The sequence below is a fragment of the Ammospiza caudacuta genome, chromosome 24 (assembly GCF_027887145.1).
Source record: "Ammospiza caudacuta isolate bAmmCau1 chromosome 24, bAmmCau1.pri, whole genome shotgun sequence".
NCBI lineage: Eukaryota > Metazoa > Chordata > Aves > Passeriformes > Passerellidae > Ammospiza > Ammospiza caudacuta.
In genome coordinates, this window is record NC_080616.1 from 8,727,899 (window position 1) to 8,798,349 (window position 70,451).

The following is a 70,451-nucleotide window of genomic DNA, read 5'->3' on the forward strand; positions in this document are numbered from 1 at the left end:
TGTGGGGCCTGGAGTGGCGCGGTGGGGGGGGGGGGGCACCGCCTGCTGTCACTGGGGGCTGGGAAGTAGCCGCTTCGCGGTTTCTGGATTTAAAGAAATGTTCAGAATACGAGGAATAAAGCTTGCTTTTTGTATTTTTATTACTTTATTTTGTTTTTACTTGTAATGGTTTTTTTTCTTAATTGTGTTATTTTAGTACTGTCCATTTTAATACATCTTTTTGGTTTGATTTGTTTTCTTTACTAGATATCTCATGTTAATTCGGTAAGGGTTGTGGGACTGGGGCTGAAACACCAGTTGTGAGAGCAGTGGGGACATAAAACCCCAGGGTGTGGAATAATGATTTTGGCATGAGTCAGGCCCAAAACAATGTGGAGTGGTGGAAATGCTGAGGCCAGATAAATGCCATGGGAGGAAGGCATGGAGCTGCAGCACAGGGCCTGCAGGTTATGCCTGGGGGTTCCCAGCCCCTGCCCTGTGGTACCAACAAGGGGCTGAGGGTGTGGGGGCTCAGAGGGTTCTAGGGCCCAAGAACCAGCCCAAGAGTGCCTTTTGGGATGGGGGAGCAGGAGTCCAGTGGCTATTCCCAGCCCCTGGAGCTGCCTGAGGGGAGGTGAGGGGGCCTTTGTGCAGGTGCTAGGCTGAGAGCCAGGGTGAGGGGGAGGGTGGATGTTGAGCTTCAGGCCTCCAGTGTCCCCAGAGTTGGGATGCCACTTAGGGTTGCCACTTAGGGCTGGGTGGGTGGCTGGGACAGCTTCTAGAGATACTGAAATTGTAATGATGGCAGTAACTGATTTGTGGCCTTATCAACAGCCCCAAGGTGCAGTGAGAAGCATGAGCAGCTTTTAGCTGCAGCCAGTAGGAAGCTGAGGAGCTGGAGCTGAGGCAGCAGACCTGGAGGAGACAGAAATATGGTAGGGTTTGGTGTAAAACCCCTGTGGGGCTGGGATAGGGATTGTGGAGCGGGGAGGTGAACTGCATTGTTGGAATTGAAATTGCTGTAAGGGCTGTGATCAGAGCTCAAGAACTAGAGCTAAAACAAAGATCCTGTCCTGAGAAGCACAAGTAGTATTGTGTGGCACTACTGTGAAGATTTTGAGCAGAAAGTGCAAAAGAAGAGCTGGCAGTTAAATAAAGCTTGTGGGACTGGAGCTGAAATCACTGGGGCCGGGATTGGGGACTGCAGTGCTGCAGAAAGAGTCACTGCTACAAGGGATACTCACTGTGGATCTAAAGACTAATCGCAGAATGGGACACAGAGCTGGAAGAAGAGAGCTGGCAGTGAAATAAACCTTGTGGGTCAAGAGCTAAAAGAGCTGAGATCACTGGGCCTGGTCTTGTCTTCATTCTGGGACTGGAATTGCGGCTTAACACATCACAGCAACCTTAGGGCTGGTACCCGAGACTGTAGTGTTCTTGCGCCGAGATCACTGTAGGCCCGTGACATGGAGGCAGGGGCTGGGTATTGCCACTAATAGTAGAACAGGATGTGCGGGGTGGCGAAAGGGGGCTGCAAGCCTGCACCTGAAAACCCCATCGATGGCAGAATATTGCCTGTGCCTGTGATGGCACCTCTTGGGGTGCACTGTGGGGCTGGGAAGTGGACTGCGGGGCTGGCAACGTGAATGAAAATGGCAAAGGCACTAGACCTGTGAACAGGGCTGTGGGCATCCAGGAGAACTTAGGCAGGGGGTGGCAAAGTGACTGGGTACTGCTTGGTGGGGGCTAAGATCACTGCAGGGCTAGCATATGGATGGTGGGGTGGGCTTTCGGAGGCTCGTGCGGGTGCTGAATTGTTTCCTAGCTGGAGCCAAGAGCCAGATGCTGGCATTTGAAGCTGGAAAAACTCTGAGCTGGAGCTGGAAGAAGAGAGCTGGCAGTGAAATAAACCTTGTGGGTCAAGAGCTAAAAGAGCTGAGATCACTGGGCCTGGTCTTGTCTTCATTCTGGGACTGGAATTGCGGCTTAACACATCACAGCAACCTTAGGGCTGGTACCCGAGACTGTAGTGTTCTTGCGCCGAGATCACTGTAGGCCCGTGACATGGAGGCAGGGGCTGGGTATTGCCACTAATAGTAGAACAGGATGTGCGGGGTGGCGAAAGGGGGCTGCAAGCCTGCACCTGAAAACCCCATCGATGGCAGAATATTGCCTGTGCCTGTGATGGCACCTCTTGGGGCGCACTGTGGGGCTGGGAAGTGGACTGCGGGGCTGGCAACGTGAATGAAAATGGCAAAGGCACTAGACCTGTGAACAGGGCTGTGGGCATCCAGGAGAACTTAGGCAGGGGGTGGCAAAGTGACTGGGTACTGCTTGGTGGGGGCTAAGATCACTGCAGGGCTAGCATATGGATGGTGGGGTGGGCTTTCGGAGGCTCGTGCGGGAGCTGAATTGTTTCCTAGCTGGAGCCAAGAGCCAGATGCTGGCATTTGAAGCTGGAAAAACTCTGAGCTGGAGCTGGAAGAAGAGAGCTGGCAGTGAAATAAACCTTGTGGGTCAAGAGCTAAAAGAGCTGAGATCACTGGGCCTGGTCTTGTCTTCATTCTGGGACTGGAATTGCGGCTTAACACATCACAGCAACCTTAGGGCTGATACCGAGACTGTAGTGTTCTTGCGCCGAGATCACTGTAGGCCCGTGACATGGAGGCAGGGGCTGGGTATTGCCACTAATAGTAGAACAGGATGTGCGGGGTGGCGAAAGGGGGCTGCAAGCCTGCACCTGAAAACCCCATCGATGGCAGAATATTGCCTGTGCCTGTGATGGCACCTCTTGGGGCGCACTGTGGGGCTGGGAAGTGGACTGTGGGGCTGGCAACGTGAATGAAAATGGCAAAGGCACTAGACCTGTGAACAGGGCTGTGGGCATCCAGGAGAACTTAGGCAGGGGGTGGCAAAGTGACTGGGTACTGCTTGGTGGGGGCTAAGATCACTGCAGGGCTAGCATATGGATGGTGGGGTGGGCTTTCGGAGGCTCGTGCGGGTGCTGAATTGTTTCCTAGCTGGAGCCAAGAGCCAGATGCTGGCATTTGAAGCTGGAAAAACTCTGAGCTGGAGCTGGAAGAAGAGAGCTGGCAGTGAAATAAACCTTGTGGGTCAAGAGCTAAAAGAGCTGAGATCACTGGGCCTGGTCTTGTCTTCATTCTGGGACTGGAATTGCGGCTTAACACATCACAGCAACCTTAGGGCTGATACCGAGACTGTAGTGTTCTTGCGCCGAGATCACTGTAGGCCCGTGACATGGAGGCAGGGGCTGGGTATTGCCACTAATAGTAGAACAGGATGTGCGGGGTGGCGAAAGGGGGCTGCAAGCCTGCACCTGAAAACCCCATCGATGGCAGAATATTGCCTGTGCCTGTGATGGCACCTCTTGGGGCGCACTGTGGTTCCAGTACGTTCCAGGTATGTTCTAGATACAGTTCTAGGTTTCTGAGATGCTGAGTGGGTGCTGAGATGGTCCTGAATCGGTGCGGATTGGTTGCTGAGATAGTGCTGAGTGGCTGCGGATTGGTTGCTGGGATGGTGTTGAGTGGGTGCTGATTGGTTTCTGAGATGGTCCTGACTTGGTGCGCATTGGTTGCTGAGATGGTGCTGAGCGGGTGCTGGTTGGTTGCTGAGACGGTGCTGAATGGGTGCTGAGTTGGTGCTGATTGGTTGCTGAGATGGTGCTGAGTGGGTGCTGATTGGTTGCTGAGATGGTGCTGATTGGGTGCTGATTGGTTGCTGAGTTGGTGCTGATTGGTTGCTGAGATAGTGCTGAGATGGTGTTGATTGGTGCTGAGCGGGTGCTGATTGGTTGCTGAGATGGTGCTGAGTGGGTGGTGCAAAGGTCCTGAGATGGTGCAGATTGGTTGCTGAGATGGTGCTGATTGGTTGCTGAGATGGTCCTGATTGGTTGCTGAGATGGTGCTGATATGGTGGTGAGTGGATGCTGATTCGTTGCTGAGATGGGGATGAGTGGATGCTGCGATGGTCCTGAGGGTGTGCTGATTGGTTGCTGAGATTGTTATGAGTGGGTGATGATTGGTTGCTGAGATGATGCTGAGTGGGTGGTGCGAAGGTCCTGAGATGGTGCTGATTGGTTGCTAAGATGGCCTTGAGTGGGTGCTGAGATGGTGCTGAATGGGTGCTGATTGGTTGCTGAGATGGTGCTGATTGGTTGCTGAGGGTGTGCTGATTGGTTGCTGAGATTGTTATGAGTGGGTGATGATTGGTTGCTTAGATGGTGCTGATTGGTGGTGAGATGGTGCTGAGTGGGTGCTGATTGGGTGCTGAGATGGTGCTGAGTGGGAGGTGCGAAGGTCCTGAGATGGTGCAGATTGGTTGCTAAGATGGCCCTGAGTGGGTGCTGGGATGGTGCTGAATGGGTGCTGATTGGTTGCTGAGATGGTCCTGATTGGGTGCTGATTGGTTGCTGAGATGGTCCTGATTGGGTGCTGATTGGTTGCTGAGATGGTGCTGAGTGGATGCTGATTCGTTGCTGAGATGGGGCTGAGTGGATGCTGCGATGGTCCTGAGGGTGTGCTGATAGGTTGCTGAGATTGTTATGAGTGTGTCCTGATTGGTTGCTGAGATTGTTATGAGTGGGTCATGATTGGTGCTGAGTGAGTGCTGATTGGTTGCTGAGATGGTGCCGAGTGGGTGCTGATTCGTTGTTGAGATGGTGCTGAGTGGATGCTCCGATGGTCCTGAGTCGGTGCGGATTCGTTGCTGAGTTGGTGCGGATTGGTTGCTGAGATGGTGTTGAGATGGTGATGAGATGGTGCTGATTGGTTGCTAAGATGGTCCTGAGTGGGTGCTGATTCGTTGCTGAGATGGTGCTGAGTGGATGCTGCGATGGTCCTGAGGGGGTGGTGATTGGTTGCTGAGATTGTTATCATTGGGTCCTGATTGGTTGCTGAGATTGTTATGAGTGGGTGCTGATTGGTTGCTGAGATGGTGCTGAGCGGGTGCTAATTGGTTGCTGAGATGGTGCTGAGTGGGTGGTAATTCGTTGCTGAGATAGTGCTGAGTGGGTGCTGTTTCGTTGCTGAGATGGTGCTTAGATGGTGCTGATTGGTGGTGAGATGGTGCTGAGTGGGTGCTGATTGGTTGCTGAGATGGTGCTAAGTGGGTGGTGCGAAGGTCCTGAGATGGTGCAGATTGGTTGCTAAGATGGCCCTGAGTGGGTGCTGAGATGGTGCTGAATCGGTGCTGATTGGTTGCTGGGATGATGCTGAGTGGGTGGTCATTGGTTGCTGGGATTGTGCTGAGTGGGTGCTGATTGGTTGCTGAGATGGTGCTGAGATGGTGCTGATTGGTTGCTGAGATTGTTATGAGTGGGTGCTGATTGGTTGCTGAGATGGTGCTGATTGGGTGCTGAGATGGTGCTGAATGGGTGCTGAGATGGTGCTGATAGGTTGCTGAGATGGTCCTGAGTCGGTGTGGATTGGTTGCTGAGATGGTGCTGAGTGGGTGCTGAGATGGTGCTGAGCGAGTGCTAATTGGTTGCTGAGATGGTGGTGAGTGGGTGCTGTTTCGTTGCTGAGATGGTGCTTAGATGGTGCTGATTGGTGGTGAGATGGTGCTGAGCGGGTGCTGATTGGTTGCTGAGATGGTGCTGAGTGGATGCTGAGATGGTGCTGAGCGAGTGCTAATTGGTTGCTGAGATGGTGCTGAGTGGGTGCTGTTTCATTGCTGAGATGGTTCTTAGATGGTGCTGATTGGTGGTGAGATGGTGCTGAGCGGGTGCTGATTGGTTGCTGAGATGGTGCTGAGTGGGTGCTGATTGGTTGCCGAGATTGTTATGAGTGGGTGCTGATTGATTGCTGAGATGGTGCTGAGTGGGTGCTGATTGGTTGCTGAAATGATGCTGAGTGGGTGGTGCAAAGGTCCTGAGATGGTGCTGATTGGTTGCTATGATGGCCTTGAGTGGGCATGGAGATGGTGCTGAATGGGTGCTGATTGGTTGCTGAGATGGTGGTGAGTGGGTGCTGATTTGTTGCTGAGATGGGGCTGAGTGGATGCTGCGATGGTCCTGAGGGTGTGCTGATTGGTTGCTGAGATTGTTATGAGTGGGTGCTGATTGGTTGCTGAGATTGTTATGAGTGGGTGATGATTGGTTGCTGAGATGGTGCTGATTGGTGGTGAGATGGTGCTGAGCGGGTGCTGATTGGTTGCTGAGATGGTGCTGAGTGGGTGGTGCAAAGGTCCTGAGATGGTGCTGATTGGTTGCTAAAATGGCCTTGAGTGGGTGCTGAGATGGTGCTGAATGGGTGCTGATTGGTTGCTGAGATGGTGGTGAGTGGGTGCTGATTGGTTGCTGAGATGGTGCTGATTGGTTTCTGGGATGATGCTGAGTGATTGCTGATTGGTTGCTGAGATTGTTATGAGTGGGTGCTGATTGATTGCTGAGTGGGTGCTGATTGGTTGCTGAGATTGTTATGAGTGGGTGCTGATTGGTTGCTGAGAAGGTGCTGAGTGGGTGCTGATTGGTTGCTGAGATGGTGCTGATGTGGTGTTGAGTGGGTGCTGATTCGTTGCTGAGATGGTGCTGATTGGTGGTGAGATGGTACTGAACGGGTGCTGATTGGTTGCTGAGATGATGCTGAGTGGGTGGTGCGAAGGTCCTGAGATGGTGCTGATTGGTTGTTAAGATGGCCTTGAGTGGGCATGGAGATGGTGCTGAATGGGTGTTGATTGGTTGCTGAGATGGTGCTGATTGGTTGCTGAGATGGTGCTGAGATGGTAAAGACGGCTGTAAAGCGCGACTGTCGTAAAAGGTGCTGTAAAGCACGACTGTCGTAGAGACGTCCGTAAAGCACGACTGTCGTAAAAGGTGCCGTAAAGCACAACTGTCGTAAAGACGCCCGTAAAGCGCGACTGTCGTAAAAGGTGCCGTAAAGCGCGACTGCCTGAATTGTTCCGAAGAGCTGAGTGTGGCCGAAAACAGCCGAGTTTCACTGAAGAGCCGAGTGTGGCCGGAAATAGCCGAGTTTACACCAAGAGCCGATGATAGCTGACTGGAACCGATAGCCGAGTGTAGCCGATTTGAGCCGCATTTAGACAATGTGCCGAATATGACCGAGTTTAGCCGAACCGTGCCGAGTTTGGCCGAAGAGGCGAACTTAAACGAGTTTAGACCAAGAGCCGAACCAAGCCGAGTTTCATTAAACAGAACCGAACGACGCCGCAGCACTCTGCCTGCAGTGCGCCTGTGCAGATGGCAGGGGGCGCTGTGCCTGCAGTGCGCCGGTGCAGACGGCAGGGAGCACTGTATAAAGTGAGTATAAAATATCAACTATCTATAAGAAGGAATAAAAGCTCTATGTCACTTGCAGCAGTAGAAAATTTCAGGCTCCCGGGGAATAAATAATTTTCTTTAAATCATTTTCGTTTTGGAGTTTTTTTTACTCCCAGGTAGCCTGAAAGTTACTACTGCTGCTTTTTTATTCTAAAGCTAGAAAGGAAAACCAAGATTAGAAGTACAGGGAAAGAAAGGAAGAAAAAGGAAAAAAGAAAATAAGGAAAGGAACTGAAAGGAAGAAAGAAGGAAGGAAAGAAGACAGACAAAAAAAAAAACAAAAACCAGGAGGGCAAGGAGAAACCTAGGGGGAAAAAAAAGATAAAGAAAAGAAAAAACAACAAAAAACAAACCCACAGAAAAAAACCTCGAGATGGGCGAGAAAACCGCCCCCCCCAAAAAAAACCCAAGATGGGCAAGAAAAATCCCAGAAATACCACAGGAAAAAAAAAAAAAAAACAGGAAAAAAAAACCAAAACCAAACAAACAAAAAAACCCAAACAACAACAACAACAAGATGGGCAAGAAAAAAACGCAGAAGAAAACCCCAAGATGGGCAAGAAAAAGTGCAGAATAGAACCCCAAGATGGGCGAGAAAAATCCCAGAAAAAAAAAAAAAAAACGGAAAAAAACCCTAAGAAAAACCCAGAAAAAAAAAAAAAAAACAGAAAAGAACCCAAGATGGGCAAGAAAAATCCCTGAAAACAGACCAGGGAAAAACCCCAAGATGGGCAACAAATAAAATCAGAACAAAAAACCAAGATGGGGAAGAAAAATCCAGAAAAAAAAAAAAAAAAACACCAAAATGCCAAAGAAAAACCCAGGGAAAAAAAAAAAAAAAACAAAAAAACAAAAAAAAAAACAGGAAAAAAAACCCAAGGGGGGCAAGGAAAAACCAGAAAAAACACCAAAATGGGCAAGAAGAAACGAAGAAAAAACCCCAAGAAATGCCAGAAAAAAATCAAGGAAAAAGGTAGTAAAAGCCCCACGAAACAAGGCAAGAAAGAGAGGCAATACAGGCCACAAAAACTCAAGACAAAAAAAAACAAGAAATGCCAGAAAAGGTACGAAAATGGTTCTGCCAGGTGCGATCAAGGTGAGCGGGTTCAGATTCAGGTCCAGGAGATGAACAAGTGTCAGATTAGCTTGGGGCACTGCTGTGCAATGCAGCTGTGACAGGATTTATGTTTAAATATAGTTTAAATACATTGGGGATTGTTTGGCTTTTATTGGGGTATAGGCTGGAGATTTAATAAAAAATATAAAACTAGAAATCCAAATATATCATATATATGTTGATATCAATAAATATTTAATATATATAAATATAAGTAAAAGAAATATATTGTGTCAAAAGAATATATCTATTATTATATAAAAAGGTATTCTCTCCAATATATATAATATCTATAAATATAACAAATGAAAATTACAAATCTAGATGTGAATAGGATTATGACAAAATTATTTTTAAAATTTTTAATGTGTTTTAAAGAAAGGGGTGTCTTTGCTTTTTATTTCATTAGAGGCAGGGGTTTTATTTTAAATAATGTAAGTACTATAGAAATGTAAATCGAAATACAGAAATATATAATAAATATATAGAGATATAAAGATATAATACCAAACTATGAATAGAAATAGAAATAGAAATCTATGTAAGTAACATGAAGAGATGCAATATATAATATAATTTTTATTATACAGTAATATAAATTCTAAATATACATGCGAATATAAATATGAAAAATATATGATGGGGGTTTGGAGCAGCCCAGGTGTGAGTGCGAGGATGATGGGGGCTCGGAGCAGCCCAGGTGTGAGTGTGAGGAAGATGGGGGTCGGATCAGCACCAGGTGTGAGTGTGAGGATGATGGGGGGGCTCGGAGCAGCCCAGGTATGAGCTGTTAGGATGGTGGGGGCTCGGAGCAGCCCAGGTGTGAGCTGTGAGGATGATGAGGGGCCGGCTCCTGCCGGGGCGAGCCTGTTTTAGGGGGAGGCTTTGCCTCAGCTCCCTTTTGCATGGAGCTGCTGAGTGGAGGGGTTTATGGGGCGCTGCCGGCGCTGTCTCGTGGAAGGGCTGCGAGAGCTTCCCACAGGGTCGGGGGGACACCTGGATCCGCGCTTGGGTACGCGGAGCATCGCTTAAAGGAGGCGCCGAGGGACAAATCTTTGTGCCGGGGAGCAGCAGCCGAACAGGTGAGCCCGTGTGGGTTTGGAGCGGGGAATTTGCTCCTTCCCCTTTGCAATTTCATCCTGCCAGTCCCTCCCCGGTTCCCCAGGAACAAAAGCGGAGCTTATGAGGACAAAAGGAATTACGGAGAAGGAAGCAGCTACTCTTCTCTTATTGTCTGCGTTTGAACTGAGGGGATCCCTCTTGACTTGTGGTTTTAAGGGTGTTGATTGCAGGAAAAGCTGCCTTTTCCAGGCTGTTAGGGGTATCCCTGGGGTGACAGGGAATCCCTGCGTTCTATTCTAAGGGGAATGGGAAAAGTATTCTTGTGGTATTATGGGTTTGATTTGAAGGCAGCCCACCCCATTTTCATCACCCTAGGGTTTAAATGGAGGGGGCAGCCCTGGTGTCCCTCCTTTTCAAGGGTTTGAATGGAGGTCGAAATCGCCCTTTCCCATCAGTCGAAGGCTTTCATTTGAGGAGCACCCCTTCTTTTCTCCTGTCGTAGGGGGTGAAATTTTAGGGGAGAACGCATTTCTTTGCCCTTGTTGAAGTGAGATGAGCCCCGCCTGCGGCGTCAGTTTCGGGGTTGCGTTGCGGGGAGCCGCAGCTCCGGCAGCGTTTGCAGGGCTGCAATGGGGCTGTGCCGCTGCATAGGAGGGCGCTCCTCGTGCCCGCGGCCCGGCCCGGAACGTTCCCGGCCCGGAACGTTCCCGCTCGGGAGCGCTGCTGGCACGGCCCGGGCAGCTGCCGGGGCGCACGGGGGATTCGGCGCGGCCGGGCCGGCCGAGGGCGGCGGTGGCGGAGCCGCGCCGGTGCGAGCCGAGGGGAGCCGGGCCGGGCCGGCCGAGGGCGGCGGAGGCGGCGCGGGCGCTGCTGCGCCGGCCCGGGCGGTGCCGGCCGCTCCGTCCGCTCCGGGCGCGGGGCCGGGGCGCCGCCGGGAGCCCCGGGCCCGGTGCCGGCCCCGCCGGGCAGGGGCAGCGGGCGGGGCTCCCCGGGACGGCGCCGGCCCCGCGTGCCGGAGCAGCCGCCGCAGGAGCCGCTTCCCTGCCGGGAGCCGCGCTCCGTCCGGGGCCGGCAGCGAGCGCGGGGTTCGGCCGCTCAAAGCTCGGCGGTGCCGCGGCTCGGAGGCGCTTTGGAGGCGTTGATTGCGTGGCTGTGTTCGGTTTGCAGCGGGCGTACGCTAAGGGATGCGGTGTTCTTCCCGAGCGGCACGGTTCTCGGTGCCGGTAGGGATGGTAAAGGTTTGTTTTGGATTGGGTTTTGTAGTCGGATTTTTTTTTTTTCCTGGGTATTATGTTTAGAAGGGCGCGCAATGGTTTTTACGGGTCGAAGCGCGAAGCAGCGGTTCGCATTTTAATTCTGTTGCGGCGGCTTTTATTAGCGTGAGTGTGTAGTGTTTGTTTTGGGGGGCTTGGGGTAGCGTCGTGTCGTTCATAGCCGCGGGTTTTTAATCTCGATAAATGCATGTGTGTTTACCGTCTTCCAGGGCTTTTATTTGTTTGGTTTGTTTGATTGTAGTGTATGTTTTATGGTTACGGGTAATTTGGGGGACATGGTTTATGGTTACGTTTGTCTTTAGTCTTTGTGTTTGTTTCTAGGTGGTATTTTTATTTTGATAGCTTGAGGCACTATGGGTTTATTCAGTTTGGAATAATTTTTTTGTTGCAGATTTAAGTTTATCTGGTTTTTGGTATTCTTGTTGTTGGTTTCTTTTTTTTTTTTTTTTTTTTTTTTTGTTGTTGTTGTCTTTTAATGTATTTGAGTATTGTTTATCAGGGTTTATTTTGGGAACATGGGTATTTATATAGTGGTTTTTTAAAGTATTTATTTATTTGGGTAGTTAATTTCTTAGTTTTTAGTGGTTGAGATGTTTTTCCATTTTGTTAATTAGTTCAGGTTTTAAAGTTATTTTTACAGAGGATTGTTTATTCTTTGAGTTAGTGTAGAGGTAGAATTTTGTTGTTTTTTATTTTTTTTTAGTAACGTCGTTCAGGGTGAGTGGCACTGGCTTGAGTTTAGTAGATTGGTTTGACTTTTTTTTAGTGCTTTTTGTAATTTGCTGTGTGTGTTTCTATAGGATTTTCTTTTATTTTGGTTCCATTTTTCTGTCGTGATGAGAATTGTTATTGTAAAGAGTGTTCTTTGTTTTTTCGCTGACACTTGTTTGGCTATCTTGATGTTTTTGGAAGATATTGGTGGGAATTTGATGCTGTTTGTTTTGTCATTTCATTTAGGAATTGGATTTTAAATATGCAATTATGACTCTAACTATATTGAAACAAAAGAAATAGATGTGTAGCAATGGGAATGAGCCAATTTTATTTTTATATATTCGGTTAATTTTTAAAATTTAACATGTAACATAAGTCATTAGACATTACAATAAGTTACTCTAATTTTAATAGAGTATTGTGTATGTTTATAGATATATGAATAGAGAATCTAAATGTAAATACAACCCAAACAAAAATACAAATATATAAATGTATTGCAACTATATGCAGATCTATAAAAAATTAATAATAAATTGTAAATGTAAAATAACATAAATTGATACAATATATAATACACGTAATACTGCATATATTTTATGAAAAATATTATAGGAAATGGATATAAAATAGATATAAATATGGATGTGATATATCTATCTATTTATATCTATCATTTGTTGTATATTATGATAAATATAAATATTAAAAAAAATTAGGTAATTTAAAATAATGGATGGTTTTGTTTTTTCTTTGCCAAAGCAGGGGTTTTAGTGTAAAAATTACAAATACAAATAATATAAAGGTAGAAATATAAGTATAGAAATATATCATAAACACATTAAAGATTTATATAAAAATCAGAAATATAAGGAAAAATAAGTTGTAGAAGTAGATATGGTAAATAATTTAAAAAATAATCCCCGTATATTTTTTGAATAAGGTGCATATTATATATAGCTATTAATATAATGCATCAACATAAACTATAAATATATATAAAATATTAACTATCTATAAGAAGGAATAAAAGCTCTGTGTCACGTGCAGCAGTAGAAAATTTCAGGCTCCCAGGGAATAAATAGTTTTCTTTAAAGCATTTTCGTTTTGGAGTTTTTTTTTTACTCCCGGGTAGCCTGAAAGTTTCTACTGCTGCTTTTTTATTCTAAAGGTGGAAAGGTAAACCAAGATCAGAAATACAAGAAAGGCAAAGGGAAGGGAAGGAAAGGAAAGGAAATGAAAGGAAGCAGGAGAGCAAGGGGGAAGGGAAGTGGTGAAAAAAAAAACAGAGTGAAAAAAGTAAAAAGAGTTGGAGAGAAAAAGAGAGGGCATCCGGGAGGAGCGGTGCTGCCTCAGGTCCTTCCCCGCCCTGGGGCGAAGGACCCGTTTGATGCCCGGGAGGGACTGCAGCTCCCGGTGGCGGGGGAGGGCGCCGTGGCTGTCAGCCCGAGACTACAACTCCCGGCAGGCCTTGCTGCCGGCGCGGCGTGTGACGCAGCGGCTATCGCGGCACATGAGTGGCTGGCGTGCCAGGCGGCCGCGCGGGGCTGTGCGCGGGCAGCTGGCGGCGCCTCTCCCGCGCGGGACGGCGACGCCGGACGGGCGAAGCCTCCGTGTGGGCGCCCGCGTGGAGCTGAGCAGCGCGGAAGGAGCGTCCGCCCGGTTCCTCGGCCTCACTCAGCGGTGCCGGGGGCGGGGGGCGAGGCGGTGCTTTGCTGCCGCGGGCCGGGGGCTGCAGGAGCCGCCCCGGGCGAGCACGGCGAGCACCCGTGACTTTTTTTTTTTCTCTAAATCGGGAGTAATTATAGCTGCGTAAAATTAGCTTGGTTTTCTTCCTTCTTTTGTAACTGAATTATTTTTATTAAAAATCCTATTTGAGTATGTAGAAAAAGTGGGGATGTCCTGTAATAAATATATCGTAGCTTTTCTTGTTTACAGGGTACTGAGAAAATACGTCTCCCTTAGAGTCCCACGGAAAGGTTCTCAGTGCGATCTCTATCAAGGTATGTATTTACAAATAAGTGATCCCTTTAGATATTTGCCTGTGTACCTTTTCCTGTAATTGAGAGCTTGCGTTCTGTGGGTTGTATGATAAACCTGTAAAACATGTAAGAATGGTTTTGCAAGTCTGAATCGTTGAAGGCAGCAATAAGTGGATTTAGAGCCTGTTGTTGACCAGACAAAGGGAAAAAAGTGTGACTCTGATGCTGAACTTGTCATTTTTCATTTGACTTGTTTTGAATGATTTAGGAATAGAGAGAACTAGAAAAAGAGAGAAATAGAATTGATTATTGAGCAGTCCTCAAATGCTCACCATGATTCAGTGTAGAGCCAAAGGGAAGGGTGATGGAACAGAGCTCTGTGCTTTGGAAGGAAATAAATTTAAAGCTGACCTCCGCACAGAGTCTCACTAACTTCTGTTGCCTGAAAGGTAGCAAGAGCAAATACATAGAATATTTCTCCCTGTTTGTAGATATACTTTTCATTCAAAATTATGCTGAGGGGGATATGCTTTTATGTATTTAGTGACCTTTACAGATTTCTTCCCCGAGTTTTTTGAGTTCATAGAATCATGGAATAATTCAGGTTGGAAGGGGCTCTAAAGATCACCTCGTTCCAAGCCTGCTGCCGTGGGCAGGGACATGGTTCCATGGTCCAGGTTGCTCTGAGCCTGATCCCAGAGCGCCAATGGGCCTTCGAACACTTCCAGGGATGGGGCAGCCCCAGCATCTGTGAGCAACCTGTGCCAGCCAAGTGCCAGAGGAGGAAGAAAGCCCTTCCCACCTGGAGCAGAGGCTGCTGCAGCTTCGCGCAGTCTCGTGTCACCGAGTGTGTGAGACAGAAGGGCCCTTCCCGTGGAGGGAGAACAGCACTGAAAGATCTTTTTTGGGAGAAGCGGAGCAATGGCACGCCAAAGCAGCCTTCAGTTCTTGCAGCAGAGTTGGGAACAACTTGAAGCAGCAGCAGAGCTGGCCTGGTGCCTGGCAGCTCTGCAGGCAGTGGGGATGGAGAAGCTGCAGTTATCTGTCTTCTTGGCTGAGTCTTTAAAAATGAGGCACTTTTCTGTAGTTCCTTTTCAAGCATTATGTGGCAGTTCCCCCTAGAAGTCCAAAGGCAGCTGTTTTCTTAGCAGGAGGAAGTCAGGAAGAGGCAAAGCAGGCAAAGACATCAGATAAGTCTGGATAAAAATCTTGGCTAACCTGTTTTTTCCCCCTCCTCCAAACAGCCAATTCTGAAGCGCTGAGCAGAGCCGATCTCTGAGAGCTGACACGGGAGCTCTGGTGAGGACAGCTGCTCCCCTGCCTCGGTGTGGGACCTGCTGAGCTGCCGTTGCTGTGGTGGGAGTGTTTCTCCTCTCATCCAGGCAAGCCAGAGACCTCCTAGGGAAGGGGCAGGTAAGGTTTAAGTGCCGAGATCTCTCCGGTAAGAGGTGATGTGACAAAAGGAAATGGCCTCAAGTTGCAGCAGGGAAGGCTTAGATTGGCTTTGAGGACCAATTTGTTCACTGAAAGGGTGGTCAGGCGTAGGAGCAGGCTGCCCAGGGCAGTCCCCATTGCTGGAGACATTTAAAGCATGGCAAGATGTGGTGTTTAGGGACCTGATTTGGGTGGGGGCTTGGCAGTGCTGGGGCAACAGCTGGGCTCGATGGCCTTAGAAGGCTTTTGCAACCTAAAGGATGCTATGGCTCTGGAAAGCCTCGACCCCTCTGGCTGTGACACAGCACCTGGACGCTGACGGAAGGAGGCTGCTCATAGACCCTGGAGGTCCCTGTCCCACGGGGAGGGAGAGGACGAGGCAGCGTCGCCTGCAGGGAGGGTCTCGTCCCCAGAGAGCAGCCGGCGACTCCGTCCCTGCCCGGGGCTCCGGGTGCACCCTCGGGGAGGACGCCTGCCCTCAGGTTTCCCCCTGGGCACCCGGGGAGGGAACCAGGTCCATCCGTGTGGCAGCTGCAGGGCCTGCAGGCTCTGGGGCTCTGCAGCCGTGTGCCTTGTCACAGGGTGGCAGGGACGTGGCACTGCCCGGCCGCGCCGCTGGCCTCGGATCCTTGCTGCTTTCCTCCTGATCCCACGTGGATGTACCAGCAGTCTTCTGTCTTTTCTTTAAAAGTGTCCTTGGGAGACTTCAAAGAGAGGGTAATCAGTGATGTCAAAGCCGACATATTTGACCCGTTGGCACTCAAGAGAAAAGACAAAAAGCTGCTTTGCATCCTTGTGCCTGCAAGTCATGAAGGGGCTGGGCGAGGTCACTGAGGCTCTGAGATGGGGGTGAGTTTGCATTCCAGTTTATTGGAACGGAGGCTCATCAGAAGTTTCCTCGGCTATCCAAGGCACAGAGCCCCGGAGCCGAGCGAGCCTGAGCTGCTGCGTGCTTGCTGTGAGCTTTGGGGTGAGCGGGCATCGCTGCAGGCCTGGGATGGATTGAAATGCGCTGAGGAAAGCAGAGGCAGGGAGGGAGGGAAATGCTCTGTTAACTTGTGCCAATTCTTCTGTCAGACTCATCACGGCGGGACAGCGTGAGGACTGAAAGTGTAAGAAGATGTGGAGGGAAACAGAGAACCTGACAGGAGCAGCGAACGCACGAGTGCACGAATTTTGCTTTTTGCTTGGATGTAAACTCAGGAGTTGAAAGGAATTTGGGAGTGAGAAGGGACATTTTAAAAGGAGAAGAAGAAAAAGAAGTTGTTGTTGTTGTTACAGTCCTAGCAAAAGCTTTTGTTCTAGCTAATAAAAGAAGTTAGCTTAAAAAACAAAAAGAAAAAAATGTAGTGGTTTTTTTTTTTTCTCCTTCACTATTATATTCATTGGTGATATATGATGTGTTGTTTTATTTCTTGGTATTATTAACTCTGTGTAAATTGTTTTCCGAGTGAAGCTGACTTTCTGGATGGGTTGGTTTGTATTTGAGGCAGGATTAATTTCAATAGGATTCTTTCATAGATTTCTGATGGGTATTACCGGGATTTTGGTTTTGTTTGTTGTATGTATAAACATAGAGCTTTGGTAGGGCCAGCTGGGCTGCTGGAGTTTTGGGTGTGAATTTATTAGATGGCTTTTGTTAGATGCAGTTTTTCATTTTTGAAATGTTTTTCAATGTAGTGGTCTTAAGGTGTTTTTTAAGAATTCCTTGTATTGTTTTCTGTTGTTTGTAGTTGGGGTATGATAAGGGATGTGGTGTGACTTCTTGAACACTATGGTTTTAGTGTTCCTAAGTTCTGATTTCTTTCTGGTTCGATAGTTTTTTTTTACTTTTTGGGACAGGGGCGTTTATATGGTGGGTTTTTATAGGCAATACGTTTTTTAATTTGGGTAGTGATATTTTTTAGTATTTCAATAGTTTAGGTTTTTTATTTTCATGGTTTTAATTATTTTTTTAAATTTTTTCAAATAACTTTTATAGATGATAGGTTATTATTTGTGCATTAACATAAAGGTAGAGCTTTGGGGACTTTTTTTAGTAATGTTCAGGGTCAGTTGTGCAGTTTTGAGTCTTGTGAGTTGGTTTGATTTAATTGTTAATGGGTGTTTGTTTTTATTAGCAGTTGTGTCATTTTCGAGTTGTTTTTGAGTTTTTTGGGGTTTTTGAGATATTGGTTTAGGAGGAAGTTTATGATGAGAATGTGCGGAGGTTTTGGGCTACTTTATAGTGGGATTTAAAATTGATTTACAGTTAGGTTTATTTGAGTTTTTATTAGGGTTCAGTGACGTTGTGGGATGTTTGTTCCGTTAGTGATAGAAACAGGTTTGGTTTGATGTGCTGCGACGGGACGGGCGTGTGCTGCGTGCCGGCGCTGACAAAGGTACGGTATCGTTGTGGCTCCGGTGCGTCGGGTTAGTGAACTTCTATGGTTTAATATAGAGATGAAAATAGAAATAAATATACATTTAAAAATAAATATAACATTAGAGTGGTAAACATGAATATAGATAATAGATACATACATAAAACTGTAATACATGGTATATAATTGTAACATATTATCATATAGATAAATGATGGTCTATTTTATATATATATATATATACACAGAGATAAATAAATATAGATTGTAAATATAAAAATATTTAAATAGAGTTACAATAAATTGGGGGGTGTTATTAGGTTATAGGCTGGGGTTTTTAAATAAATGACAGAAATAAAATATCAATTCAGATATACAAATATATATACAAATACAAAGCTCTATAAATATTTAATTTAAATAAATATGAGTAAAAGAAATATACAATACAGAAAATATCTATTATTCTATTAGAAGGTATTCTCTCTAATATATATAATATCTATGAATATGAAAATAAGTAAAAACATCCATATGAATATCATTATAATTTTGAAAAATAAATTTACTTCCTGCATTTTAAATCTGGTTCAAATAAAGGGGTGTCCTTGGTTTTTATTTGGTTAGAGGCAGGAGTTTTATTTTAAATAATATAAGTAATATAGAAATGTGGATCTTAAGATAGAAATATATAATAAATATATAAAGAGAAATTGCTAAAGCATGAATATAAATTTATATATAAATATATGTAAGTAATATGAAGAGTTGTAGTACAGAATATAAATAACATTATACGGGAATATAAATATAAAAATATGTAAATATAGTTTAAAAGAAAGGGAATGTTTTGGCTTTTATTTAAGTAGAGGCAGGGGTTTTATTTTGAATATTATAAGTGTTAGAGAAGTAAAAATCTTGACGCAGAAATATTTAATCAATGTATAAAAATATGTACAAAAATATATAAATAACTACTCGCATCAGATGTAGTATAGAATGTAAATTTATTTATAACTTGACATTGGTAAAGATAAATGTATAAGTAAGCAATAGACATTAATATACATTATTATAAATAGAAATACGAATATAAAAATCAGACATAAGGATAAAACCTATTTAAATATTTTTTAAAAGAAAGGGTTGGGGTCTTTTTTATTATTGGGTTAGAGGCAGGGTTTTTATTTTAAATAATATGAATGTAGATATTATTGTTATATATTTCTAAATGTTGAGATATAAAATCAAGATATAAATATATATATAAACACAAAATATAAGTAAATATAAATAATAGGAAGAGATGTAATGGAGAATACGAATAAGAGTATACATTAGTATACATTTTAAATGTAAAAGTGAATATGAACCTGGAAAATAGAATTTTAAAAAATATTTAAATACAGTTGAGAAGACTGAGGTTCTTTTTGGCTTTAATGTGGGTAGAGGCAGGGGCTTTATTTTAAATGATGTAAATGTTACAGATGTAAAAATCCTAACACAGAAAGATATAATAAATATATAAAGATATGAATAAAAGTATATAAAAATATAAGTAATAGGAACACATGTAACATAGAATATAAATTTATAAAAAATCGCTAAATATGAATACAAAATCGATCATACATCAGTAAACATTTTAAATATAAATTTGAGAAATATTTTTTTAAAAAATTTAAATACAGTTGAAATGAAAGAGGGTTTTATTTGCCATGTATGGGGTAGAGGCAGGGGTTTTATTTTGAGTACTGTGAGTGTTACAGAAGTAAAAATCCTAACAGAAATATATACTTACTATGTAAAAATATGTATAAAAATATAAAAATAAATTTAAGTTTTAGGGATATATGCAATATGGAATAGAAATGTATTCATAAAAACAAATGTATAAATGGACAGTGTACATCAATATACATTATTAAATAGAAATGTGAATATTAATATGAAAAAAATATTTTTAAAAGATTTAATTTTTTTTGTTTAAAGACATTGTTGGGGTTTTGTTTTGTTTTATCCTATTAGATTAGAGGCAGAAGTTTTTTTTCCCTCTTCCCGGTTGTTTTGGGGCATTTATTTCAGAGCAGTTTTCGGCGGGGATCGCCCCTGTTCTTTTTTGCCGCCTTCGCTGCCCGCAGCCCCGAGGCGCGCTGCGCCCCCGGCTGGGGCAGGCGGCAGTGCTGCCGCCTTGTGGACAGAGCGCGGTACTGCAGCCCTGCGCCGAGAGGCCGCCACCTTGGGAGTGGCGCGTCGCGGATGTCGCGGACTTTTAATTGACCTTCTCAACAGGGCGGCGAAAAGGGCGGGGAAGTGGAGGACCGGGGTGGGTGTCACTGGACTGCCTGCATGGAATACCGACCCCGGCGCGGCCCCGGTGGTATTTTCTGTGACGTTTCAAGTGTACCCGACACATGCTGTGGTCTCAGCGGCGCCGCGGGCGGGCGTATTTCGGCGGGTTTGTGACAGGCATCTGGGGAAACGCCTCGCTGTGCCGGGGTCCTCTGACGGCCGCCTTCCCGCCCTGAGGGAGCCGAGCCGGGCCGAATAGTTCCGAAGAGCCGAAGAGCCGAGTGTGGGCGAAAACAGCCGAGTTTCCCCGAAGAGCCGAGTGTGGCCGAAAACAGCCGAGTTTCACCGAAGAGCCGAGTGTGGCCGAACACAGCCGACTTGAGCCGAAGAGCCGAGTGCAGCCGAACACAGCCGACTTGAGACGAAGAGCCGGTGATAGCCGAGTGTAACCGGTAGCCGACATTGGCCGCATTTAGACAAAGAGCCGAATATGACCGACTTTAGCCCAACCGGGCCGAGTTCAGCCGAAGAGCCGGAAAAGCCGAATTTAGACGAAAAGCCGAACCGAAACGATTTTAGACCTAAGCCGAACCAAGCCTAATTTAGCCGAGTTTATTTAAACAGAACCGAACGACGCCGCAGCGCTCTGCCCGCAGAGCGCCGGTGCAGACGGCAGCGGGCGGTGTATAAAGTGAGTATGAAATATCAACTATATATAAGAAGGAATAAAAAGCTCTGTGTCATTTGCAGCAGTAGAAAATTTCAGGCTCCCAGGGAATAAATAGTTTTCTTTCAATCGTTATAGTTTTGGGGTTTTTTTTACTCCCAGGTAGCCTGAAAGTTACTACTGCTGCTTTTTTATTCTAAAGCTAGAAAGGCAAACCAAGATTAGAAATACAAGAAAAAGAAAGGGAAAGGGAAAAAAAAGGAAAAAAAAAAAAAAAAGGAAAGAAAGCAGGAGAGCAGAAGGGAAGGGAAGGGAAAGGGGTGAAAAACAGAGTTAAAAAAAGAAAAAGAGTTGGAGAGAAAAAGAGAGGGCATCCGGGAGGAGCGGTGCTCCCTCAGGTCCTTCCTCGCCCTGGGGCGAAGGACCCGTTTGATGCCCGGGAGGGACTGCAGCTCCCGGTGGCGGGGGACGGAGCCGTGGCTGTGAGCCCGAGACTCCAACTCCCGGCAGGCCCTGCTGCCGGCGCGGCGTGTGACGCAACGGCCGACGCGGCCCGGCATTTTTCTCTAAATCGGCAGTAAACCCAGCTAAGTAAAATTAGCTTGGTTTTCTTCCTTCTTTTGTAACTGAACTGTTTTTTTTAAAAATCCTTTTTGAATATGTAGAAAAAGTGGGGATGTCCTGTAATATATCGTAGCTTTTCTTGTTTACAGGGTGCTCAGAAAGCATGCGTCCCTTAGAGTCCCACAGAAAGGTTCTCAGTGCGCTCTCTATCAAGGTATGTATTTACAAATAAGTGATCCCTTTAGATATTTGCCTGTGTACCTTTTCCTGTAATTCAGAGCTTGCGTTCTGTGGGTTTTATGATAAACCTGTAAAACATGTAAGAATGGTTTTGCAAGTCTGAATCGTTGAAGGCAGCAATAAGTGGATTTAGAGCCTGTTCTTGAGCAGACAAAGGGAAAAAGTGTGACTGTGATGCTGAACTTGTCATTTTTCATTTGACTTGTTTTGAATGATTTAGGAATAGAGAGAACTAGAAAAAGAGAGAAATAGAATTGATTATTGAGCAGTCCTCAAATGCTCACCATGATTCAGTGTAGAGCCAAAGGGAAGGGTGATGGAACAGAGCTCTGTGCTTTGGAAGGAAATAAATTTAAAGCTGACCTCCGCACAGAGTCTCACTAACTTCTGTGGTTTTAAAATACAAAATACGTTTAGGAAGTGTTGGAAGTTAGTATTTTGGGAAAGAAATGGCAGTTCCACAGAACATTCCATTGAACAGAGGCTCTGGGAACGATTCATGTTGTAGCTGCTGTCACTGCAATCAGTTGGTGGTTCAGCCTTGAAACGTGCACTTGACCTTCTATAAAGCACTGTTTTGTTTGCCTTTCAGTGCTATGAGTCTTGATAAATTGGAGAAGAGCCCAAGAGAAATTTTTCATCCCTTGATATAAAAGGTAGGAAGTGACTTTTTTTGGTTTGGTTCTTTTTCTTTATTATTTTCTGGAAATAAAAGTAATTAAGTATAGGTACTACTGGTTTGTTTCTTCCAGTAGCAGGTGATAATAATAGTAGTAGTACTAGTAAAAATAATAATAGAAATAATAATAATAGTAATGTAATACTACTTAAACTGTCTTTATCCATTGGTCTGGCCATTTCAAATCAAAACTTCTAAACACAAATCAAACCATCATCCTTGTAGAATCTTTCACAGCAGTGGGCTAAAGATCCTGGTTTTGTTGACAGGATTTATTGGTTCTGGAAGAACAAGAGGGAAGTAGAAGCCTAACTACTTCTAGCTCACAGAGCCGTCCAGTGAACCCAGCTTTGTGTTTTGGTGGGCTTGTGATGACTTTGAAATCAATTGCTCATTCCAGTAAAAAAAATTCATGTTTTTTTGAACGTGACAGCAGAAATAACTTTAGGCACCAACTGAATAATAATAGATCACCAGTTTAAGTTAAAAATTCATGCTATACTATCAAAATTTAAAGGTAAATTATTATGTATTAGTGATGGTATAAAGTGTATGTTCTAATGTGTAATGCAAAGATACATACGTACCTGAAAGTCCTTAGAGGAAACAAATTTTTATGTCTGCTGTTTGATTGTTTACCATACGATATTTGGTTTTATTTCCCAGGGATCGGTGAATTTTAACTTTGGAGTCCTCTGTGCTAAGGATGCTCAGCTTACAGGTGATGAAATGTTCAGTAATGGTGAGTTTTTCGCCTTCTCTTTAATTGCTATGCTGATCTGAATAAGAAAAAAACAAAAGCAAGAGAAAAAAAAGGATGGTTTATTATTTTTTACGCTGTTACGTTTGTTTCCTCAGTATTTGCTGCAGCTCTGCTTACCCAAGCTTTGGGTTCCTTCTGTCCCACTGGGAGTTGCCCAGTTTGGTTGCATCTGGTGAAATTCACCCTGAGACCTTACAGAACTAGCTCAAACTACGTGAGAGCCATTTGCAGTTCTCTCCAGACACCTAGAGAATGGGCGACGTTTCTGAGGATCCAGCGAGCGTGCTTCTATCAAAACTCAGTCTGTGAAATTTCTGGGGAAAACCCTTCTGTGTCCTGAAGGGTTCAAACTCTGGTGAGGATCCAGTTATCAGGTGCTCACCTGGATGGTTCCAGCTCCCAAAGGTAACACTTGTACTCTTGCCCTGTAGTTTACATCTATTGTATTTTTGTTATTTTGCAAGATTTTTGTCTTTGCAAAATATTGTGCATTTCACTCTTTGGAACCTCTCAGATGGTTCTTTGGTGCAGCACCACCCCATGGGACACTTGGCTGCTGTCCTGAAAGGGTTGGTTGCTGGAATTGTAAATCCTGGAGAGTTTATAAGTCTTCTGTCCCCAGGCAGGTATCATGGTTTGTTTCCTTTTGTTCTGTTTGTTAGGCGCTGCTTCTCGTTGCAAGTATGAATTTCAAACTGCCCTGTTCTTATTTTAACTGTTTTCCTGGTTCTCTCCGTCCGGCAGGGAAAGACTCTCGTATCCTTGTCGTCGGGCTCGGTGCTGTCCAAGAAGATGCAGAGACTAAAAAAATCATAAGAAGCAAAATATGACTGCAGGGAAAACAAGCTGGAGAGAACAAAAGGTGATATTGTTATCCTTACCCTGTATTAGAAACATCCGCTGTGCTTTGATGCTGGCAGCTGCCAGGGGCTTGTTAGCTCTTTGTAGGCAGGTGTAGGTGTTCACTTGTAGGTTTTTTCTCTGGACAAGTCAATTCAAACTTTGCTAAGCTTATATTTGCAGATTACTCCCTAGCACAGTCCAGCATGACATTTTTGAATGTTGTAAAAATACTATGTTACTTGGAAATTGCTAATGATGAGAAGCTTTAGGGGAAAATAAGATTTTAGGTTTGGAAGATGTGAGAAGAATTTTGTGGGGATGTTAGACTGAAGTAAAGCACACTTGAAGCTGGACTGGCACGCTGGCAGGTCCCCTGTTAAACAGTAGTGCTGAGGTTAGCCTGGGGGTTGCCCATTGTTTCTGTAGAAATCAATGTTTCCTGGTCTTCAGAGGTAAGCTGCTTTGAAAAGCTGGAAGGTGCAGCATGCTGACAATCCCCGTGCTTCGGATTAAAAGTAGATTTCAGAAGGGTCCTAAGCTTTTGTCTTTTCCTAGAAGTCGATGTAAGCCTGTCGAGGAGTTTTTAATTCTGTGTTGCCATGTCATCCATCAGAGCCCTGTCGTACTAATCATCATACAAGTACAAAACAAAAAATCAGACCCTGTCCCGACCACTTAGAGCCCAGAACACGATTTCCTCAGGCTGCCATTTGTGTGCCATCGGTACTCACCACGGAAGCGAGCTGGGGATTGTTGCAGCTGTTGGGAACAAACCGCTTCTTGTCACACAGAAATGGAATTGGGACGACGCCTCGGCCAGCCCCTCTCTGCCATTGTCTCCTGAATCTGCAGCAGAGCAGTTCCAGTCCATTCGGGCACGTGTAATCCAGCTCCTGATGATCTGAGCACATGGAGCAGCGCTCAGCTGCTGTGGGGGGCTCAGGGAAGGCAGAGTGTGCATTGTCATCTTCCTGAACCTACAGACGAATCCAAGTGAGAAGCCACAGGGTGGAAATCAGTCGCATATATGCTAAATAAAACTTGCAGATTTTTTTAAGAATTGTTGTTGCTTGTTCTTTGTTGTGCTTCAGTGCTTAGAAAACCTCCCTTTAAAATCAGTTCAATTCATCAATTGAACCTTTGTTTGCAGACCCTCAGTGAGCAGAATTTGTTGCAGACTCAGTGCACGCTGTGCTGGCCTCCTGGGAGTGTGAGGAGCTCATGTGTGCTACTTTTTGCTTTAGGACACTCTGAGGTATTTATTCCTTTTGGGATACATGATGAGAATTCCCAAGAGAGGTAGTTATAAGGTATGACATCAGGAAAAAGCCTGTGTGGTTGGAATGTTGTTGCTGTCAAAAGTTAATTTTTTCTTAGCCAGTAGTTAGCTTTTTGCTTTATTTTTGTGGTATCAATATTTTATTGTTTAAAAAATTCCTTCAAAATAACTTCAGTGGTCGCCCACCAGTACCTTGTTCAGATTTGCCTATTTGCTTGTAGCTGAAATGTTCACATCTTGTTTATCATTCTATTTAAGAAACTGCTGCCCAGCCAACTAATAACTGAATATCCATCTGTCTAGGACACAGGGAGAGGATTTAGGTAATGTCTTTGTTTCCAGAAAAAAGTTCCAGTGTAGTTTCTAAATAGAGGAGAAGGGGGTGAAGACTCGGGGCTCTGATGCCATTGGGGCACCCCAAGGTCCCCAGGAGAAGGAGCCCCACTGGGGTGCAGGAGCAGGTGTGTACTCATGTAATATTGAACAAATTATAAATATAAATATGAAAATTAGAAACATGAAAATATTTTTAAAATACTTAAATAAAGCGGGTTTTCTTTATTGGTCAATAGGCAGGGTTTTGATTGTAAAAATTATAAATACAAATAATATAAAGGTAGAAATCTAAGTTTAGAAATATATAATAAATACATACAGATAAATATAAAAATTAAAATATAAGAAAAAAGTTGTAGCAGTAGATATTATACATAATTTAAATAATAATTTAAATCTATTTTAAAATTTTATATATATATCATTATTAATGTAATACATCCAAAGAAACGATAAATTAAAATATGAATGTATAATTATACAAAGTATAAATAAAAAACATTTCAATATCCTTTAAAAGAAGGGGTTTTTTTATTTATTTGGTTAGAGACGGGGTTTTTATTTGGAATAATGAAAGTATTATAGAAGTATAAAACTAAATATAGAAATATACAGTCAATATAGAAAGATATTTGTAAAAACACGAACGAACGACGCCTCCTTCGGCCGAATGGAACGAGCTCAGCCGAACCAAGGCGAGACCGGCCGAACCTGACGGCCTCGAGCGAACCGAGGCCAGGCTTGCGAGGCTGCCTGAACGGAGCCGAGCTCAGCCGAACCGAGCCCGCTGCTCTCGTGCGCGCTAATTAGCGCGAGTGCGGTCACTGCCCAATGAGCTCCTGTGCCACCCCGCGCTCCCGATCGTGTCCGTGCGATGGCCGGGCCGCCCGCGAGACGCGGCAGGAGGAGAGCCCCGAGCCGGGCGAGTTTAACGTGAGGCGGCGCCGCTTGCCCGCCCTCAGGGAGCCGAGCCGACGCGCGCCGAACGCGCAGAGAGCGGCTCCGAATTCGGCCGAAGCGAGCCGAGCCGAGCGCAGAGAGCGGCTCCGAATTCGGCCGAAGCGAGCCGAGCCGCGCCGAGCGCACAGAGCGGCTCCGAGTTCGGCCGAAGCGAGGCGAGCCGCGCCGAGCGCAGAGAGCGGCTCCGAGTTCGGCCGAAGCGAGGCGAGCCGCGCCGAGCGCAGAGAGCGGCTCCGAGTTCGGCCGAAGCGAGCCGAGCCGCGCCGAGCGCAGAGAGCGGCTCCGAGTTCGGCCGAAGCGAGCCGAGCCGCGCCGAGCGCAGAGAGCGGCTCCGAGTTCGGCCGAAGCGAGCCGAGCCGTGCCGAAGGGTCGAGTCCAGCCGAATGCAGATGACAATGGCCGAGTTTAGCCGATTACAGCCGAGTTTACCCGAGCAGCTGTGAGCTTTGCACGCTTGAGGTGAGCGTGCATCATTGCCGGCTTGGGATTGAGTGAAATGCACTAAGGAAACCAGCTCTGGGGAGGGAGGCAGGGAAATCCTCTCTTAACGTTTACCAATTCGTCCGTCAAACTCATCACGGCAGGACAGCGTGAAGACTGAAAGTGTAAGAAGATGTGGAGAGAAACAGAGAATCTGACAGAAGCATCGAACACACAAGTGCACGAATTTTGCTTTTTGCTTGGATGTAAACTCAGAAGTTGTAAGGATTTTGGGAAGGAGAAGGGACATTTCAGAAGGAGAAGAAGGAGAAGAAGTTGTTACAGTCCTGGGAAAAGCTTTTGTTCTAGCTAATAAAAGAAGTTAGTTTAAATTAAAAAAAAAAAAAAAGTGGTTTCTTTTTTCTTCACTATTATATTCTTTGGTGGTATATGGTGTGTTGTTTTATTTCTTGGTGTTATTAGCTCTGTGTAAATTGATTTTTGAGTCAAGCTAACTTTGCATGGGTTGTTTTGTATTTGAGGTAGGATCAATTTCAAGAGGTTTCTTTCATAGACTTCTGATAGGTATTACTGGGATTTTGGTTTTGTTTACTGTATGCATAAACATAGAGATTTGGTAGGGCCAGCTGGGCTCTGGAGTTTTGGGTGTGAATTTATTAGATGGCTTTTGTTAAACACAGAATAATTATGTAAGGTAACAGCAAATTACCCAATTACCCCATTGATCTAGCTATGTAACCTTACCACAAAGTTTTATATCTTACCAGTTTTCTGTTCTTCTGCTCCAAGTAGTTGTTGCAAAAAAGAAAGCGCTGTTACTTTTCTGAAGAGTTTTCTTCTATAACAAGCCCTTTACTGCCCTTGAATGTGAGTCAGAGGAGCCAAACAGCTGCAGCTGCTCTGAGGGCTTGGTGGGATTCGCCCCCTCCCTTTTCCTGGGTGCCATGGGAACGAGAGGCGGGCACAATCAGGGGTATATTAACCCCAGCCGTGGCTGAGGGGCTTCATTCCCTCTCTGGGATGTGCTGGGGTAAGAGCTCTCCTCTCATTTCAGTGAAGAGGCTTTTTCAGCCCATCTCAGCTTCTTTTCAGCAGGTGTTTCTGGGCATCTAAAGCACAGAGACTTGGAAGATTCTGTGAAGAAAACAGCATGGAATACAGGGAGTATTTAGGTTTGTGATTTTGGGTTTTGTGTTTAGGAGTGGTAAGGTGCTTTTGTAATTTTTAGTTTTGCTCTGGTTTTTTTTTTTTGGTTGGATTTCTTTTGGTGGAGTTTTTTGGGTTTTTTGTTTACTTTTTGGGGTTTTTGGTTGATTTTTGTTGGTTTTTTGGATTTTTTGACGTTTTCTGTAGTTTCTTTGTTTTTGTGGGGAGTTAGGTGTTTTGGGTTTTATTGTGTTTGTGGGCTTTTGTTTGTTTTTTTTTTTCCTTGTTTGTTTTTGGGATTGTTTTTGGTTTTTTTGGTTTTTTTTTTTTTTTTTTTTAATTGAGGAGTACAACTCCCTGAAATTCCAAGCTGTGTCAAGCACAATATTTCCCTCAGCAGATTTATCATATCAAAAGAGGGATCTGCCCAGTGTCCAAGATGATGTTTGAGATTGAGGCTTCAGGTGAGTTGAGGATTGTGACTGGGAGAGGGAGGGTGATCAGGTATCCAGTTAAGAGTTCTTGGGAGGGGGTTTGCAGGCAGCAGGGTGAGAAAGGGTGTTTATTTGTTTATTTGAGGGCCCCGCATACAAGGCTGTTCAGAAGCCTAGCAGAGGCATTCCCATGTCTTAGAGCACACAAGGTCATCCACTGCACTCACAGGAATGCCATTTAACTTTGCCTTTCTCTTACCCAGGTGCCAGTCCTAATGAAGGCCACAGCCTCGGAATCAGGATGAAGCTGGAGCCTGAAGGAGCCAGGCACACTCAGGAAAGGGCTAGTAGCTGCGTTGCTGGGATTTGGCCCACATAACTCTGGACTCATACTTTGGTTTTGGTTTTATTCATTGTAGCTGACTGAGAGGCTCACAGACCATCATGGGGCCCTCCGAGGCAGACTCATTTCAGGTGCAACGTGGATTCCCATCACTGATCATCCAGAAGATAAGTTGGGGGCCACGGCCTGAAGATGAGAGAATAGTGGGTTGGGAGTTCTTGGGACAGATTTAAAAATGAGCAAAGGGAAAAGCATTCTTCTCCAAGGGCCTCTTAGGACAGCTAAAGGGAAAGGCTCTACTTTTGATGGCAGCTTTCAGGTGGGCATTGCAGAACAGCTCTGATCTGTGTCGTGTGGTCTGGTGTGGCGTGTTACCTAGTGTGTCTTTGGGGTCCGTTTTGTCTTCTCCCCTCAAACCCCTCACCACAAGCATGATGTGTCATGTTTCATGTCCCCCTGTTTGTCACGTTGTGTGTCACGGGTGTCTGCAGGTATTTGTGCCGGAGCTGTTCTGCCCTGCCGCATGGCCTGCTGCAATAGGACAAACCATGGGGAGTTGGAATTTGTAATGTGGGCTGTAGTTGGGCTCTAGATGCTGTTCCTAGATTGACATAAGGTGTTTGCAGCTTGTGAGTTATCCTGGTGATGTTTGACATATGTTCTAACTTTCTTTCAGGTGCAGATGCATTCCACGTGTGGCAGAGGGTCGGGGTTAGGAGGTGCCAGGCCTTCTTAGGAGCGCGGTGAGTAGCAGAGTGGTGGGGTTTTGGCCGATGCGGTGCCAAGGTCAGGCACTGATGTTTGGTTCTCGTTAATCTAGTTGTCTGAGAGACACCAGCCCGGTGCCAGCAGGACCTTCCCAGCTGACGAGGTGGCCTTTCTTTGCACCTGACACAGACTGGCATCCCCAGATGTCTGAGAGATAAGTAGAGGGCTGTGACCCACAGTGGGGATGAAGGCATGGTGCTGGTTTGGGAATTACTGGGAGGGGTTTTTGAGTCCAATTTGGAGGTGGGGTGTGTTCATGAAGTGGCCCCTTAGGCCCCATAATAGCCACGTCTCACTTTTGATCCCAGTGCTGAGGAGCGCAGGGCAGAGCAGTCCTGGTGTGTATCGTGTCACTTGTCTGTTGTGCATTATGTGTTGTTTGTGTTTCTCCTGTCTCTTATCTTAGGCTTTTGAGGGCCCTGTCAGTACCCCTGGCATCACTGTTAGCATCTGTGATCTCTGCATTCCCTGGTCTGGCACCCGGGCCACAGAACTTTTGACTGGGGAGCTCAGACAGGCGTCAGACTCTCTTCTTTCTTTGGAAGCATCCAGTCAGGTGTCTTGTCAGGTCTTGTTCTCAGCTGTATGGACAGCTGTGCCCCACCTGGATCCATTATGGTGGATTAGGACTTGCAATACTATGAGGTTAGGTACAGCATTCTGACAGTAGGATTCCTAGGCATCCATCTTTGCTGTCCTTGGAATAAATCCTTCAGTTAACATCTTCTTCTTCCAGGGTTCTCTGAGCCTCATCAGCTGAGTGTCAGTTTGAACTCGGTCATCTCCCTTTGCATTCTCTCAGTCCTTGCAGCCATTTTCCTTGCCAAGAGATTTCTGTTCCTGTTGTGTCCCCGTTGTCTGTCCTGTCCTGTGTCACGGGTGTCAGCACACATTTGGGATGGGGCTGCTCTGCCCTGCCGCATAGCCTGGTGCAATAGGAGAGGGCCCGGGGATTTGGAATGTGCAGTGTGGGGTGTAGTTGGACTCTAGATGGGATTTGTAGATGGACACAGGATATCTGGAGCTCTTCAGTTATCATTGAACCGTCTGACTGTTGTCCTAACTTTTTTATTCAGATTGAGATGGATTAAATCTGTGCCAGAGGGCCCCATCCCAGGTGAGGGGATTGTCCCGAGCAGGTGAGGCCCCATTTGTCTCTGCAGCAGAAGTGTGTATGGTGACTGTGTTACAGCTCTGTTCTTTGTCTTTGTTTTTAGGAAATAAATCTGGATACCAGCAGCCAAGGTGAGCAGTGGAGAGAAGTGGTTGTTATTGCTCGGCTCTCAAGCACAACAATTTTTCAGCAGATTCATCGTGTCACAAGAGGGATCTGCCCAGTTTCCAAGATGATGTTTGAGATTGAGGCTTCAGGTGAGTTGAGGATGGTGACTGGGAGAGGGAGGGTGCTCAGGTATCCAGTTAGGAGTTCTTGGGAGGGGGTTTGCAGGCAGCAGGGTGAGAAAGGGTGTTTATTTGAGGGCCCCCCCCACAAGGCTGTTCAGAAGCTTAGCAGAGGCATTCCCATGTCTTAGAGCACACAAGGTCATCCACTGCACTCACAGGAATGCCATTTAACTTTGCCTTTCTCTTACCCAGGTGCCACCCCTAATGAAGGCCACAGCCTTGGAATCAGGATGAAGCTGGAGCCTGAGGGACCCAGGCACACTCAGTAGAGGGCAAGTAGCTGCCTTGCAGGGATTTGGCCCACATAACTCTGGACTCACACTTTGGTTTTGGTTGTTTTATTGTAGCTGACCAAGAGGCTCATAGGCGCTCACGAGGCCCTCCAAGGCAGACTCATTTCAGGTGGAACGTGGATCCATATCACCCATCATCTAAAAGATAAGTTGGGGGCCACGGCCTGGAGATGAGAGAATAGTGGGTTGGGAGTTCTTGGGACAGATTTAGAAATTAGCCAAGGGAAAAGCATTCTTCTCCAAGGGCATCTTAGGACAGCTAAAGGGAGAGGCTCTGCTTTTGATGGCAGCTTTCAGGCGGGCAGTGCAGAACAGCTCTGGTCGGTGTCGTGTTGTCTGGTGTGCCGTGTTACCTAGTGCGTCTTTGGGGTCCCTTTTGCCCTCTTCCCTCGAGGCCCTCACCACAAGCATGATGTGTCGTGTTTCATGTCCCTCCTGTTTGTCACGTTGTGTGTCACGGGTGTCTGCAGGTATTTGTGCCGGAGCTGTTCTGCCCTGCCGCATGGCCTGCTGCAGTAGGACAAACCATGGGGAGTTGGAATTTGTAATGTGGGCTGTAGTTGGGCTCTAGATGCTGTTCCTAGATTGACATAAGGTGTTTGCAGCTTGTGAGTTATCCTGGTGATGTTTGACATATGTTCTAACTTTCTTTCAGGTGCAGATGCATTCCACGTGTGGCAGAGGGTCAGGGTTAGGAGGTGCCGGGCCTTCTTAGGAGCGCGGTGAGTAGCAGAGCGGTGGGGTTTTGGCCAATGCGGTGCCAAGGTCAGGCACTGATGTTTGGTTCTCTTTACTCTAGCTGTCTGAGAGACGCCAGCCCTGTGCCAGCAGGACCTTCCCAGCTGACGAGGGGCCTTTCTTTGCACCTGACACAGACTGGCATCCCCAGATGTCTGAGAGATAAGTAGAGGGCTGTGACCCACAGTGGGGATGAAGGCATGGTGCTGGTTTGGGAATTACTGGGAGGGGTTTTTGAGTCCAATTTGGAGGTGGGGTGTGTTCATGAAGTGGCCCCTTAGGCCCCATAATAGCCACGTCTCACTTTTGATCCCAGTGCTGAGGAGCGCAGGGCAGAGCAGTCCTGGTGTGTATCGTGTCACTTGTCTGTTGTGCATTATGTGTTGTTTGTGTATCCCATGTCTTTTACCTTAGGGGTGGGTGCCTGTCAGAAACCTTGGCTTCGTTGTTAGCATCTGTGATCTCTGCATTCCTTGGCCTGGCACCCAGGCCATAGATGCGATTCTGATACCTGTCTGAGCTCCCCAGTCAGAAGTTCTCTCTTTGGAAGCATCCAGTCAGGTGTCTTGTCAGGTCTTGTTCTGAGCTGTAGGGACAGTTATGCCCCACCTGGATCCATTATGGTGGATTAGGACTTGTAAGAATGTGAGGGCAGGCAGAGGCTTCTGGGCATAGGATTCCTGGGCATCGATCTTTGCTGTTCTTGGAATAAATCCTTCAGTTAACATCTTCTTCTTCCAGGGTTCTCTGAGCCTCATCAGCTGAGTGTCAGTTTGAACTCGGTCATCTCCCTTTGCATTCTTTCAGTCCTTGCAGCCATTTTCCTTGCCAAGAGATTTCTGTTCCTGTTGTGTCCCCGTTGTCTGTCCTGTCCTGTCTGTCCTGTGTCACGGGTGTCAGCACACATTTGGGATGGGGCTGCTCTGCCCTGCCGCATAGCCTGGTGCAATAGGAGAGGGCCCGGGGATTTGGAATGTGCAGTGTGGGGTGTAGTTGGACTCTAGATGGGATTTGTAGATGGACACAGGATATCTGGAGCTCTTCAGTTATCATTGAACCGTCTGACTGTTGTCCTAACTTTTTTATTCAGATTGAGATGGATTAAATCTGTGCCAGAGGGCCCCATCCCAGGTGAGGGGATTGTCCCGAGCAGGTGAGGCCCCATTTGTCTCTGCAGCAGAAGTGTGTATGGTGACTGTGTTACAGCTCTGTTCTTTGTCTTTGTTTTTAGGAAATAAATCTGGATACCAGCAGCCAAGGTGAGCAGTGGAGAGAAGTGGTTGTTATTGCTCGGCTCTCAAGCACAACAATTTTTCAGCAGATTCATCGTGTCACAAGAGGGATCTGCCCAGTTTCCAAGATGATGTTTGAGATTGAGGCTTCAGGTGAGTTGAGGATGGTGACTGGGAGAGGGAGGGTGCTCAGGTATCCAGTTAGGAGTTCTTGGGAGGGGGTTTGCAGGCAGCAGGGTGAGAAAGGGTGTTTATTTGAGGGCCCCCCCCACAAGGCTGTTCAGAAGCTTAGCAGAGGCATTCCCATGTCTTAGAGCACACAAGGTCATCCACTGCACTCACAGGAATGCCATTTAACTTTGCCTTTCTCTTACCCAGGTGCCACCCCTAATGAAGGCCACAGCCTTGGAATCAGGATGAAGCTGGAGCCTGAGGGACCCAGGCACACTCAGTAGAGGGCAAGTAGCTGCCTTGCAGGGATTTGGCCCACATAACTCTGGACTCACACTTTGGTTTTGGTTGTTTTATTGTAGCTGACCAAGAGGCTCATAGGCGCTCACGAGGCCCTCCAAGGCAGACTCATTTCAGGTGGAACGTGGATCCATATCACCCATCATCTAAAAGATAAGTTGGGGGCCACGGCCTGGAGATGAGAGAATAGTGGGTTGGGAGTTCTTGGGACAGATTTAGAAATTAGCCAAGGGAAAAGCATTCTTCTCCAAGGGCATCTTAGGACAGCTAAAGGGAGAGGCTCTGCTTTTGATGGCAGCTTTCAGGCGGGCAGTGCAGAACAGCTCTGGTCGGTGTCGTTTTGTCTGGTGTGCCGTGTTACCTAGTGCGTCTTTGGGGTCCCTTTTGCCCTCTTCCCTCGAGGCCCTCACCACAAGCATGATGTGTCGTGTTTCATGTCCCTCCTGTTTGTCACGTTGTGTGTCACGGGTGTCTGCAGGTATTTGTGCCGGAGCTGTTCTGCCCTGCCGCATGGCCTGCTGCAGTAGGACAAACCATGGGGAGTTGGAATTTGTAATGTGGGCTGTAGTTGGGCTCTAGATGCTGTTCCTAGATTGACATAAGGTGTTTGCAGCTTGTGAGTTATCCTGGTGATGTTTGACATATGTTCTAACTTTCTTTCAGGTGCAGATGCATTCCACGTGTGGCAGAGGGTCGGGGTTAGGAGGTGCCAGGCCTTCTTAGGAGCGCGGTGAGTAGCAGAGTGGTGGGGTTTTGGCCGATGCGGTGCCAAGGTCAGGCACTGATGTTTGGTTCTCGTTAATCTAGTTGTCTGAGAGACACCAGCCCGGTGCCAGCAGGACCTTCCCAGCTGACGAGGTGGCCTTTCTTTGCACCTGACACAGACTGGCATCCCCAGCTGTATGAGAGATAAGTAGAGGGCTGTGACCCACAGTGGGGATGAAGGCATGGTGCTGGTTTGGGAATTACTGGGAGGGGTTTTTGAGTCCAATTTGGAGGTGGGGTGTGTTCATGAAGTGGCCCCTTAGGCCCCATAATAGCCACGTCTCACTTTTGATCCCAGTGCTGAGGAGCGCAGGGCAGAGCAGTCCTGGTGTGTATCGTGTCACTTGTCTGTTGTGCATTATGTGTTGTTTGTGTTTCTCCTGTCTCTTATCTTAGGCTTTTGAGGGCCCTGTCAGTACCCCTGGCATCACTGTTAGCATCTGTGATCTCTGCATTCCCTGGTCTGGCACCCGGGCCACAGAACTTTTGACTGGGGAGCTCAGACAGGCGTCAGACTCTCTTCTTTCTTTGGAAGCATCCAGTCAGGTGTCTTGTCAGGTCTTGTTCTCAGCTGTATGGACAGCTGTGCCCCACCTGGATCCATTATGGTGGATTAGGACTTGCAATACTATGAGGTTAGGTACAGCATTCTGACAGTAGGATTCCTAGGCATCCATCTTTGCTGTCCTTGGAATAAATCCTTCAGTTAACATCTTCTTCTTCCAGGGTTCTCTGAGCCTCATCAGCTGAGTGTCAGTTTGAACTCGGTCATCTCCCTTTGCATTCTCTCAGTCCTTGCAGCCATTTTCCTTGCCAAGAGATTTCTGTTCCTGTTGTGTCCCCGTTGTCTGTCCTGTCCTGTGTCACGGGTGTCAGCACACATTTGGGATGGGGCTGCTCTGCCCTGCCGCATAGCCTGGTGCAATAGGAGAGGGCCCGGGGATTTGGAATGTGCAGTGTGGGGTGTAGTTGGACTCTAGATGGGATTTGTAGATGGACACAGGATATCTGGAGCTCTTCAGTTATCATTGAACCGTCTGACTGTTGTCCTAACTTTTTTATTCAGATTGAGATGGATTAAATCTGTGCCAGAGGGCCCCATCCCAGGTGAGGGGATTGTCCCGAGCAGGTGAGGCCCCATTTGTCTCTGCAGCAGAAGTGTGTATGGTGACTGTGTTACAGCTCTGTTCTTTGTCTTTGTTTTTAGGAAATAAATCTGGATACCAGCAGCCAAGGTGAGCAGTGGAGAGAAGTGGTTGTTATTGCTCGGCTCTCAAGCACAACAATTTTTCAGCAGATTCATCGTGTCACAAGAGGGATCTGCCCAGTTTCCAAGATGATGTTTGAGATTGAGGCTTCAGGTGAGTTGAGGATGGTGACTGGGAGAGGGAGGGTGCTCAGGTATCCAGTTAGGAGTTCTTGGGAGGGGGTTTGCAGGCAGCAGGGTGAGAAAGGGTGTTTATTTGAGGGCCCCCCCCACAAGGCTGTTCAGAAGCTTAGCAGAGGCATTCCCATGTCTTAGAGCACACAAGGTCATCCACTGCACTCACAGGAATGCCATTTAACTTTGCCTTTCTCTTACCCAGGTGCCACCCCTAATGAAGGCCACAGCCTTGGAATCAGGATGAAGCTGGAGCCTGAGGGACCCAGGCACACTCAGTAGAGGGCAAGTAGCTGCCTTGCAGGGATTTGGCCCACATAACTCTGGACTCACACTTTGGTTTTGGTTGTTTTATTGTAGCTGACCAAGAGGCTCATAGGCGCTCACGAGGCCCTCCAAGGCAGACTCATTTCAGGTGGAACGTGGATCCATATCACCCATCATCTAAAAGATAAGTTGGGGGCCACGGCCTGGAGATGAGAGAATAGTGGGTTGGGAGTTCTTGGGACAGATTTAGAAATTAGCCAAGGGAAAAGCATTCTTCTCCAAGGGCATCTTAGGACAGCTAAAGGGAGAGGCTCTGCTTTTGATGGCAGCTTTCAGGCGGGCAGTGCAGAACAGCTCTGGTCGGTGTCGTGTTGTCTGGTGTGCCGTGTTACCTAGTGCGTCTTTGGGGTCCCTTTTGCCCTCTTCCCTCGAGGCCCTCACCACAAGCATGATGTGTCGTGTTTCATGTCCCTCCTGTTTGTCACGTTGTGTGTCACGGGTGTCTGCAGGTATTTGTGCCGGAGCTGTTCTGCCCTGCCGCATGGCCTGCTGCAGTAGGACAAACCATGGGGAGTTGGAATTTGTAATGTGGGCTGTAGTTGGGCTCTAGATGCTGTTCCTAGATTGACATAAGGTGTTTGCAGCTTGTGAGTTATCCTGGTGATGTTTGACATATGTTCTAACTTTCTTTCAGGTGCAGATGCATTCCACGTGTGGCAGAGGGTCAGGGTTAGGAGGTGCCGGGCCTTCTTAGGAGCGCGGTGAGTAGCAGAGTGGTGGGGTTTTGGCCAATGCGGTGCCAAGGTCAGGCACTGATGTTTGGTTCTCTTTACTCTAGCTGTCTGAGAGACGCCAGCCCTGTGCCAGCAGGACCTTCCCAGCTGACGAGGGGCCTTTCTTTGCACCTGACACAGACTGGCATCCCCAGATGTCTGAGAGATAAGTAGAGGGCTGTGACCCACAGTGGGGATGAAGGCATGGTGCTGGTTTGGGAATTACTGGGAGGGGTTTTTGAGTCCAATTTGGAGGTGGGGTGTGTTCATGAAGTGGCCCCTTAGGCCCCATAATAGCCACGTCTCACTTTTGATCCCAGTGCTGAGGAGCGCAGGGCAGAGCAGTCCTGGTGTGTATCGTGTCACTTGTCTGTTGTGCATTATGTGTTGTTTGTGTATCCCATGTCTTTTACCTTAGGGGTGCCTGTCAGAAACCTTGGCTTCGTTGTTAGCATCTGTGATCTCTGCATTCCTTGGCCTGGCACCCAGGCCATAGATGCGATTCTGATACCTGTCTGAGCTCCCCAGTCAGAAGTTCTCTCTTTGGAAGCATCCAGTCAGGTGTCTTGTCAGGTCTTGTTCTGAGCTGTAGGGACAGTTATGCCCCACCTGGATCCATTATGGTGGATTAGGACTTGTAAGAATGTGAGGGCAGGCAGAGGCTTCTGGGCATAGGATTCCTGGGCATCGATCTTTGCTGTTCTTGGAATAAATCCTTCAGTTAACATCTTCTTCTTCCAGGGTTCTCTGAGCCTCATCAGCTGAGTGTCAGTTTGAACTCGGTCATCTCCCTTTGCATTCTTTCAGTCCTTGCAGCCATTTTCCTTGCCAAGAGATTTCTGTTCCTGTTGTGTCCCCGTTGTCTGTCCTGTCCTGTCTGTCCTGTGTCACGGGTGTCAGCACACATTTGGGATGGGGCTGCTCTGCCCTGCCGCATAGCCTGGTGCAATAGGAGAGGGCCCGGGGATTTGGAATGTGCAGTGTGGGGTGTAGTTGGACTCTAGATGGGATTTGTAGATGGACACAGGATATCTGGAGCTCTTCAGTTATCATTGAACCGTCTGACTGTTGTCCTAACTTTTTTATTCAGATTGAGATGGATTAAATCTGTGCCAGAGGGCCCCATCCCAGGTGAGGGGATTGTCCCGAGCAGGTGAGGCCCCATTTGTCTCTGCAGCAGAAGTGTGTATGGTGACTGTGTTACAGCTCTGTTCTTTGTCTTTGTTTTTAGGAAATAAATCTGGATACCAGCAGCCAAGGTGAGCAGTGGAGAGAAGTGGTTGTTATTGCTCGGCTCTCAAGCACAACAATTTTTCAGCAGATTCATCGTGTCACAAGAGGGATCTGCCCAGTGTCCAAGATGATGTTTGAGATTGAGGCTTCAGGTGAGTTGAGGATGGTGACTGGGAGAGGGAGGGTGATCAGGTATCCAGTTAGGAGTTCTTGGGAGGGGGTTTGCAGGCAGCAGGGTGAGAAAGGGTGTTTATTTGAGGGCCCCCCCCACAAGGCTGTTCAGAAGCTTAGCAGAGGCATTCCCATGTCTTAGAGCACACAAGGTCATCCACTGCACTCACAGGAATGCCATTTAACTTTGCCTTTCTCTTACCCAGGTGCCACCCCTAATGAAGGCCACAGCCTTGGAATCAGGATGAAGCTGGAGCCTGAGGGACCCAGGCACACTCAGTAGAGGGCAAGTAGCTGCCTTGCAGGGATTTGGCCCACATAACTCTGGACTCACACTTTGGTTTTGGTTGTTTTATTGTAGCTGACCAAGAGGCTCATAGGCGCTCACGAGGCCCTCCAAGGCAGACTCATTTCAGGTGGAACGTGGATCCATATCACCCATCATCTAAAAGATAAGTTGGGGGCCACGGCCTGGAGATGAGAGAATAGTGGGTTGGGAGTTCTTGGGACAGATTTAGAAATTAGCCAAGGGAAAAGCATTCTTCTCCAAGGGCATCTTAGGACAGCTAAAGGGAGAGGCTCTGCTTTTGATGGCAGCTTTCAGGCGGGCAGTGCAGAACAGCTCTGGTCGGTGTCGTTTTGTCTGGTGTGCCGTGTTACCTAGTGCGTCTTTGGGGTCCCTTTTGCCCTCTTCCCTCGAGGCCCTCACCACAAGCATGATGTGTCGTGTTTCATGTCCCTCCTGTTTGTCACGTTGTGTGTCACGGGTGTCTGCAGGTATTTGTGCCGGAGCTGTTCTGCCCTGCCGCATGGCCTGCTGCAGTAGGACAAACCATGGGGAGTTGGAATTTGTAATGTGGGCTGTAGTTGGGCTCTAGATGCTGTTCCTAGATTGACATAAGGTGTTTGCAGCTTGTGAGTTATCCTGGTGATGTTTGACATATGTTCTAACTTTCTTTCAGGTGCAGATGCATTCCACGTGTGGCAGAGGGTCGGGGTTAGGAGGTGCCAGGCCTTCTTAGGAGCGCGGTGAGTAGCAGAGTGGTGGGGTTTTGGCCGATGCGGTGCCAAGGTCAGGCACTGATGTTTGGTTCTCTTTACTCTAGCTGTCTGAGAGACGCCAGCCCTGTGCCAGCAGGACCTTCCCAGCTGACGAGGTGGCCTTTCTTTGCACCTGACACAGACTGGCATCCCCAGCTGTATGAGAGATAAGTAGAGGGCTGTGACCCACAGTGGGGATGAAGGCATGGTGCTGGTTTGGGAATTACTGGGAGGGGTTTTTGAGTCCAATTTGGAGGTGGGGTGTGTTCATGAAGTGGCCCCTTAGGCCCCATAATAGCCACGTCTCACTTTTGATCCCAGTGCTGAGGAGCGCAGGGCAGAGCAGTCCTGGTGTGTATCGTGTCACTTGTCTGTTGTGCATTATGTGTTGTTTGTGTTTCTCCTGTCTCTTATCTTAGGCTTTTGAGGGCCCTGTCAGTACCCCTGGCATCACTGTTAGCATCTGTGATCTCTGCATTCCCTGGTCTGGCACCCGGGCCACAGAACTTTTGACTGGGGAGCTCAGACAGGCGTCAGACTCTCTTCTTTCTTTGGAAGCATCCAGTCAGGTGTCTTGTCAGGTCTTGTTCTCAGCTGTATGGACAGCTGTGCCCCACCTGGATCCATTATGGTGGATTAGGACTTGCAATACTATGAGGTTAGGTACAGCATTCTGACAGTAGGATTCCTAGGCATCCATCTTTGCTGTCCTTGGAATAAATCCTTCAGTTAACATCTTCTTCTTCCAGGGTTCTCTGAGCCTCATCAGCTGAGTGTCAGTTTGAACTCGGTCATCTCCCTTTGCATTCTCTCAGTCCTTGCAGCCATTTTCCTTGCCAAGAGATTTCTGTTCCTGTTGTGTCCCCGTTGTCTGTCCTGTCCTGTGTCACGGGTGTCAGCACACATTTGGGATGGGGCTGCTCTGCCCTGCCGCATAGCCTGGTGCAATAGGAGAGGGCCCGGGGATTTGGAATGTGCAGTGTGGGGTGTAGTTGGACTCTAGATGGGATTTGTAGATGGACACAGGATATCTGGAGCTCTTCAGTTATCATTGAACCGTCTGACTGTTGTCCTAACTTTTTTATTCAGATTGAGATGGATTAAATCTGTGCCAGAGGGCCCCATCCCAGGTGAGGGGATTGTCCCGAGCAGGTGAGGCCCCATTTGTCTCTGCAGCAGAAGTGTGTATGGTGACTGTGTTACAGCTCTGTTCTTTGTCTTTGTTTTTAGGAAATAAATCTGGATACCAGCAGCCAAGGTGAGCAGTGGAGAGAAGTGGTTGTTATTGCTCGGCTCTCAAGCACAACAATTTTTCAGCAGATTCATCGTGTCACAAGAGGGATCTGCCCAGTTTCCAAGATGATGTTTGAGATTGAGGCTTCAGGTGAGTTGAGGATGGTGACTGGGAGAGGGAGGGTGCTCAGGTATCCAGTTAGGAGTTCTTGGGAGGGGGTTTGCAGGCAGCAGGGTGAGAAAGGGTGTTTATTTGAGGGCCCCCCCCACAAGGCTGTTCAGAAGCTTAGCAGAGGCATTCCCATGTCTTAGAGCACACAAGGTCATCCACTGCACTCACAGGAATGCCATTTAACTTTGCCTTTCTCTTACCCAGGTGCCACCCCTAATGAAGGCCACAGCCTTGGAATCAGGATGAAGCTGGAGCCTGAGGGACCCAGGCACACTCAGTAGAGGGCAAGTAGCTGCCTTGCAGGGATTTGGCCCACATAACTCTGGACTCACACTTTGGTTTTGGTTGTTTTATTGTAGCTGACCAAGAGGCTCATAGGCGCTCACGAGGCCCTCCAAGGCAGACTCATTTCAGGTGGAACGTGGATCCATATCACCCATCATCTAAAAGATAAGTTGGGGGCCACGGCCTGGAGATGAGAGAATAGTGGGTTGGGAGTTCTTGGGACAGATTTAGAAATTAGCCAAGGGAAAAGCATTCTTCTCCAAGGGCATCTTAGGACAGCTAAAGGGAGAGGCTCTGCTTTTGATGGCAGCTTTCAGGCGGGCAGTGCAGAACAGCTCTGGTCGGTGTCGTGTTGTCTGGTGTGCCGTGTTACCTAGTGCGTCTTTGGGGTCCCTTTTGCCCTCTTCCCTCGAGGCCCTCACCACAAGCATGATGTGTCGTGTTTCATGTCCCTCCTGTTTGTCACGTTGTGTGTCACGGGTGTCTGCAGGTATTTGTGCCGGAGCTGTTCTGCCCTGCCGCATGGCCTGCTGCAGTAGGACAAACCATGGGGAGTTGGAATTTGTAATGTGGGCTGTAGTTGGGCTCTAGATGCTGTTCCTAGATTGACATAAGGTGTTTGCAGCTTGTGAGTTATCCTGGTGATGTTTGACATATGTTCTAACTTTCTTTCAGGTGCAGATGCATTCCACGTGTGGCAGAGGGTCAGGGTTAGGAGGTGCCGGGCCTTCTTAGGAGCGCGGTGAGTAGCAGAGTGGTGGGGTTTTGGCCAATGCGGTGCCAAGGTCAGGCACTGATGTTTGGTTCTCTTTACTCTAGCTGTCTGAGAGACGCCAGCCCTGTGCCAGCAGGACCTTCCCAGCTGACGAGGGGCCTTTCTTTGCACCTGACACAGACTGGCATCCCCAGATGTCTGAGAGATAAGTAGAGGGCTGTGACCCACAGTGGGGATGAAGGCATGGTGCTGGTTTGGGAATTACTGGGAGGGGTTTTTGAGTCCAATTTGGAGGTGGGGTGTGTTCATGAAGTGGCCCCTTAGGCCCCATAATAGCCACGTCTCACTTTTGATCCCAGTGCTGAGGAGCGCAGGGCAGAGCAGTCCTGGTGTGTATCGTGTCACTTGTCTGTTGTGCATTATGTGTTGTTTGTGTATCCCATGTCTTTTACCTTAGGGGTGCCTGTCAGAAACCTTGGCTTCGTTGTTAGCATCTGTGATCTCTGCATTCCTTGGCCTGGCACCCAGGCCATAGATGCGATTCTGATACCTGTCTGAGCTCCCCAGTCAGAAGTTCTCTCTTTGGAAGCATCCAGTCAGGTGTCTTGTCAGGTCTTGTTCTGAGCTGTAGGGACAGTTATGCCCCACCTGGATCCATTATGGTGGATTAGGACTTGTAAGAATGTGAGGGCAGGCAGAGGCTTCTGGGCATAGGATTCCTGGGCATCGATCTTTGCTGTTCTTGGAATAAATCCTTCAGTTAACATCTTCTTCTTCCAGGGTTCTCTGAGCCTCATCAGCTGAGTGTCAGTTTGAACTCGGTCATCTCCCTTTGCATTCTTTCAGTCCTTGCAGCCATTTTCCTTGCCAAGAGATTTCTGTTCCTGTTGTGTCCCCGTTGTCTGTCCTGTCCTGTCTGTCCTGTGTCACGGGTGTCAGCACACATTTGGGATGGGGCTGCTCTGCCCTGCCGCATAGCCTGGTGCAATAGGAGAGGGCCCGGGGATTTGGAATGTGCAGTGTGGGGTGTAGTTGGACTCTAGATGGGATTTGTAGATGGACACAGGATATCTGGAGCTCTTCAGTTATCATTGAACCGTCTGACTGTTGTCCTAACTTTTTTATTCAGATTGAGATGGATTAAATCTGTGCCAGAGGGCCCCATCCCAGGTGAGGGGATTGTCCCGAGCAGGTGAGGCCCCATTTGTCTCTGCAGCAGAAGTGTGTATGGTGACTGTGTTACAGCTCTGTTCTTTGTCTTTGTTTTTAGGAAATAAATCTGGATACCAGCAGCCAAGGTGAGCAGTGGAGAGAAGTGGTTGTTATTGCTCGGCTCTCAAGCACAACAATTTTTCAGCAGATTCATCGTGTCACAAGAGGGATCTGCCCAGTGTCCAAGATGATGTTTGAGATTGAGGCTTCAGGTGAGTTGAGGATGGTGACTGGGAGAGGGAGGGTGATCAGGTATCCAGTTAGGAGTTCTTGGGAGGGGGTTTGCAGGCAGCAGGGTGAGAAAGGGTGTTTATTTGAGGGCCCCCCCCACAAGGCTGTTCAGAAGCTTAGCAGAGGCATTCCCATGTCTTAGAGCACACAAGGTCATCCACTGCACTCACAGGAATGCCATTTAACTTTGCCTTTCTCTTACCCAGGTGCCACCCCTAATGAAGGCCACAGCCTTGGAATCAGGATGAAGCTGGAGCCTGAGGGACCCAGGCACACTCAGTAGAGGGCAAGTAGCTGCCTTGCAGGGATTTGGCCCACATAACTCTGGACTCACACTTTGGTTTTGGTTGTTTTATTGTAGCTGACCAAGAGGCTCATAGGCGCTCACGAGGCCCTCCAAGGCAGACTCATTTCAGGTGGAACGTGGATCCATATCACCCATCATCTAAAAGATAAGTTGGGGGCCACGGCCTGGAGATGAGAGAATAGTGGGTTGGGAGTTCTTGGGACAGATTTAGAAATTAGCCAAGGGAAAAGCATTCTTCTCCAAGGGCATCTTAGGACAGCTAAAGGGAGAGGCTCTGCTTTTGATGGCAGCTTTCAGGCGGGCAGTGCAGAACAGCTCTGGTCGGTGTCGTGTTGTCTGGTGTGCCGTGTTACCTAGTGCGTCTTTGGGGTCCCTTTTGCCCTCTTCCCTCGAGGCCCTCACCACAAGCATGATGTGTCGTGTTTCATGTCCCTCCTGTTTGTCACGTTGTGTGTCACGGGTGTCTGCAGGTATTTGTGCCGGAGCTGTTCTGCCCTGCCGCATGGCCTGCTGCAGTAGGACAAACCATGGGGAGTTGGAATTTGTAATGTGGGCTGTAGTTGGGCTCTAGATGCTGTTCCTAGATTGACATAAGGTGTTTGCAGCTTGTGAGTTATCCTGGTGATGTTTGACATATGTTCTAACTTTCTTTCAGGTGCAGATGCATTCCACGTGTGGCAGAGAGTCGGGGTTAGGAGGTGCCGGGCCTTCTTAGGAGCGCGGTGAGTAGCAGAGTGGTGGGGTTTTGGCCGATGCGGTGCCAAGGTCAGGCACTGATGTTTGGTTCTCTTTACTCTAGCTGTCTGAGAGACGCCAGCCCTGTGCCAGCAGGACCTTCCCAGCTGACGAGGGGCCTTTCTTTGCACCTGACACAGACTGGCATCCCCAGATGTCTGAGAGATAAGTAGAGGGCTGTGACCCACAGTGGGGATGAAGGCATGGTGCTGGTTTGGGAATTACTGGGAGGGGTTTTTGAGTCCAATTTGGAGGTGGGGTGTGTTCATGAAGTGGCCCCTTAGGCCCCATAATAGCCACGTCTCACTTTTGATCCCAGTGCTGAGGAGCGCAGGGCAGAGCAGTCCTGGTGTGTATCGTGTCACTTGTCTGTTGTGCATTATGTGTTGTTTGTGTATCCCATGTCTTTTACCTTAGGGGTGCCTGTCAGAAACCTTGGCTTCGTTGTTAGCATCTGTGATCTCTGCATTCCTTGGCCTGGCACCCAGGCCACAGAACTTTTGACTCGGGAGCTCAGACAGGCATCAGACTCTCTTCTCTCTTTGGAAGCATCCCATGTGATGTCTTTGCAGGTCTTGTTCTGAGCTGTATGGACAGCTATGCCCCACCTGGATCCATTATGGTGGATTAGGACTTGTAATAATATGAGGTTAGGTAGAGGATTCTGACTGTAGGATTCCTAGGCATCCATCTTTGCAGTTCTTGGAAGAAATCATTCAGTTATCATCTTCTTCCTTTGGGGTTCTCTGAGCCTCATCAGCTCACCATCAGTTTGAACTCAGTCATCTCCCTTTGCATTCTCTCAGTCCTTGCAGCCATTTTCCTTGCCTAGAGTTTTCTGTCTGTGTTGTGTCCCCGTTGTCTGTCCTGTCCTGTGTCACGGGTGTCAGCACACATTTGGGATGGGGCTGCTCTGCCCTGCCGCATAGCCTGGTGCAATAGGAGAGGGCCCGGGGATTTGGAATGTGCAGTGTGGGGTGTAGTTGGACTCTAGATGGGATTTGTAGATGGACACAGGATATCTGGATTAGGCCCACATAACTCTGAACTCACACTTTGGTTTTGGTTTTCTTTATTGTAGCTGACCAGAGGCTAACAGGTGATCATGGGGCCCTCCGAGGCAGACTCATTGCTGGTGCAACATGGATTCCCATCACCTATCATCCAAAAGATAAGTCGGGGGCCACGGCCTGGAGATGGGAGAGTAGCAGGTTGGGAATCCCTGGGACAGATTTAAAAATTGGCAGCCTTCCTGTTGTCTCACAGGTCCTCGTGGCTGCTGTTTTCCCCAGGATCTGCCATTTACCTCAAGGAGCGGCAGCCAGAAGATGTGTCAAAGCACCTTCTTCAGCATCTCAGGTAAGGGCCACAGTGAGCATGTAAGTGGAAGGAGTATGTGTGAGAGCACGTGGCTGTGTCTGTCTGCTCGTCTCTGCATGTGTGAGCGCATGCTGACTGGATTTAACCTTGTGTGTGTGACTTTTGCTTTCCAGGTTTTGCAACTCCTTGTTAAATTTAGAATAAAAAATCCCCAGCTGCCTTCCACCCTGGCTGATTTTTTTTTTTGGTCCCGGCCAAGTAAAAACCCAGAAAAATACCACAAGATAGGCTAGAAAAGAACCAAAAAACCAAGAAAAAAAACCCAATATGGGTGAGAATACCGAGAAAAAAACCCCCAAGATGGGCAAGAAAAAAATGCAGAAAACACCCACAGAAAACCAAGAAAAAAACCCCAGGATGGGCAAGAAGAATCCCAGAAAAACAATGCTACATGGACCAGAAAAAACCCAGGAAAAACCAGAAAAAAAAAACGGAAAAAAAAGGGAAAAAAATCCCAAGATGGGCAAGGAAAAAAACCCCCCCAAAAAAAACCACAAGATGGGCAAGGAGAAGATCCACAAAAAACCCAGAAAAATCACAGGAAAACCCCCAAGAAGGGCAAGAAAAAACCCAGAAAACACCCACAGAAAACCAAGGAAAAAACCCCAAGATGGGTGAGAAAACTCCCAGGAAAAAAAACCAAGATGGACCAGAAAAAACCCTTAAAAAACCAAGGAAAAAAAAAAAAAAACAAAAAAAAAAAAACGGAAAAAAACCCAAGGATAGGCAAGAATACTCCAGAAAAAACCTCAGAAAAAATCCGCAAGATGGGCAAGAAAAAACCCAGAAAAAAACACAAAAAAAAACCCCCAAGATGGGCAAGAAGAAATCTGGAACAAACACCCCAAGACGGGCAAGAAAAAACGGCAAGATGGGCAAGAAAAAACTGACGTAAAACCGGCCGCAAAGCGCGACTGTCGTAAAACCAGCCGTAAAGCGCGACTGTCGTAAAAGGTGCCGTAAAGCGCGACTGTCGTAAAAGGTGCCGTAAAGCGCGACTGTCGTAAAAGGTGCCGTAAAGCGCGACTGTCGTAAAAGGTGCCGTAAAGCGCGACTGTCGTAAAAGGTGCCGTAAAGCGCGACTGTCGTAAAACCGGCCGTAAAGCGCGACTGTCGTAAAACCGGCCGTAAAGCGCGACTGTCGTAAAAGGTGCCGTAAAGCGCGACTGTCGTAAAAGGTGCCGTAAAGCGCGACTGTCGTAAAAGGTGCCGTAAAGCGCGACTGTCGTAAAAGGTGCCGTAAAGCGCGACTGTCGTAAAAGGTGCCGTAAAGCGCGGCTGTCGTAAAAGGTGCCGTAAAGCGCGACTGTCGTAAAAGGTGCCGTAAAGCGCGACTGTCGTAAAACCGGCCGTAAAGCGCGACTGTCGTAAAAGGTGCCGTAAAGCGCGACTGTCGTAAAAGGTGCCGTAAAGCGCGACTGTCGTAAAACCGGCCGTAAAGCGCGACTGTCGTAAAAGGTGCCGTAAAGCGCGACTGTCGTAAAAGGTGCCGTAAAGCGCGACTGTCGTAAAAGGTGCCGTAAAGCGCGACTGTCGTAAAACCGGCCGTAAAGCGCGACTGTCGTAAAAGGTGCCGTAAAGCGCGACTGTCGTAAAAGGTGCCTTAAAGCGCGACTGTCGTAAAACCGGCCGTAAAGCGCGACTGTCGTAAAAGGTGCCGTAAAGCGCGACTGTCGTAAAACCGGCCGTAAAGCGCGACTGTCGTAAAAGGTGCCGTAAAGCGCGACTGTCGTAAAACCGGCCGTAAAGCGCGACTGTCGTAAAACCGGCCGTAAAGCGCGACTGTCGTAAAACCGGCCGTAAAGCGCGACTGTCGTAAAAGGTGCCGTAAAGCGCGACTGTCGTAAAAGGTGCCGTAAAGCGCGACTGTCGTAAAAGGTGCCGTAAAGCGCGACTGTCGTAAAAGGTGCCGTAAAGCGCGACTGTCGTAAAACCGGCCGTAAAGCGCGACTGTCGTAAAAAGTGCCGTAAAGCGCGACTGTCGTAAAATCGGCCGTAAAGCGCGACTGTCGTAAAAGGTGCCGTAAAGCGCGACTGTCGTAAAAGGTGCCGTAAAGCGCGACTGTCGTAAAAGGTGCCGTAAAGCGCGACTGTCGTAAAATCGGCCGTAAAGCGCGACTGTCGTAAAAGGTGCCGTAAAGCGCGACTGTCGTAAAAGGTGCCGTAAAGCGCGACTGTCGTAAAAGGTGCCGTAAAGCGCGACTGTCGTAAAAGGTGCCGTAAAGCGCGACTGTCGTAAAAGGTGCCGTAAAGCGCGACTGTCGTAAAAGGTGCCGTAAAGCGCGACTGTCGTAAAAGGTGCCGTAAAGCGCGACTGTCGTAAAAGGTGCCGTAAAGCGCGACTGTCGTAAAAGGTGCCGTAAAGCGCGACTGTCGTAAAAGGTGCCGTAAAGCGCGACTGTCGTAAAAGGTGCCGTAAAGCGCGACTGTCGTAAAACCGGCCGTAAAGCGCGACTGTCGTAAAAGGTGCCGTAAAGCGCGACTGTCGTAAAACCGGCCGTAAAGCGCGACTGTCGTAAAACCGGCCGTAAAGCGCGACTGTCGTAAAAGGTGCCGTAAAGCGCGACTGTCGTAAAAGGTGCCGTAAAGCGCGACTGTCGTAAAAGGTGCCGTAAAGCGCGACTGTCGTAAAACCGGCCGTAAAGCGCGACTGTCGTAAAACCGGCCGTAAAGCGCGACTGTCGTAAAACCGGCCGTAAAGCGCGACTGTCGTAAAAGGTGCCGTAAAGCGCGACTGTCGTAAAACCGGCCGTAAAGCGCGACTGTCGTAAAACCGGCCGTAAAGCGCGACTGTCGTAAAAGGTGCCGTAAAGCGCGACTGTCGTAAAACCGGCCGTAAAGCGCGACTGTCGTAAAAGGTGCCGTAAAGCGCGACTGTCGTAAAACCGGCCGTAAAGCGCGACTGTCGTAAAACCGGCCGTAAAGCGCGACTGTCGTAAAAGGTGCCGTAAAGCGCGACTGTCGTAAAAGGTGCCGTAAAGCGCGACTGTCGTAAAAGGTGCCGTAAAGCGCGACTGTCGTAAAAGGTGCCGTAAAGCGCGACTGTCGTAAAAGGTGCCGTAAAGCGCGACTGTCGTAAAAGGTGCCGTAAAACGCGACTGTCGTAAAAGGTGCCGTAAAGCGCGACTGTCGTAAAAGGTGCCGTAAAGCGCGACTGTCGTAAAACCGGCCGTAAAGCGCGACTGTCGTAAAACCGGTCGTAAAGCGCGACTGTCGTAAAAGGTGCCGTAAAGCGCGACTGTCGTAAAAGGTGCCGTAAAGCGCGACTGTCGTAAAAGGTGCCGTAAAGCGCGACTGTCGTAAAAGGTGCCGTAAAGCGCGACTGTCGTAAAACCGGCCGTAAAGCGCGACTGTCGTAAAACCGGCCGTAAAGCGCGACTGTCGTAAAAGGTGCCGTAAAGCGCGACTGTCGTAAAAGGTGCCGTAAAGCGCGACTGTCGTAAAAGGTGCCGTAAAGCGCGACTGTCGTAAAACCGGCCGTAAAGCGCGACTGTCGTAAAACCGGCCGTAAAGCGCGACTGTCGTAAAAGGTGCCGTAAAGCGCGACTGTCGTAAAAGGTGCCGTAAAGCGCGACTGTCGTAAAAGGTGCCGTAAAGCGCGACTGTCGTAAAACCGGCCGTAAAGCGCGACTGTCGTAAAAGGTGCCGTAAAGCGCGACTGTCGTAAAAGGTGCCGTAAAGCGCGACTGTCGTAAAAGGTGCCGTAAAGCGCGACTGTCGTAAAAGGTGCCGTAAAGCGCGACTGTCGTAAAACCGGCCGTAAAGCGCGACTGTCGTAAAAGGTGCCGTAAAGCGCGACTGTCGTAAAAGGTGCCGTAAAGCGCGACTGTCGTAAAGACGGCCGTAAAGCGCGACTGTCTTAAAACCGGCCGTAAAGCGCGACTGTCGTAAAAGGTGCCGTAAAGCGCGACTGTCGTAAAAGGTGCCGTAAAGCGCGACTGTCGTGAAGCCGGACTTAAAGCGCGACTGTCGTAAAGACGGCCGTAAAGCGCGACTGTCGTAAAACCGGCCGTAAAGCGCGACTGTCGTAAAAGGCCCTAGGTAGGTTCTAGATACAGCTCTAGGTCTTGTTCTAGGTGCGTTCTAGGTATGTTCTAGATGTAGTTCCGTACACTGAATATGGTCTGGGTGTGGTCTAGATTACGTTATAGGTGCGTTCTAGACTGCGTTCTAGACTGCATTCTAGACTGCATTCTAGGCATGTTCTGGGTTACGCTCTAAGTTTGTCCTAGATTGCGTTCTAAGTTTGTCCTAGATTGCGTTCTAGGTGTGTTCTAGATTGCGTTCTAGGTGTGTTCTAGATTGCGTTCTAGGCACGTTCTAGATTGCGTTCTAGGTGAGCGCTAGATTGCGTTCTTAGCACGTTCTAGACTCTAAATTGCGTTCTAGATTGCTTTGTATTGGCCTCTAGATTTGCGTTCTAGGTGCATTCTAGACATGTTCTAGACTCTACGAATCGTTGTAGATTGTGTTCTAGGTATGTTCTGGGTTCCGTTCTAGATACAGTTCTAGGTACGTTCCAGAATGTTATGTTCTGTATATCTACTAGATATGTATTAAGTATGCTTCCGGATATGGTTCTAGGTATGGCTCTATGTTATATAGAATTATGTATAATATATATTAATAATATACAATACATACAATATATAATTCTATATAATCTATATAATACAATATATAAAGTATATATTCTATTTACAAATATTAATTGGTTTCACTCCAAGTATGAATTGAATTTGGCTGCTCAGTCATGCAACAAGCTGGTCCTTCATCTGAATGGATGTGCTTGCTTGAATGCTGGCCAGTGCCTGATGGCTGGAAGGCAAATGAAACTTTCCCTCACAAAATTGTGCAGTGGTATCATGGGTTGACTGGGAAAAAATAATGTATTTTCCTATGCCCGTTTCAGTTACTGTTGATTATTTTCAGATTCAGAATAGAAGCATAAATTGTCAAAGCAAAATACCAGGTGAGAATTCTCTGAGGAAGAAGGAAAAGCCAGGCGTTTTTATAATCCCTAAAAGTTTGTTCTTTAGAAGAATCCAAACATAAACTTAACTCTTGAGCATTTATGTTTATACAATTCATTGTACTCACAGGAAATAACATTAGGAATTGATTACTGCTGGTATCACCCCCTTCATAGCTGTGTGGACTAAGTTGATTCCAGTCATGTACAGAACTTGTGGCATTTTACTTCTTCAATTGTAATTGTTGTCCCAACCTCAATTTGAACCTGAAATGTCACCAGACTATCCTTTTTAGGTTAAAATAGAAAATAAAATATTGGAGCCTTTTGACTTCAGTAGTCTAACTCTGCTGAGTTTCCAGGATACATCTGTAAATTAGTTTGGCTTTCAGCTTCCACTGTCCATAACATGTTCACTGTTCATGATTTTAACTTCAGACAGGGAACTGATGTTCAGGCAAAAATGGATGGTTTAACACATAGCTCTAGATATAGCTCTAGATATAGCTCTAGATATATAGAATTAGATATAATATATAATAATAATATATAATATATAAAATATATAATTATATATAACAATAGATATAATATTATCTATAAAGTATATATTCTATATAAGATATATTTCTATGAATACTATATATTTATATACATATTTTCAACTGCTTCTCAGATGAAAATGATTCAAGAACACTCCTCTTTCCAGACCAGTGACAAAATTGGATTTTCAGCAGAACAAAACACGTGTGAGCTCTCAGGTGGGGAGCTCCAGAGTCCTGAGCCCCCAGCTGATTCCAGTGCTGCCTTCTGTCTAATCCCAGCCTGTGTTGGCAACCTGCCCTCCCATTTCAGCAGAAATTCAGAGAGGTGAGCTGGAGTCACTGGGCACAGCACAGTGGCTGGAGCTCATCAGCCTGTTCCATACAGAAAACAGCTCTAGCAGAGTTATTCTGCTCCTGTGGTGTGCTCAGCTGGGCTGAGGTGAATCAGTCTGTTTGAATGGATTGCCTGGGAGCATCATGCAGTAATAGTCTCAAAGTGCATTGTCACCATATCCTTACCTGCTCAAGGAAAATTCCCTGGAGCTTTGAGTGCTAAGAACATGGAGTGCATGGAGGAATGGTTTCCTTCAGGCTCTCTGGTTTCCCAATATGTTTTTGGTGGCGACTGGTTCATGGAGAGGATGAGAAACAAGTATGATGTTCTGTAGAAGAAGGTTTATTAGTTCTGTTGGTCTCTGACTATATTTCTGTTATTAATCTGTTTTAGTTAGTAATTGGACAGGTCACCTGTGCATAGGACTGGGAGTTGTTATAACTCCTCTAGGTGAGGCTGTAGCATGTTTCTTCAATCCTTGGCATAGAGAGGAGTCAATACTATGTTATTTAATGGAGGCTGAAGAGTGTTTGTGCTCCTAAAATATTTGAGACAAGGAAGATCCTGTCCATAGTGATTTGATAAAGGACAGGGATCCTACCCTTTCTGTCTGTCAGTGCTGACTCACACATGTTTGTTATTTGCACCATACCACTGCCTGTGTAGCTCTTAAGACCCCCTTAGGCATCCAGACACAGTCTGTATCTCAAACAGCCTAAAAATTCAATGATGGGATGAATTCTTTTGGAGACTATTTTTCTCTTATTAGGTTCCTATCTCAAGTGAACAAACTGCTTGATTTACAGCACTGTTGTTTGAGAGGTTCCCTTGTGTAGCTGAAGATTCGTGTAATTGCTACTTTGCAGCAAATAAAAAAAATTTCTCTGGTTCAAACTGCAATTTGACTATTTCTGATGTGTAGAGCCCATTATCAGAGCCTTGATGAGGCGCAGAACAGATTTGGATGAAAATGATGAGATTTGGATGAAATGGCCCTCCATCAGGGCAGGCTACAAAGATCCTCCTCTTTGAGGTATTGGCCCTTTTGATGCATAAAATGCATGAAAATTTGCTTGAAAAGTGCAAGTTGATGAGTAAAAGAGAATTCACAGTAATTGTAGTGAAATGAAAAAAGAAAACAGGCAAAAGCATTGGAAAGAATATGTTTAATTGCATGTAATTACTTGATGTGGGTTTCAGTCAGGGAAAAAAGGAGAAAGGAACATGCTAAATAGCGCTGGTGTGGCAATTACTCTTTGATGATTTTCTCAAATGACTGAACTTTGTGTATTATTAAAAAAAATAAAGATACAGCAACAACAAAAACAAAAAAAAAACCCAACCAGGAAAACCACACACACTACTTTATGTTGTAAGAACTTTGCTGTATCAGTCAAAATGCTCTGCCACGTCTTTCACCTCATGATTTTTGCATGTGTAGACAAAATGAACTTTGTTTCCTGGTAATGCTGTGTCAACATGCTAGGTGGGATGCAAGTTTAATAGTTTTAACTATCAGGGTGTGAGTAAAACATTGCCTGGGTTATCTGATAGCCTAAGCACTTTGAGATGGAGCTTCTCAGTTGAACAATTTTTTGACATGCCAGGTTTGCTGACAAACAAATCTGAACAAGTTGCAGTCTGGTGAAATAAAAATACAAGAGAAGCAGAAATAGAGGTCCAATAGAGGTGGGACAAGGTTCCTAGCACTAATTCAAATGGTTTTGTCTCTAAACAAGTAATCAGACTGTGGTGGTGTTTGAGGGTCCCCAGGACAAGGGAAGAAATGACATCTGATAATGCCTCATCTTCCCTGAGGAGGCTTCCAGTAAGGAAAGGACAAATGCGGGAGTCTGGGGCTTCCCTTCTGGGAAATTGAAAATCGAGGAAGAAAACTAGATAGGGACAAAGAAAACTGATGCTATCCTTCTGATAACAGAACTGAACTCGTAAATGAATTTAGGACTGGTCCTCAGCATCTTTTAGGATTCTGTCAATGCACCTGTGACTGAGACTGGCAGTGATTTTCCCAGGTACAAAAATACAACTTCATTTCAATGTGAAGGATTAGTCAAGGTCCAGCTGTATTTTGCTTGGAAAAAAATTCTGCCTGCTATATCTGCACCAGAACAGGCTTATTGGTGGAATTCTTTTCTGCAGATGTGGCAATTTTTGGGGGGGCTGTTTTTGGTCCTAATCTGGATTATTTCTTCTGGTTTTTGTGATAACTTTCACAGATAGGCAGGTAACTGGTAGTATTCTCCCAGTCTAAGTAGGTTTCTAGGAAAATGGAGTAGTAATAAAAAAGTAGGCATAGCAAGCTAAAGAAAGAAAAGACCTGTGCTGCATCTTTGTAGCCTTTTTTTTATTTCACTGTGATGGAACACCACTCAGCTGAGTAGGGAAATATTGTCCAGTTCAGACTGTAATTGAGTAGAATCTGACTTATTTGGGGCTGAACACAAAAGTGAGGATAAATCAAGGAATTAACAAGACCAAGAGAACAGACTCTACTTTCCAAATCCCAGAGTGCCAGTGCTGGAAAGTTTATTGTAATGGAATTTCAAGCCAGGATTTCCGGGCTCAGGAGGTTTAGTTATTTTGGATGCATTTCAGATCAGCAGTGCCTGCTTGGCATGCTGTCTGCTCCTGTTGCAGCATTTAGTTTTTTGACAGGTTCTGTGTGAGAAACAAGAATGGCCCATATCAGCACACCTTGGCAGCTTTATTTCAGCTGTAGCATTTTCAAGGAGAAGTTCCACAGCTGTTGTTCCTTGTAACCCTGGGCCGGTGTCTTTGCTTGAAATGGTTGAAAAGGACGTGCAAACTGAAGGCTCTTCCCCATAGAAAGGTGTCAGCTCAGCTGCTCTCGCTCCCAACGTGTGCAGAGTTACAAACACAGAGCCCTGGGGCAGCAATGCCATCAGCTGGCAGTTCAGCAGTTATAATTTACCACAGGGGATGGAATGGTTTTTTTGTGAGGGTTATCTTAGCAAGGCGCTCACTGGGGGACCCATCTGTTTCTGCTCATGTGCTTCCAAGGGTGACGTTTGCTAGCAGGGCCAAAAACCCCCCGGGAAACTGCATGTGAGCACAGTTCTCAGGCGTAACCCATTGTAACTACATTTCCTCCTGTCTGTGATCTGCAGAACTCATCTGATAGGGAGTTTCTTTCCCAGTACTTTGGGTGAGTAGACTCACTAAATCCTGCTTCCTCTGTTTCTGCACTAGGGTTCATCCAGCACTGAGTACTGTGGGAATGTGTAAAATCAGAGGGGTTTGGGAAAGCTGCAAAAGGCAGGCCTCAGAGACAGCAGAACTGTGATCAGAGCTGAGCAGCAGCCATGAGATTGGTCAGCAGAAAAACTATTTAAACTGTGGAAAAGCAAGGACAAATAGAACAATGGTCTGTGTATTAACACTTGCCTAGAATGACTCCCTAAGCTACAGAAAGTTTATCTAGCAAGATATTAGGAAGTTCTAGGCTTAATACTGGAGCTCTGTGCATTGTGTTTAAGGCTCACAAGCAGGTATTGTATTTGAAATAAGCAAGCATTGTTTAACCAAAGGTACCTGTGCTTACAGTGGTTGGATAGAGCTACTGTCAATGTGCTTTTGCTTTGTGTGATTGGGCAAAAAACTGATAAAGTGAGTTGTGACATTGAGTTCTTGGTCTGCTGCCTGGGATGTGAGCTGGTGGCATCTTCCCATTGCCGTAACCATGGAATGAGGCTGATGCTGGAAAATCAAACGGCTCAAGGCAGTTCCCAGCAGCCCTGCCCTGTTTGTGATTTGTGCACAGACCCCTGCCAGTGTCAAGTACTTGGCACAGAGCTATGGTGAGAGGCACTGTGAAACTCCTGATCTCCTGCCTTCCTGCTTCCTCCCCATTTCCCTGATCCCTGAAAGCGTTTAGCCATGACAGCATTTCTCTTCACTTTAGCCATGACAGCACTGCACTTCATGTTCTAACAAGTGTTGGTTGCACAGAGGTAGTGCTGAAACTGTTGATGGTGCTGTTATTAGATGACCCCTGACACTCACCAACTAACTGAGAAACTGGAGACCATGAATTTCCCATTTCTCCTGAAATCACTTTCTTTCAGAAACTGCTGCACAGTCTTCCACACAACGCATTACTTAAAGGCAGAGATGAGAATTCAGGGAGTGGGGTCTGACTTCCAGCTGAGGTAATTGTGCAAGGCTACTGCCAGGGAAGAAGCGAGGCAATCCTGACTGGATTGAAAGCTGCCTCACTGTGAGCAACCCCTGAACCTGGAGAGAACATCTGAGTGCTTGTTAGGCTGCTGAGAGGTGGGTCTGACAGCTGCTCCTTGTGTGCATAAAGACACAGAAAGCACACAGTCCTGAGGAAGGGAAAGTTGGATGTTAATTGGCTCCGAGTGACTTCTGGTGCCAGGAATGCTCAGTATGGGATGATGCTGGGGATGTAAATGGCAGGAGAGAATTAATTGCATATTGTGAGTGAGGAAGGACTATGGTGCTCAGAAATGAGTTTAGCTTGTTTTGTTGGTTTTCTGGTAATTTTTCTAATTTGGGTTAATTTTGTGGTAGTGATTATGCCTAAATATTGTTCTAAGTCTGAAATTAGTACTGTGGTTATCTGTTGAAAAAGTTCTTAGTCTCTTATCAGGTTTTTTTTGTATATATATATTTGTATATATTTATTTAATTTAAATAAATATAAGTAAAAAAATATGATACAGAAAATATATATCTATTATTATATTAGAAGGTATTCTCTCTAATATATATAATATCTATGAATAAAATAAATAAAAATATCCATATAAATATCATTAAATTTTGAAAAATAAATTTACTTTCTAAATTTTAAATCTGGTTCAAATAAAGGGGTGTCCTTGGTTTTTATTTGGTTAGAGGCAGGAGTTTTATTTTAAATAATATAAGTAATATAGAAATGTGGATCTTAAGATAGAAATATATAATAAATATATAAAGAGAAATTGCTAAAGTATGAATATAAATTTATATATAAATATATGTAAGTAATAGGAAGAGTTGTAGTATAGAATATAAATAACATTATATGGGAATATAAATATAAAAATATGTAAATATAGTTTAAAAGAAAGGGAATGTTTTGGCTTTTATTTAAGTAGAGGCAGGGGTTTTATTTTGAATATTATAATTGTTAGAGAAGTAAAAATCTTGACGCAGAAATATTTAATCAATGCATAAAAATATGTATAAAAATATATAAATATCTACTCGCATCAGATGTAATATAGAATATAAATTTATTTATAACTTGACATTGGTAAAGATAAATGTATAAGTAAGCAATAGACATTAATATACATTATAAATACAAATATGAATATAAAAATCAGACATAAGGATAAAACATATTTAAATATTTTTTAAAAGAAAGGGTTGGGGTCTTTTTTATTATTGGGTTAGAGGCAGGGTTTTTATTTTAAATAATATGAATGTAGATATTATTGTTATATATTTCTAAATATTGAGATATAAAATCAAGATATAAATATATATATATAAACACAAAATTTAAGTAAATATAAATAATAGGAAGAGATGTAATGGAGAATACAAATAAGAGTATACATTAGTATACATTTTAAATGTAAAAGTGAATATGAACCTGAAAAACAGAATTTTAAAAAATATTTAAATACAGTTGAGAAGACTGAGGTTCTTTTTGGCTTTAATGTGGGTAGAGGCAGGGGTTTTATTTTAAATAATGTAAGTGTTACAGATGTAAAAATCCTAACACAGAAAGATATAATAAATATATAAAGATATGAATAAAAGTATATAAAAATATAAGTAATAGGAACACATGTAACATAGAATATAAATTTATAAATAAATCGCTAAATATAAATGCAAAATCGATCATACATCAGTAAACATTTTAAATATAAATTTGAAAAATGTTTTTTTAAAAAAATTAAATACAGTTGAGATGAAAGGGGGTTTTATTTGCCATGTATGGGGTAGAGGCAGGGGTTTTATTTTGAGTACTGTGAGTGTTACAGAAGTAAAAATCCTAACAGAAATATATACTTACTATGTAAAAATATGTATAAACATATAAAAATAAATTTAAGTTTTAGGGATATATGCAATATGGAATAGAAATGTATTCATAAAAACAAATGTATAAATGGACAGTGTAAACCAATATACATTGTAAATAGAAATGTGAATATTAATATGAAAAAAATATTTTTTTTAATATTTAATTTTTTTTTTAAAGAAATTGTTGAGGTTTTGTTTTGTTTTGTTCTATTAGATTAGAGGCAGAAGTTTTTTTTTTCCTCTTCCCGGTTGTTTTGGGGCATTTATTTCAGAGCAGTTTTCGGCGGGGATCGCCCCTGTTCTTTTTTGCCGTCTTCGCTGCCCGCAGCCCCGAGGCGCGCTGCGCCCCCGGCTGGGGCAGGCGGCAGTGCTGCCGCCTTGTGGACAGAGCGCGGTACTGCAGCCCTGCGCCGAGAGGCCGCCACCTTGGGAGTGGCGCGTCGCGGATGTCGCGGACTTTTGGTTGACCTTCTCAACAGGGCGGCGAAAAGGGCGGGGAAGTGGAGGACCGGGGTGGGTGTCACTGGACTGCCTGCATGGAATACCGACCCCGGCGCGGCCCCGGTGGTATTTTCTGTGACGTTTCAAGTGTACCCGACACATGCTGTGGTCTCAGCGGCGCCGCGGGCGGGCGTATTTCGGCGGGTTTGTGACAGGCATCTGGGGAAACGCCTCGCTGTGCCGGGGTCCTCTGACGGCCGCTTTCCCGCCCTGAGGGAGCCGAGCCGGGCCGAATAGTTCCGAAGAGCCGAAGAGCCGAGTGTGGGCGAAAACAGCCGAGTTTCCCCGAAGAGCCGAGTGTAGCCGAAAACAGCCGAGTTTCACCGAAGAGCCGAGTGTGGCCGAAAACAGCCGAGTTTCACCGAAGAGCCGAGTGTGGCCGAACACAGCCGACTTGAGCCGAAGAGCCGAGTGTAGCCGAACACAGCCGACTTGAGACGAAGAGCCGATGATAGCCGAGTGTAACCGATAGCCGACTGTAGCCGACATTGGCCGCATTTAGACAAAGAGCCGAATATGACCGACTTTAGCCCAACCGGGCCGAGTTCAGACGAAGAGCCGGAAAAGCCGAATTTAGACGAAAAGCCGAACCGAAACGATTTTAGACCTAAGCCGAACCAAGCCTAATTTAGCCGAGTTTATTTAAACAGAACCGAACGACGCCGCAGCACTCTGCCTGCAGAGCGCCGGTGCAGACGGCAGGGGGCGGTGTATAAAGCGAGTATAAAATATCAACTGTATATAAGAAGGAATAAAAAGCTCTGTGTCATGTGCAGCAGTAGAAAATTTCAGGCTCCCAGGGAATAAATAGTTTTCTTTCAATCATTATAGTTTTGGGGTTTTTTTTACTCCCAGGTAGCCTGAAAGTTACTACTGCTGCTTTTTGATTCTAAAGCTAGGAAGGAAAACCAAGATTACAAATACAAGAAAAAGAAAGGGAAAGGGAAGGGGAAAAAAAGGAAAGGAAAGAAAGCAGGAGAGCAGAAGGGAAGGGAAGGGAAAGGGGTGAAAAACAGCGTTAAAAAAAGAAAAAGAGTTGGAGGGGGAAAGAGAGGGCATTCGGGAGGAGCGGTCCTGCCTCAGGTCCTTCCCCGCCCTGGGGCGAAGGACCCGTTTGATGCCCGGGAGGGACTGCAGCTCCCGGTGGCGGGGGACGGAGCCGTGGCTGTCAGCCCGAGACTACAACTCCCGGCAGGTCCTGCTGCCGGCGCGGCGTGTGACGCAACGGCTATCGCGGCACATGAGTGGCTACCAGCCCGAGACTCCAACTCCCGGCAGGCCCTGCTGCCGGCGCGACGTGTGCCGCAACGGCCGACGCTGCCCGGGATTGTTCTCTAAATCGGCAGTAAATACAGCTGAGTAAAATTAGCTTGGTTTTCTTCCTTCTTTTTTAACTGAATTGTTTTTATTAAAAATACTATTTGAATATGTAGAAAAAGTGGGGATGTCCTGTACTATATCCTAGCTTTTCTTGTTTATAGGGTGCTCAGAAAACATGCGTCCCTTAGAGTCCCTCAGAAAGGTTCTCAGTGCGATCTCTACCAAGGTATGTATTTACTAATAAGTGATCCCTTTAGATATTTGCCTGTGTACCTTTTCCTGTAATTCAGAGCTTGCGTTCTGTGGGTTTTATGATAAACCTGTAAAATATGTAAGAATGCTTTTGCAAGTCTGAATCGTTGAAGGCAGCAGTAAGTGGATTTAGAGCCTGTTCTTGACCAGACAACGGGAAAAAGTGTGACTTTGATGCTGAACTTGTTTTTTTCATTTTTCATTTGACTTGTCTGGAATGATTTAGGAATAGAGAGAGCTAGAAAAAGAGAGAAATAGAATTGATTATGGAGCACTCCTCAAATGCTCACCACGATTCAGTGTAGAGCCGAAGTGAAGGGTGATGGAACAGAGCTCTGTGCTTTAGAAGGAAATAAATTTAAACCTGACCTCCGCACAGAGTCTCACTAACTTCTTTTGTTTTAAAATACAAAATATTATTAGGAAGTGTTGGAAGTTAGTGTTTTGGGAAAGAAACGGCAGTTCCACAGAACATTCCATTTAACAGAGGCTCTGGGAACGATTCATGTTGTAACTGCTGTCACTGCAATCAGTTGGTGGTTCAGCCTTGAAATGTGCACTTGCCCTTCTATAAAGCACTGTTTTGTTTGCCTTTCAGTGCTATGAGTCTTGATAAATTGGAGAAGAGCCCAAGAGAAATTTTTCATCCCTTGATATAAAAGGTAGGAAGTGACTTTTTGGTTTGGTTCTTTTTCTTTATTATTTCCTGGAAATAAAAGTAATTAAGTATAGGTACTACTGGTTTGTTTCTTCCAGTAGCAGATGATAACAATAGCAGTAGTAATAGTAAAAATAATAATAGAAATAATAATAATAGCAATGTAATACTACTTAAACTGTCTTTATCCATTGAACTGGCCATTTCAAATCAAAACTTCTAAACACAAATCAAACCATCATCCTCGTAGAATCTTTCACAGCAGTGGGCTATAGATCCTGGTTTTGTTGACAGGATTTATTGGTTCTGGAATAGCAAGAGGGAAGTACAAGCCTAACTACTTCTAGCTCACAGACCCATCCAGTGAATACTGCTTTGTGTTTTGGTGGGCTTGTGATGACTTTGAAATCAATTGCTCATTCCAGTAAAAAAAATTAATGTTTTTTTGAACCTGACAGCAGAAATAACTTTAGGCACCAACTTAATAATAACAGATCACCAATTTAAGTTCATAATTTTATGCTGTACTATCAAAGTTTAAAGGTAAATTTTTACTTATTAGGAGATGGTATAAAGTGTATGTTCCAATGTGTTGGATGTATGCAAAGGTACATACGTACCCGAAAGTCCTTAGAGGAAACAAATTTTTACGTCTGCTGTTTGATTGTTTATCATCCAATATTTGGTTTTATTTCCCAGGGATCGGTGAATTTTAACTTTGGAGTCCTCTGTGCTAAGGATGCTCAGCCTACAGATGATGAAATGTTCAGTAATGGTGAGTTTTTCACCTTCTCTTTAATTGCTATGCTGATCTGAATAAGAAAAAAACAAAAGCAAGAGAAAAAAAAAGGATGGTTTATTATTTTTTACGCTGTTATGTTTGTTTCCTCAGTATTTGCTGCAGCTCTGCGAACCCAAGCTTTGGGTTCCTTCTGTCCCACTGGGAGTTGCCCAGTTTGGTTGCATCTGGTGAAATTCACCCTGAGACCTTACAGAGCTAGCTCAAACTACATGAGAGCCATTTGCAGTTCTCTCCAGACACCTGGAGAATGGGTGATGTTTCTGAGGGTCTGGCAAGTATACTTGTATCAAAACTCAGTCTGTGAAATTTCTGGGGAAAACCCTTCTGTGTCCTGAAGGGTTCAAACTCTGGTGAGGATCCAGTTATCAGGTGCTCACCTGGATGGTTCCAGCTCTTAAAGTGAACACTTGTACTCTTACCCTGTAGTTTACATCTATTGTATTTTTGTTATTTTGCAAGATTTTACGGCTTTGCAAAATATTGTGCGTTTCACTCTTTGGAACCTCTCAGATCGTTCTTTGGTGCAGCACCACCTCATGGGACACTTGGCTGCCGTCCTGAAGGGGTTGGTCGCTGGAATTGTAAATCCTGGAGAGTTTGTAAGTCTTCTGTCCCCAGGGAGGTACCATGCTTTGTTTACTTTTGTTCTGTTTGTTAGGCGCTGCTTCTCATTGGAAGTATGAATTTCAAACTACCCTGTTCTTATTTTAACTGTTTTCCTGGTTCTCTCCCTACGGCAGGGAAAGACTCTCGTATCCTTGTCGTCGGGCTCGGTGCTGTCCAAGAAGATGCAGAGACTAAAAAAATCATAAGAAGCAAAATATGACTGCAGGGAAAACAAGCTGGAGAGAACAAAAGGTGATATTGTTATCCTTGCCCTGTATTAGAAACATTCGCTGTGCTTTGATGCTGGCAGCTGCCAGGGGCTTGTTAGCTCTTTGTAGGCAGGTGTAGGTGTTCACTTGTAGGTTTTTTCTCTGGACAAGTCAATTCAAACTTTGCTAAGCTTATATTTGCAAATTACTCTCTAGCACAGTCCAGCATGACATTTTTGAATGTTGTAAAAATACCATGTTACTTGGAAATTGCTAATGATGAGAAGCTTTAGGGAAAAATAAGATGTCAGGGTTGGGAGATGTGAGAAGAATTTTGAGGGGATGTTAGACTGAAATAAAGCACACTTGAAGCTGGACTGGCACGCTGGCAGATCCCCTATTAAACAGTAGCGCTGAGATTAGCCTGGGGGTTGCCCATTGTTTCTGTAGAAATAAATGTTTTCTGGTCTTCAGAGGTAAGCTGCTTTGAAAAGCTGGAAGGCACAGCATAGTGACAATCCGTGTGCTTCGCATTAAAAATAGATTTCAGAAGGGTCCTAGGCTTTTGTCTTTTCCTAGAAGTCGATGTAATCCTATTGAGGAGTTTTTAATTCTGTGCTGCCATGTCATCGATCAGGGCCCTGTCGTACTAATCATCATACAGATGCAAAACAAAAAATCAGACCCTGTCCCGACCACTTAGAGCCCAGAACACGATTTCCTCAGGCTGCCATTTGTGTGCCATCGGTACTCACCATGGAAGCGAGCTGGGGATTGTTGCACCCGTTGGGAACAAACCGCTTCTCGTCACACAGAAATGGAATTGGGACGACGCCTCAGCCAGCCTCTCTCTCCTGAATCTGCAGCAGAGCAGTTCCAGTCCATGCGGGCAATCCAGTTCCTGACGATCTGAGCGCACGGAGCAGCGCTCAGCTGCTGTGGGGGGCTCAGGGAGGGCAGAGTGTGCATTGTCATCTTCCTGAACCTACAGACGCGAATCAAAGTGAGAAGCCACAGGGTGGAAATCAGTCGCATATATGCTAAATAAAACTTGCAGGTTTTTTTTAAGAATTGTTTTTGCTTGTTCTTTGTTGTGCTTCTGTGCTTAGAAAACCTCCCTTTACAATCAGTTCAATTCATCAATTGAACCTTTGTTTGCAGACTCTCACTGAGCAGAATTTGTTGCAGACTCAGTGCACGCTGTGCAGGCCTCCCGGGAGTGTGAGGAGCTCATGTGTGCTACTTTTTGCTTTAGGACGCTCTGAGGTATTTATTCCTTTTGGGATACATGATGAGAATTCCCAAGAGAGGTAGTTATAAGGTATGACATCGGGAAAAAGCCTGTGTGGTTGGAATGTTGTTGCTGTCAAAAGTTAATTTTTTCTTAGCCAGTAGTTAGCTTTTTGCTTTATTTTTGTGGTATCAATATTTTATTGTTTAAAAAATTCCTTCAAAATAACTTCAGTGGTCGCCCACCAGTACCTTGTTCAGATTTGCCTATTTGCTTGTAGCTGAAATGTTCACATCTTGTTTATCATTCTATTTAAGAAACTGCTGCCCAGCCAACTAATAACTGAATATCCATCTGTCTAGGACACGGGGAGAGGATTTAGGTAATGTCTTTATTTCCAGAAAAAAGTTCCAGTGTAGTTTCTACATAGAGGAGAAGGGGGTGAAGACTCGGGGCTCTGATGCCGTTGGGGCACCCCAAGGTCCCCAGGAGAGGGGGCCCCACTGCGGTGCAGGAGCAGGTGTGTTCTCATGTAATATTGAACAAATTATAAATATAAATATGAAAATTATAAACATGAAAATATTTTTAAAATACTTAAATAAAGCGGGTTTTCTTTATTGGTCAATAGGCAGGGTTTTGATTGTAAAAATTATAAATGCAAATAATATAAAGGTAGAAATCTAAGTTTAGAAATATATAATAAATACATACAGATAAATATAAAAATTTAAAATATCAGAAAAAATTAGTTGTAGCAGTAGATATTATACATAATTTAAATAATGATTTAAATCTATTTTAAAATTTTATATATATATAATTATTAATGTAATACATCCAAAGAAACGATAAATTAAAATATGAATGTATAATTATACAAAGTATAAATAAAAAATATTTCAGTATCCTTTAAAAGAAGGGTTTTTTTATTTATTTGGTTAGAGACGGGGTTTTTATTTGGAATAATGGAAGTATTATAGAAGTATAAAATTAAATATAGAAATATACAGTCAATATAGAAAGATATTTGTAAAAACACGAGCGAACGACGCCTCCTTCGGCCGAACCAAGGCGAGACCGGCGGAACCTGACGGCCTCGAGCGAACCGAGGCCAGGCTTGCGAGGCTGCCTGAACCGAGCCGAGCTCAGCCGAACCGAGCCCGCTGCTCTCGTGCGCGCTAATTAGCGCGAGTGCGGTCACTGCCCAATGAGCTCCTGTGCCACGCCGCGCTCCCGATCGTGTCCGTGCGATGGCCGGGCCGCCCGCGGGACGCGGCAGCAGGAGAGCCCCGAGCCGGGCGAGTTTAACGTGAGGCGGCGCCGCTTGCCCGCCGTCAGGGAGCCGAGCCGAGGCGAGCTCAGCCGAACGCGGAGAGAGCGGCTCCGAGTTGGGCCGAAGCGAGCCGAGCCGCGCCGAGGGCAGAGAGCGGCTCCGAGTTCGGCCGAAGAGAGCCGAGGCGCGCCGAGCGCACTGATCGGCTCCGACTTCGGCCGAGGCGAGCCGGGCCGCGCAGAGAGTGGCTCCGAGTTCGGCCGAAGCGAGCCGAGCCGCGCCGAGCGCAGAGAGCGGCTCCGAGTTCGGCCGAAGCGAGCCGAGCCGCGCCGGGCGCACAGAGAGGCTCCGAGTTCGGCCGAAGCGAGCCGAGGCGCGCCGAGCGCAGAGAGCGGCTCCGAGTTCGGCCGAAGCGAGCCGAGCCGCGCCGGGCGCACTGATCGGCTTCGAGTTCGGCCGAAGCGAGCCGAGCCGCGCCGGGCGCACTGATCGGCTCCGAGTTCGGCCGAAGCGAGCCGAGGCGCGCCGAGCGCAGAGAGCGGCTCCGAGTTCGGCCGAAGCGAGCCGAGGCGCGCCGAGCGCAGAGAGCGGCTCCGAGTTCGGCCGAAGCGAGCCGAGGCGCGCCGGGCGCACTGATCGGCTCCGAGTTCGGCCGAAGAGAGCCGAGCCGCGCCGAGCGCAGAGAGCGGCTCCGAGTTCGGCCGAAGCGAGCCGAGCCGCGCCGGGCGCACTGATCGGCTCCGAGTTCGGCCGAAGCGAGCCGAGCCGCGCCGGGCGCACTGATCGGCTCCGAGTTCGGCCGAAGCGAGCCGAGCCGCGCCGAGCGCACAGAGAGCGGCTCCGAGTTCGGCCGAAGCGAGCCGAGCCGCGCCGGGCGCACAGAGAGGCTCCGAGTTCGGCCGAAGCGAGCCGAGGCGCGCCGAGCGCAGAGAGCGGCTCCGAGTTCGGCCGAAGCGAGCCGAGCCGCGCCGGGCGCACTGATCGGCTCCGAGTTCGGCCGAAGCGAGCCGAGCCGCGCCGGGCGCACTGATCGGCTCCGAGTTCGGCCGAAGCGAGCCGAGCCGCGCCGGGCGCAGAGAGCGGCTCAGATTTCGGCCGAAGCGAGCCGAGCCGCGCCGGGCGCACAGAGAGCGGCTCCGAGTTCGGCCAAAGCGAGCCGAGGCGCGCCGAGCGCAGAGAGCGGCTCCGAGTTCGGCCGAAGCGAGCCGAGCCGCGCCGGGCGCACAGAGAGCGGCTCCGAGTTCGGCCAAAGCGAGCCGAGGCGCGCCGGGCGCACTGATCGGCTCCGAGTTCGGCCGAAGCGAGCCGAGCCGCGCCGGGCGCACTGATCGGCTCCGAGTTCGGCCGAAGCGAGCCGAGCCGCGCCGGGCGCACTGATCGGCTCCGAGTTCGGCCGAAGCGAGCCGAGCCGCGCCGGGCGCACAGAGAGCGGCTCCGAGTTCGGCCAAAGCGAGCCGAGCCGCGCCGAGCGCAGAGAGCGGCTCCGAGTTCGGCCGAAGCGAGCCGAGGCGCGCCGAGCGCAGAGAGCGGCTCCGAGTTCGGCCGAAGCGAGCCGAGCCGCGCCGAGCGCAGAGAGCGGCTCCGAGTTCGGCCGAAGCGAGCCGAGCCGCGCCGGGCGCACAGAGAGGCTCCGAGTTCGGCCGAAGCGAGCCGAGCCGCGCCGGGCGCACTGATCGGCTCCGAGTTCGGCCGAAGCGAGCCGAGCCGCGCCGGGCGCACAGAGAGGCTCCGAGTTCGGCCGAAGCGAGCCGAGCCGCGCCGGGCGCACAGAGAGGCTCCGAGTTCGGCCGAAGCGAGCCGAGCCGCGCCGGGCGCACTGATCGGCTCCGAGTTCGGCCGAAGCGAGCCGAGCCGCGCCGGGCGCACAGAGAGGCTCCGAGTTCGGCCGAAGCGAGCCGAGCCGCGCCGGGCGCACAGAGAGGCTCCGAGTTCGGCCGAAGCGAGCCGAGCCGCGCCGGGCGCACAGAGAGGCTCCGAGTTCGGCCGAAGCGAGCCGAGCCGCGCCGGGCGCACAGAGAGGCTCCGAGTTCGGCCGAAGCGAGCCGAGGCGCGCCGAGCGCAGAGAGCGGCTCCGAGTTCGGCCGAAGCGAGCCGAGCCGCGCCGGGCGCAGAGAGCGGCTCCGAGTTCGACCGAAGCGAGCCGAGGCGCGCCGAGCGCAGAGAGCGGCTCCGAGTTCGGCCGAAGCGAGCCGAGCCGCGCCGGGCGCACAGAGAGGCTCCGAGTTCGGCCGAAGCGAGCCGAGCCGCGCCGGGCGCACTGATCGGCTCCGAGTTCGGCCGAAGCGAGCCGAGCCGCGCCGGGCGCACAGAGAGGCTCCGAGTTCGGCCGAAGCGAGCCGAGCCGCGCCGGGCGCACTGATCGGCTCCGAGTTCGGCCGAAGCGAGCCGAGCCGCGCCGGGCGCAGAGAGCGGCTCCGAGTTCGGCCGAAGCGAGCCGAGCCGCGCCGGGCGCAGAGAGCGGCTCCGAGTTCGGCCGAAGCGAGGCGATCCGTGCCGAAGGGTCGAGTCCAGCCGAATGCAGATGACAATGGCCGAGTTTAGCCGATTACAGCCGCATTTAGCCGAGCAGCTGTGAGCCTTGCACGCTTGAGGTGAGCGTGCATCGTTGCCGGCCTGGGATTGAGTGAAATGCACTAAGGAAACCAGCTCTGGGGAGGGAGGCAGGGAAATCCTCTCTTAACGTTTACCAATTCGTCCGTCAAACTCATCACGGCAGGACAGAGTGAAGACTGAAAGTGTAAGAAGATGTGGAGGGAAACAGAGAATCTGGCAGGAGCATCGAACGCAGAAGTGCACGAATTTTGCTTTTTGCTTGGATGTAAACTCAGAAGTTGTAAGGAATTTGGGAAGGAGAAGGGACATTTCAGAAGGAGAAGAAGTTGTTGTTGGAGTCCTGGCAAAAGCTTTAAAAAAAAAAAAAAAGTGGTTTCTTTTTTCTTCACTATTATATTCTTTGGTGGTATATGGTGTGCTGTTTTATTTCTTGGTGTTATTAGCTCTGTGTAAATTGTTTATTGAGTCAAGCTAACTTTGCATGGGTTGTTTTGTATTTGAGGTAGGATCAATTTCAAGAGGTTTCTTTCACAGACTTCTGATAGGTATTACTGGGATTTTGGTTTTGTTTACTGTATGCATAAACATAGAGATTTGGTAGGGCCAGCTGGGCTGCTGGAGTTTTGGGTGTGAATTTATTAGATGGCTTTTGTTAAACACAGAATAATTATGTAAGGTAACAGCAAATTACCCAATTACCCAATTGATCTAGCTATGTAACCTTACCACAAAGTTTTATATCTTGCCAGTTTTCTGTTCTTCTGCTCCAAGTAGTTGTTGCAAAAAAAGAAAGCACTGTTACTTTTCTGAAAAGTTTTCTTCTATAACAAGCCCTTTACTGCCCTTGAATGTGAGTCAGAGGAGCCAAACAGCTGCAGCTGCTCTGAGGGCTTGGTGGGATTCGCCCCCTCCCTTTTCCTGGGTGCCATGGGAACGAGAGGCGGGCACAATCAGGGGTATATTAACCCCAGCCGTGGCTGAGGGGCTTCATTCCCTCTCTGGGATGTGCTGGGTTAAGAGCTCTCCTCATTTCAGTGAAGAGGCTTTTTCAGCCCGTCTCAGCATCTTTTCAGCAGGTGTTTCTGGGCATCTAAAGCACAGAGGCTTGGAAGATTCTGTGAAGAAAACAGCATGGAATACAGGGAGTATTTAGGTTTGTGATTTTGGGTTTTGTGTTTAGGAGTGGTAAGGTGCTTTTGTAATTTGTAGTTTTGCTCTGGTTGTTTTTTTGGTTGGATTTCTTTTGGTGGAATTTTTGGTTTTTTTTGGTTTTCATTTTGGGGTTTTTAGTTGGTTTTTGTGGGGGTTTTGGATTTTTTGATGTTTTCTGTGGTTTTTTTGTTTCTGTGGGGAGTTAGGTGTTTTGGGATTTATTGTTTGTGTGGGTTTTGTTTGTTTGGTTTTTTTTCTTTGTTTGTTTTTGGGATTGGTTTTGTTGGGTTTTTTTTGTTTTGTTTTTTTTTTTAATTGAGGAGTGCAACTCCCTGAAATTCCAAGCTGTGTCAAGCACAACATTTTATTCAGCAGATTGATCATGTCACAAGAGGGATCCGCCCAAGGTCCAAGATGATGTTTGAGATTGAGGCTTCAGGTGAGTTGAGGATTGTGACTGGGAGAGGGAGGGTGAGCAGTTAGGAGTTCTTGGGAGGGAGTTTGCAGGCAGCAGGGTGAGAAAGGGTCTTTATTTGTTTATTTGAGGCCTCCCCCACACAAGGCTTCTCAGAAGCCTAGCAGAGGCATTCCCATGTCTTACAGCACACAAGGTCATCCACTGCACTCAGGGGAATGCCATTTAACTTTGCCTTTCTCTAACCCAGGTGCCACTCCTAATGAAGGCCTTGGAATCATGATGAAGCTGGAGCCTGAAGGAGCCAGGCACACTCAGGAGAGGGCAAGTAGCTGCCTTGGTGGGATTTGGCCCACATAACTCTGGACTCATACTTTGGTTTTGGTTTTCTTTATTGTAGCTCACCGAGAGGCTCACAGGCCATCACGAGGCCCTCCGAGGCAGACTCATTTCAGGTGCAACGTGGATTCCCATCACCGATCATCCAAAAGATAAGTCGAGGGCCTTGGCCTGGAGATGAGAGAATAGTGGGTTGGGAGTTCTTGGGGCAGATTTGAAAATTGGCAGCCGGAAAAGCAATCTTCTCCAAGGGCCTCTTAGGACAGCTAAAGGGAGAGGCTCTCCTTTTGATGGCAGCTTTCAGGCGGGCAGTGCAGAACAGCTCCGGTCTGTGTTGTGTTGTCCAGTGTTCTGTGTTCCCTAGTGTGTCTTTGGGGTCCCTTTTGCCTTCTCCCCTCGAGACCCTCACCACAAGCATGATGTGTCGTGTTTCATGTCCCCCCTGTTTGCCACTTTCTGTGTCACGGGTGTGTGCACACATTTGTGCCGGAGCTGTTCTGCCCTGCCGCATGGCCTGCTGCAGTAGGAGAAACTGTGGGGCGTTGGAATTTGTAATGCTGGCTGTACTTGGGCTCTAGATGCTATTCCTAGATTGACATAAGGTGTTTGCACCTTTTGAGTTATCCTGGTGGTGTTTGGCATATGTTGTAACTTTCTTTCAGGTGCAGACGCATTCCATGTGTGGCAGGGGGTCAGAGTTAGGAGGTGTCGGGCCTTCTTAGGAGTGCGGTGAGTAGCTGAGTGGTGGGGTTTTGGCCGATGCGGTGCCAAGATCAGGGACTGATGTTTGGTTCTCTTTAATACAGCTACCTGAGAGACACCAGCCTGGTGCCAGCAGGACCTTCCCAGCTGACGAGGTGGCCTTTCTTTGCACCTGACAGGGACCAGCATCCCCAGATGTCTGAGAGATAAGTAGAGGGCTGTGACCCACAGAGGGGATGAAAGCAGGGTGCTGGTTTGGGAATTCCTGGGAGGGGGTTTTGAGTCCAATTTTGGAGGGGGGGGGTGTGGTGTGTTCATGAAGTGGCCCCTTAGGCCCCATAAAAGCCAAGTCTCACTTTTGATTGCAGTGCTGAGGTGTGCAGCAGGGCAGAGCAGTCCCGGTGTGTCTCGTGTCACTTCTCTATTGTGCATTATGTGTTGTTTGCGTATGCCATATCTTTCACTTAGGGGGGCCTGTGAGAAACCCTGGCATCATTGTTAGCCTCTGTGATCTCTGCACTCCTTGGCCTGGCGCCCAGGCCACAGAGCTTTTGACTAGGGAGCTCAGACAAGCATCAGACTCTCTTCTCTCTTTGGAAGCATCCAGTCAGACGTCTTTTCAGGTCTTGTTCTGAGCTGTATGGACAGCTGTGCCCCACCTGGATCCATTATGGTGGATTAGGACTTGTAATATTACGAGGTTAGGTAGAGGATTTTGACTGTAGGATTCCTAGGCATCAGTCTTTGCTGTTCTTGGAATAAATCATTCAGTAATCATCTTCTTCCTCCAGGGTTCTCTGAGCCTCATCAGCTCACCATCGGTCTCAGCTCACTCATCTCCTTTTGCATTCTCTCAGTCCTTGCAGCCGTTTTCCTTGCCAAGAGATTTCTGTTCCTGTTGTGTCCCCGTTGTCTGTCCTATCCTGTGTCATGGCTCTCAGCACACATTTGTGCCCGAGCTGCTCTGCCGTGCTGCACAGCCTGGTGCGATAGGAGAAGTCCCAGGGACTTGGAGTTTGTAATGTGGGGTGTAGTTGGACTCTAGATGGGATTTGTAGATGGGCACATCATATCTGGAGCTCATCAGTTATCCTGCCACAGTGTGACTCTTGTCCTAACTTTTTTTTCAGGTTCAGATGGATTAAATGTGTGCCAGAGGGCCCCATGCCAGGTGTGGGGATTCTCCTGAGTAGGTGAGGCCCCATTTGCCTCTGCAGCAGACTCTGTTACACCTCTCAACTGACTCTGTTACACTGCTGTTCTTTGTCTTTCTTTTAGGAAGTAAATCTGGATGCCAGCAGTCAACGTGAGCAGTGGAGAGGATTGGTTGTTATTGCTCAGCTCTCAAGCACAACAATTTCGCAGCAGATTCATCGTGTCACAAGAGGGATCTGCCCAGTGTCAAGGATGATGTTTGAGATGGAGGCTTCAGGTGAGTTGAGGATGGTTACTGGGAGAGGGAGGGTGAGCAGGCATCC

At 47.1% G+C, this 70,451-nt stretch overlaps 2 long non-coding RNA genes across 4 annotated transcripts; both read left to right on the top strand.

The window, feature by feature from the left end:
• Window positions 1-9,322: 9,322 nt before the first annotated feature.
• LOC131567757 (uncharacterized) lies at window positions 9,323-16,167 on the top strand. 3 transcript variants are annotated; one of them, XR_009275658.1, is made up of 4 exons: window positions 9,323-9,478; window positions 13,385-13,449; window positions 14,673-14,841; window positions 15,940-16,167. It is a non-coding gene; the product is annotated as an uncharacterized LOC131567757 (long non-coding RNA). The 3 variants fall into 3 exon arrangements; XR_009275657.1 differs by lacking the exon at window positions 9,323-9,478 and adding an exon at window positions 10,505-10,690; XR_009275659.1 differs by lacking the exon at window positions 9,323-9,478 and adding an exon at window positions 10,540-10,696.
• A 3,753-nt stretch (window positions 16,168-19,920) lies between these two features.
• On the top strand, window positions 19,921-24,163 carry LOC131567758 (uncharacterized). The gene is made up of 7 exons (XR_009275660.1): window positions 19,921-20,208; window positions 20,898-20,962; window positions 21,581-21,644; window positions 22,334-22,409; window positions 22,526-22,835; window positions 23,175-23,292; window positions 24,065-24,163. It is a non-coding gene; the product is annotated as an uncharacterized LOC131567758 (long non-coding RNA).
• Window positions 24,164-70,451: the final 46,288 nt, after the last annotated feature.